At 36.9% G+C, this 72,089-nt stretch overlaps 1 protein-coding gene across 8 annotated transcripts; it reads left to right on the top strand.

The window, feature by feature from the left end:
- Window positions 1–31,164: 31,164 nt before the first annotated feature.
- GUCY1A1 (guanylate cyclase 1 soluble subunit alpha 1) lies at window positions 31,165–68,441 on the top strand. Of its 8 annotated transcripts, XM_080589445.1 has the most exons (10): window positions 31,254–31,320; window positions 49,970–50,045; window positions 52,099–52,510; window positions 55,204–55,265; window positions 56,492–56,550; window positions 57,621–58,330; window positions 59,529–60,014; window positions 60,525–60,668; window positions 62,725–62,879; window positions 65,101–68,441. In XM_080589445.1, the coding sequence occupies exons 3-10, from the start codon at window positions 52,262–52,264 to the stop codon at window positions 65,300–65,302; spliced, it is 2,067 nt and encodes a 688-aa protein (XP_080445571.1). In that variant the 5' UTR covers window positions 31,254–31,320; window positions 49,970–50,045; window positions 52,099–52,261; the 3' UTR covers window positions 65,303–68,441. The 8 variants fall into 8 exon arrangements, with proteins under 8 accessions (XP_080445570.1, XP_080445576.1, XP_080445571.1 ...); XM_080589444.1 differs by lacking the exon at window positions 49,970–50,045 and having other exon boundaries at window positions 31,165–31,320; XM_080589446.1 differs by lacking the exons at window positions 31,254–31,320; window positions 49,970–50,045 and adding an exon at window positions 31,406–33,100.
- Window positions 68,442–72,089: the final 3,648 nt, after the last annotated feature.

Raw genomic sequence — 72,089 nt, 5'->3', positions numbered from 1 at the left:
TTGGTTGAGGCTAAGTAGATGTCAAATGAAGGCTTTAAGGGTTCAAGCGTCAGATAAATATATTAGATTTCATTCCTGAGCTAAGCTTAGCTAAAAGAAGAACCTGACTGTATAAACAATATTAATCAACTACTCCTACACTGGTAAAAGAGAAGTATCTCGACACCTCATATATGAGCAGACTTTTAGAAATATTCGGATGATTTCTAGTTGGTTTTGGATGATCTACATTGCTTTTTACTGTAGCCTCAGTGAACAGGATCTTTGTTTGAAAATCCATGCTCCAGAAAGAAACAGAAGAAAATTTCAGAAAATTTTCATTTGTATTTTCCATAAGGACTGAAAAGAGTTATACACATGTCTGATATCCTCAAGTGTGATCACCAGTTCTGGGTTTCTCTGGTGATACATCTCTGGATTTGCCTAACTAGCTCAGCAGGTTGATTACATGTATGGTTCTTTGTTTTATCCTCAGCTCTTGCACATATACTGATTACCCCCTGAAACACAGTCTCCCAGGAGCTTATGGAAGTAAATAGTTCTTAATATAACTGAGTCTTGATACTTTAATTAAGAAATGGACGGTCATAAAAGCAGCACATCAGACATGTTGCAGATCAACTCCAGAAGGAGCTTTGAGCTTTTTTACTTTGAGAAGTTCCTATATTTTCTTCCATATGATTTCAATAGAGTTGCTCAGACTATCGCCGGAAAAAAAAAATGTTTATAGTAAGAGAGATAACAACAGGTAATAAATAATATGTTCTTTATGTGTCAGTGCACTGTTGTTGAAGGAGGAGTGTCCCATCTTCACAGTGCTTCCAGGAAGACTAAATGCTGTCACAATGGGCCCCTCATGTCTCTGGTCTGTAGATTCTTCCCCCCCTAGCTAGTCCTCAAGTTTTCAGATATAATAACAAATTAGCTACAAAATATGCAGACCAATAATGACAGCTGTACTGCGGAAGTAATTGGATTTTATATTTCCATAATTTCTTTCTAGTCATGTCTGTAAGAACTGTTTAAGCCTGACTCTTTCCAGAAACATCCTAAAATACAGATTTTAGTATTTAGAGTGTTTTTTTTTTTAAGACATAATTTTTTACCTTTTCATGATACAGAGTACAACCAGTACTTGAAACTAAATTCACTGTCTGCCATTATTTTCAGGTTTGTTCCATTGCAGATGCTAACAAAGGACCAAAATGATGACACCAGTTTCAGAAAATGGCAGTTCATGTACTGTAAAACTAACAAAAAAAAAATGCAGTGTATATTAACCTCCCAGGTACTTACTGAATTTGTCAGGTGATGTCAACACATACTGAGTTATTTGCTGCCACTAGTCAAATGTTGTCATTACCTAACTAAGCCACAACCCCATAAGCAGACAAGGTGAAGTCAAAGCATGGTCTTCTTCCATGGTTCATAGTCATCTGTGCTGACTCTCCTATGCACCCTGACACTCAAAGGAAAAAGGAAACTGCCTTGGATTTATGGAAGAAAGACATAGTTCAGCCAGGGATGTCAGCCTAGAGGGAAAAAACAACAACAACAACAACAACAACAACAAACAGAACAAAACAAAACAAAACAAACAAACAACCAAACAGGGACATTGCCTTCAAAAATACAAAATCTGTGGGCACCATTGCAGACCTCCTCCCCCCTTCACCACTAAAAGTACTGAAATGACACTTGAAATACAGTATACCAATTCAAGTCAAACAACATGATAGGAAATGCATTATTTTGATATTTCTCATGAAAAAAAAATGAAAGATGTCAGAAAAAATCAGTCTTTCTGAAGACATTTTCAATGTTGTGCTCTCTGGGTCCTCTTAAGAAGTATTACATAGAACTGCTCAACTTTATTTTAAATGAACAGGAGTTAGATTTTGACTTACATTGTTTATGTACCTGATTGAACAGGAATGTATACAAACATACTTAGCCTGTCAGAGGTGACAATGTTCACCTCAGCCAAACGAGCCTCTCCTGTCAAAGGTAATTCCCTTTCAATAACCAGTTTATGGGTGACTCATTTTTCTTTCTGAGTCGTGTATACTTAGAACAGTCAGAAGAAGGGATCAGGAACAGAAATGTGGCAAGTCAAGAGTGCTGCTGAATTTTATGTTAATATTTTTAAATTTCCCGTGTTTAAGTAAACTCTTAACAGGTAAATTTTAAAATACTTGATGAAAATGAAAATCATTGACTTGATACCAGAAAAGAAGCTAGTTTTCTGGGGTCACTGTGGAGAAGTCATTACAACATTAATAATTACTGAACATGGATTTGAGGATTCTTAAGGTCAGCCATATCTGTTAGTATAAGTAAAGATAAACAAGTAACTGGGCCTGGGGTCTTCTGACACAAGCCAGATGTTGACAAAAGTTAAGAATAAGCCCCAAGTATTGCCCTTGTTCTTGCAACCCTAAGTTGCCCCCTAACCTGGATAGTGGCAGATTCTGGATTCCTTGCCCAGCTATACCTTGCCAGCTGTATTTTCTTGTTTATGGTACAAGCAAATTACATTAATCATAGAAGTCCTATTTCTTAGTGCCAACACAGTATTCATTAACAATATTCCCAGAAGATCTGCCAATATATCTATTTTTTTTTTCATTTCTGTCCCTCAAGTCTGCTATGCAATTAGTCAATGTAATTAAAGACTGCAAATCATAGGAAAAATGTTTGGAAAGTATATCATTAATTAAGTTCAAATGATTTGAACACATTGCCACTAATGTGCTACAGTGTTTCTGTCACAGATTTTTAGTAATCTGTAGCAAATTTTCTATTAATCTTTTAAGTATCATAGCTTGTCTCAGACCCGTAGTGTATGCATTCCACTTAAGCTGGGAGGTACTCCATAGCTGTACTCAGGCTTTGTCAGGAGTTCCTGTGTGGGCACAGGAACACACCTGGGGATATTAAAATTTTCAAAATATGCATACATTATGCATGGAAATGAGTAAATGCACTGGTTTCTCTACCAGGTCATGTTAGGTTTTTTAAAACAATAAAAATAAAAATCATTGTATGGGTAAATTCTTTCTTGTAATCTTGTAATCTCCTAAAATGCAGGAGAATTGTTGAATTAAAAAAAAAAAAGTCTTAAGCTCACTGGTATTTTTAGATATTTGTCACACAGCATGAAGGATTTCAAAAGTTTGACCCTTCAGAGCCCCCACCATCTACGCAAACGTGCAACCCAGTTTTTCAGTTCACAGAAAACAACATTTTTCTCCTCTGTTTTACTTGGCTTGAATTTTAATTGGAACTTCTCTTTCCCACAGTGTACTTTGAAATGACAAAGAAAAAGATCAAGAGTTTTCTTAATGGATGACGGAGTTAGCAGTAAAGGTCTATGACTTGCTAATTTTCAGTCAGTAACCTCTTCAATAGCGAATATGCTAACTCATTATTTTGCTCTTCACATTTGAAAATGCATTTGCAACGTGCCCTCAGGAAGTATGACCTGGCCTATCTGCTCGCCATGCATTAAAGGAGGCGCAAGCACAGCCACCTAAGCTTTAGTGCAGCACATCCAGTCAGCCCCTGCAGAAGAGGACGGGGGCACGCACTGTATCACAGCAACTTGCAAAATCTATTTGTCATCAGCTACATGGATTTCAAAACAAACCAGAAAAATGTTCTAAACACATAATGAAAAAGCAGGCTTTGCACAGTTACTTGAATGTCTTATATGTGAAGCTATGATTAGTTTATAAAATAAACTATTCAGATGGAAAGTAGTGACATAGTTCATGTTTAAAGCTTGCAGTAAGAGTAGCAAGTAGTAAGACAGCATGAAAGACCTCATGTTTAGTTTAACTAATCTGTTAGGGTTTGATGCAAAGTGGTGCATCTCCTAAGGGGAGGAAAAAAAAAAAAAAAGGCAAAATAAGGGAAAGACAACTTGCAAAGAAGAATCTGACTGTATCTTCACTGAGCAGCGCTCCCCACTCTTCAACGTTGGGAAAGGATTCAACCACAACTTCTGTTTTCTAGCACTGCTCTGGATATCATGTACTTCTAGCACTGTAGCTGCAGCACAATTAAAATACTTTATCCTTCTCATCATAACTAAATGGACTTGGACTATCAGCTAGCTATTATCCTACAGGAAATGTTCTCTGACTTGATCATTGCTGAATGAATCTACAATGCAGATAATTGATTATGCCTGTACATCAGTATCAATTGTGGTTATGACCATTTTAATTTACTTAGCAAACAGTAATATAAAATCTTGGCAGGTACTATAATCTGTATTTTCCAAGCTGCTGTCAGACAGTCTGATAAGAGTAACACTATGGTTTGCTAGAGTTAGCAGCCAAGTTGATACTTATGCACATGAGATAGAAAGCCAGTCTTGTGGGAATATATGTGCTGTACCCAGAGAAGCATTTTAGTATGTGTTTATCTTTGAATACAAGAGCAACCTCATTACTTCTGTGAGCTGACTCAGATGTTTAATAACAAGTACATGTTGAACAAGTTGGCAGAACTGAAATCATAATGCTTTGCACTTCGCAAGGCTGATCCCAAAGGGCCTTTCATTTCAGAAAATCTGATTACTGATCATACTGCAAGGTCAGCCACTCACTACTGTCGCACGTTCAGTACCAGTCAGCTGTACAGAATATATCAAAAAGTCCTTAGCATAAAGCTTTGCATTTAGATTATTGAATAATTTGTTGAAACAGACTAGACAGAAGTACTATAAACTTTGAGCCAAATTGTACCATTATAAGTTTACATACAGCTTCCAATGACTTCATATCTGCTGACTGCAGGATAGCCACATGCTTCTGTCTGAAAACAGAATTTGGCTCTATGACAACTTAAAAACAGAAAGAAGCCTTTCAAACCAGTTGGTAGATAAATACTTTGTACCAAAGGCCTTTGTATTTCAACCAAAATGAATCACCACTCTCTCTTTTTAGACAATACCTTTTCAAATCAAGTCAGAATTACGAAAACCACAAAATCACACATTTGTATTATTATTTTTTTTTCCCAAAATGAGACCAATTCTGTGACCTAAAAATCTATTTTCAGCTAGATAGGAATTAATTATATTTATAGGGCACATAGCTAATTCATCCCTTCTGGTAGCAGAAGGTCTGTCAATGGAATTGAGACATTATAGCAACTGTTTAAATGTTTCATATATTACAGATGGGAAGAGCTCATTTAGAATATCACATCTGATTACTAACTACACTATTTACACTAATTAGTATAATTATACATAAACTAATAACTAAAGAGGGGCCAGTCAGAATTTCCCTTCTTGCAGTTTGTGTCTGTTATCTCACCTCCTTTGGCTATGCACGCTGTGAAGATTCTGGTTCCATATTCTCTATAGTCTTCCATGAGATACTAAAACACCAGCAAACCTCCCTTGATCATCTCATTCACCAGCTGCACATCAATGTACTTTTTAAATGTCCTGGACAGTTTGCACCCTGCTATGCTGCCCTTCCATCACACCTTGTGGTTCCTGAGAACCAGAGCCTGCAGCCATTATGCTTCTTTCAGTAGCTTAAAGAAGGCCTTTGCCACAGTTTGTTTGGGTAGTCTGTAGCAGAAGCCTACCATGGCATGCACAAGTTGGAGACCTCTCTGATCCTGACAGGTATACTCCCAGCTGTCCCCTTGCTCAGTCCATTGCAGAGCTCTTGCATGCACAAACTGCTCCTGTGTGCAGCAGGAGCCCTCTTCCTGCTCCCCCAGCTTGGCTTTCCTAAGGGCACTGTATCATTCCCTGCAGTACTGCTGTGATGTGAACTATTCCACCACTGTGACCTCAACGGCACACATCAGCAAAAGTGCATGAACCTCTAACTTGTCATGTTTGCTTCCCATGAAGTATGGGCCTGTGTATAGGCACTTGAGATGGGCCACGGTCATAAAAGCCAAACCCCTGCATTTGACACCCGCCATGAAAGTATGTCCAATCTTATTCAACTTTCTCCTCTCTGGTGGCAGGACAAAAAACACCAGTGGGACTCCAAAGCCCCACAGTCACTCCCGATATGTCTGTTATCTTCCTTAGCAGGTTGTTGGTGATCACATGGGTGAGCAGCAAAAGGTAATTGTCCCCATGAGATGGCCTTGGCAATTTCTGTGCAACATCCTCACTCTGGGCCTGTGGCAAGCAACAGACTTCTTGGGATTACTGGCATAGGGGTAAATCGACTCATATAAAAGGAGCAGCATGTATTCAAGATAAGGGTCTATATTAGTTTTATCTACAAATTCTGGTTTAGGATATCCTAGCTCTTTTATACAACGTCACACTGGCACTAGATTAGATACCAGCAGCAATAGTAGCAGCATTTGCATTGAGGCTAATCCAATTGGCTTTTAATGCACAAATCCTATGATGAAAAGCAGTACGTATGAATCCCAGCAGAATTCTTCTCTAATGTGGTTTTATTACTCACAGTATTCAATCTTCTCCATTTATTCATAACTCTGGCAATTCTGCATTGTACTGCAATGTGCAGTATAGACATAATCATCAGCTAAGCCAACTGTATTCCCTGTGACTAGAACCTGAAGAGCTTCCTTCTGTTACCAGATGGCATAGTTTCTGTCTCATGACACTGAAGTGAACTTACAGCGTTTAATGCTAAGGAAAAAAGCATGCTACTTCCATTTTGAAAACTGTTTGCTATCTGTTTTCTTAGCACAGATAGTACTTCTGACAGCCCATTTTATAATTAATCCTGACATCTTTGACGGTCTGTCTCTACATGGGGAAACGGTGTTTTCTTGCTATACTGACATTTCACATCCCACTGAGTTCAGAACAAAGGTGGTTCTGCTGCGTTGCTTGAATGCTAAGCTTTGAGTAAGAGATGACAAGGTGAATGTGTCTTTGATTAGGTGGATCCATTTTTAAGACATGATTGATATATAATATTTGCATCAGATTCATACTGAAAAAGTCCTGTCCCATTAAAATGTGCAGTATTTCTCGGAGAGATACATTTAAAAGTAAGTATGCTCTGCCATTGGTAAGCTAACATTCTGTTCTAGGTAACAGTGTTAGCTTTCTTATAAACAGTACAAGACAAATAGAATTTTTTCTACTTTACCCATATCCAGAGCATGTTATTTTGCTTCAAACTATCAAAAATCAATCTCAGAACCTTTACCACAGGGGAGGCTACAGCCTGAAATATAATAATACCTGAAAATCGGAGGCTTTATTTGTGCCCTCTTCTACTTCTGCATGCTTCCTCTACATGAGGGCATCAGAAGAGTGTAGGATATAGCTACCTGTACTTGTTTGGGACAGAGGACTGAGTAAGATGCAGAACCAGTTCTTTGGCTTTACTCCAGCCAAGGGCAATTCAACACAAGCTGACCTGAAGCTTTAAAGTTTCTGTGCTTTATCATATAATACAAAATGAAAGTTACGTTGTCTGTACCACAACACAGATAACTAAATTAATTTATAATCCTTTTTCCACAGTTCTGCTGGAATAGTCAAAGGGTTTTGGTAGATGATAGAGGTTTAATTTTATTCCTTTGAAGCCATGCTTATTTGTTGATGTTGTACAGTAATCAGCTAGAGTAGGTGTTTGGAATTCAGCTTTAATTATATTTTTGGTTCATTTAAATGATACTGCAGCAGACATTGTGTAGCTTGTAGGATCAGCTTAATTACAGAAACTCAGTACCTTTTTTAAAGTTAGGAAATCTAATAGCTTAATATGAAACACAAAATGTTCCTAAATGATATTAAAGATCATGCTCCATATATTTTACATTTTAGGGCAAAATTTGCACGTGCAAAACCTGCACCACAGCAATAACAGACACCAGTGTATCTGCCTTGAAAACTATAATCAGGCTTTTTGATCTATTTATTTAATGTTATGTCACAGCATAAATAGCAAGTGGGATCATCAAGTTGTAAAGGGGCAATCTTAATTTCAAGTCGTTGAATAAAGAGTCCTGCATATTCTGATTATTGCTATCATGTCACTTATTAGTAAGGCATATTAGTGTATGGCAGTATTAAGCAGATCTGCTGAAAGTATCTGTAAGCAAAACAGATTGGACATGTCCATTTGCACTGTGTTGACTAAATTTAGTTTTGTATATAGTTTTTTTTTTTTAGATTTTCAAGAGATTTTCTTATATTGCAGCACTATATCAACTAGCAGACTGAAAGAGCTATGTAAGGATAGAGACTCCAGAAAAAGACCTTGCTGCAAATATTTTTGTAACTTTTTGAGATGCATGTCTCATACTGATGGTCCAAAAATACATGGCAAGAGTGCACCACCCACACTGCAGCACTTCTCATGTGCCAGGGAGTGGAAAAGAGAAGCATTAACTTTCTTCATTCTGCCCATTTTGAGTAACTGACATCTTGTTTGTGCAATTGTAAACAGCAGGAGCTTTACCCTGCTATGGGATATTGGATTCTTTCATTTGGTAATACAGGGTTTATTTATAACCTGGAATACCTGGATTAGATGATTTTCCACACACAAATGCATATTCGCCCACATTCATAAATTACTTATGGTATAAATAAATAAGAAAAATGGGTAAACTTTATGAATCAACTGACTGTATTGATCCTGTAGTACAGTACAAAGCAAGAACAACAGCTGCTAGACTTGCATGGTTGTTTTAATTTACTTTTGAAAGTAAAGACAAGAAAGTTTTGCTTTATGAGTTCTCTCATTAATGAATAAGCTGGTTGCCATACAAAGGTAAGATTCAATTTTGGGAGGAAGGACCTCTGCAAATCACGTGCCAAATAGATCTATGTACATAGTGAGTCACAGTATGAATGATCAACACTGAAACTGCATGTTGTCACTGCAAGAAACCTTTCCAGTACTGTTTAGTGAATAATGATTTGAATGCACTACAGCATGAAGAATAATAGTGTATGTGTCCTCCTGCTGTAACCATGAAGGGATACAAAAACTCATCTTTAATATGGTGAAGACAGGAAGCTACAATCAAGCATTTTTCCATTCATATTACACTGATTGTCATTCATAACCTGCCATTTTCCAGTCCTGTTAAAAACTTTGCTTAAAAGAAGACAATTTCCATTTAGAAACAAGATGCCCAGAAACCCCCAACCTCTGTTTGTATGAAAAATACTCAACACTTCAAAGAGCCCGGCCTAATGCTTCCCATGTTCTCTAAAAGCTGAAGAAGAGTGAAGCAACATGCTTTCTGTTCTCCAGATTTGCTGGTTTATCTTGCTTTATATTATTGTCTGAGAGATACAGAATAATCTAGACATACTAAACTAGTTGCTTTAAAAATACAGCATATATAAAGCCTACACATAAGTATCTCTCTCTCTATATATATATAGTAAGTATACCTACTATAATGACACACTTTTGCTGAACACTTAAAAAAATTTTTGGAAACAGACTTAAGTATGTATTTCTGAAGCGTGAAGGGCTAGAAACCTAATTATATTTAGCAGCTATCATGCAAAATAAATAAATAAACAAAAAAAATATAAATTAATCCAAACAGTATGTTCATGGAGATTTTGATCATCCTATGTACTGATAGTAGCCCAATCATGGGTTACTTATCCTCCACATGTTTTCCGAAAATAAGTAAGTACATTAAAATTCTGAAGTGCTCAAACGTGGTAAAAGAAACAGCAGAGAATCAAAGGGAGGGAAACAAAGAAAAGCACAAAAGAGTACCAGGAGAAATAGAGAGAGAAAAAGAGAGAAAGAGATAAAATTATCAAATACAGCTAGCAATAAATTAATTGCACCTGTCAATGGTAGGAAATGATCAGAAATAAGAATTCACCTGAGGAGGTCAATAAAGGAGAACAGTAGCTAAAAGGTTTCTTCCAATGTGCTACAACCCAGAAACTTACCCTAATCTTTCCCTTACACAGGGAAGTCTACCCCATTAAATAAATCGTTCAGTATATTTTTCACAATAAATCTAGGTACTAGGTCTAAATGGCATAGAGGATCTTTTCTAAGGCAGATAGCTCTTAAGCTGAGATTTAACACACTTCAGTAATTTTCTGAAATTCCAGACTGTGCTCTCTAGTTTTGTGAACCCTGATAAAAATCAGATGCTTACATATAGATTTTTTTATAAATTCCTATATATCAGTTTTTATCATAAGTTTGCTGTTCTGCAGTTTCTACTACCGTTTTTCTTTGTTATCCAGCTTTAATCAACAAGGCTCAGTTTGTAGATATATCACATTTTGTTACAATGGTTGATTCCTAAATTATGGCAAATGGTTTCTGCAACATCTTTCAAATCTGTACTAAGCTGCTGAAGATTCACGTGTTAATGAAAAAAGCATGAACATTCATGACAGGTTTTCAGACTGAAGCAAATATTACCAAAATAAACAAAACACAATGTGCTCACAATTAATTAGTTAAACCAGTGCAATTTTGTTTCTCATGAACAGAAATTTGAATGAATACAAAGAAAAATAATTTAATTATAAATATACTTGCAGTTGAACATAATGGTGCCATCAATTTTTTAGCAGACTCCACATTACAGTCCATGGGGGATCTGTTAAAATATTGATAGCAGGATATGGCCCATTATGAGGACACACGATGTGTTCTATTTTAAACAGAGAATTAATGAAGATTTGTTTGAGGAGGATGTAAGAAGAATAACTGTAACCTTTATTTCAGTATATTGCTGGAGCATATAAGGATATCCGAACTATTGTCTTTTTTCCTCATACATACACATTATTTATAGAAAAAAAAAAGAAAAAAGGAACAGTGTGAGCTAGAATATTTCTATTGTGTAATATATATCATAATTTTCTTATGTAATAAAAATGAGACTCCCTAAATCAACTGGAGTACTCAAAGGTGTGGAATATTTTCTTAATTTTCTGCTGTCATCTCATCCAGATTTACCACAATGGCAAATGTTTCCATTGTTCTGAAGGAAAACAAACAAACAAACAAAAAACACAAAACCCCTTCACAGGCACAGCCACTAATATAATATTTCATATATTTGTCCTTCTCTTCCTGCTTTCTTAGAAAGAATTGTGGTACCTTTTATGAATGTTTTCTAGCTAATGCTTTCCAAATGCTCAAAAGAGGAGGACAATATTACACTGGTGGCATGTCAGTCTTTGGGATTTTTATGTGATTATCTTCGCTCATTTTACAATTTGTTCCCACATAAAAAAAAATCATTTTCTCTCTATTTTTTTCTTCTGCTGGGGTGAAGGGAAAGAAGCACAAGTATAAAGAGGAACTGGAGGGTAATGAAGCCCGTCGAGCCAGCACATTCCTCAGGATCCAATAGTTCAGACTGACAATCTCCAACTCTGTTTCCTGTACACTGTATTTTGGAAACAAGGGGAATTTATCACCACCTAGACAGGGATCTTGAAAACTGATGATCAAATCCTTTATCTTCAGGTTTCGCAGATTAAATAAAGTGTTAGTTTACGTAACTTATCGTTACTTATTTTAGCTAACACAATGATATATGAAGATAAGCTATGTGAAGACAGCTGGCTGATAATGACAAGATTTTGGCTGAAGCAGGCTTTTGGCTTTCCCAGTTGGTGAGGCTGGGATATCTCTCAGAGCAGTGATTAGGAGTTCATAGCTCCCCTGGCCCCCCTGAAGGGATAGAAATCTGGCATGTCTGTCACAGCCGCCAAGCCCGATTTGATGCTGGGAATAATTTACATCTGGTCCACTATGCATATAAAATTAGAATTGATAGATCTTGGAAACACATGTGGCACCTGTACAAATGCCAAACCAGTTCATTAAAATTGGTGGGATAATGCTTAAATAATCATCAAACTAATCAGATCTGACTGAGCTTTCAAAGAAATGTTCCTGAATCCCTAAAATCTAAAGTTATCTCTGCTTGTGTCTCCTTTTCCTCCATCTTTTACCTGTGTTGTCTAAGTCTAAGTAGTATGTAGAGGTTTGATCCTGGTCTGATCCCCAGCAAGGCTAGGGTTACAACCTTGAATTACAAAGGTGGAAAATGAATAAGCTCCAGTTGAATGTAAATTTGTACCAAACTGAAACCAGCAAACTCAAACAGACAGTGTCATCCAGTGGGGCCAACAGTCATTCACACTGATGGCATTATATTAGTATCTGGTGGTGGCAGGATGTCCCTTCCTTTTACAAAAGAGGTCAAGAAGTCAAGCATTAGATCCTGAGGATTTTTTCTTCAGCAGCTGCATCAATGAATGCAGTTTTCTAAATCTATACTTCTGTGTCTTTTTTCACTATTCTTTTTTAAAGCCTTAATAAAATTTCTTAGTCCTCGTTTGTATGGGATGTTACACCTAGAAGCTTCTTGAAAACTGAAACAAAGACCAAGCTTCTGTGAGGGAAAAAGTCATACCTGCTCTGGTGTGGCCACATAAAGAAATGGGCAGAGAAAGCATCTTTTTGATTTGTCTGAGACCCTATGACTGCATCTAAAATGTGGGTAGAATCACCCTGAAGTGTGCCTTGTTTCCCGTCATGTAGATCAGGGATGTGTTGGAGCATACTACAACCTCCCTTGCCAACAGTGAAAGCAGCAGGTGATGAAGGAAATAGTGAATCCTAAGTCTCAACTTGGAGTGTTTTCATGACATAAGAAGGATGCTTCTTTGATGTGGGGGTCCACAGATGTGCCATTTGTCACCTGTCAGACTGAAAGCAAGTTTGGCAGTACACATGAGCCTAATCTGCAGGAGAGAGTGCATAACCAGGGAATGTATGTACAGATGTATCAAATACACAAATGAAAATAATAATCATGATATATGAAAGAAATGGATGACAGCATTTTGGCTGCAGAAAACTCTCCATTCTTTGACAACAGGGTTGCTAAGTTGCTAAGTTTTCTCCAGGTTCAGATAGCTTCACTGATGAAGTGGATTTCCACCAGTGTAACAGCTGTCACATAAATACTAGCCAGACAAGCCATATTTTACTTACTCACAACGGTGAGTCCATTGACATGGAATCATAGAATCACAGAATGGCTCGGGTTGGAAGGGACCTCAAAGATGATCTAGTTCCAACCCCCCTGCCATAGGTAGGGACGCCACCCACCAGACCAGGTTGCTCAGGGCCTCATCTAACCTGTCTTGAACACCTCCAGGGATGGGGCATCCACAATCACTCTGGGGAACCTGTTCCATTGCCTCACCACCCTCTGAGTGAAGAATTTACTCCTAACCTCTAATCCAAATCTCCCCTCTTTTAGTTTAAAACCATTCACCATCACAGAGTCATAGAATATCCTGAGTTGGAAGGGACCCACAAGGATCATCAAAGCCAACTCCTGGCTCCACACAATACCACGCCAAAATCAAAGCATACTTTTAAGAGCTTTGTCCAAACGCTTCTTGAACTCCATCAGGCTTGGTGCCATGACCAGTTCCCTGGGGAACCCATCCCAGTGCCCGACCACCCTCTGGGTGCAGAACCTTTCCCTAGCACCCAGCCTGACCCTCCCCTGTCCCAGCTCCATGCCATTCCCTCGGGTCCTTTCGCTGTCCCCAGAGAGCAGAGCTCAGCGCCTGCCCCTCTGCTCCCCTCATGAGGAAGCTGCAGGCCGCCATGAGGCCTCCCCTCAGCCTGCTCTTGTTCAGCCTTTGGGCTAGAAAAAGCAAGTGACCTCAGCCCCTCCTCATACACCTTCCCCTCTAGACACTCTGCCATCCTTGTAGCCCTGACCAAAGCATTGTTCACCTCTTGAACTCTGACCATACACACAGCTTTGCTCATGCACTAAGCAGGAAAAGCAATAAAGGTATTGAAACCTGTGGCATGCAGAGAGCCAGAACAAGAATTGCAACCAGCTTAAAGGAGAGCTGATTATTGTAGTGCAGTTTAATACCAGGATGTTTTTGGTGCAAGTGTTTCAGCCCTCTGAATCAGAATATAAATTCCCTATCAGTAAATCACTAGTGAATTTATTATCCAGGTAAATCTCAAAAACCTACAGGACAGAAACTACACAGCCTCCCTGGACAACCTTGATGATTACCCTTATGGTGAAACTGTTCCTTTGTCATTGTTCTGCTTACGAAGTTGTCTTCTCATACTGTCCTGGTTCCAGTTAGGACAGAGTTAATTTTCCTCATAGTAGCTGGTAGGGTGCTATGTTTTGGATTAGGATGAGAAGAGCGCTGATAACATGCTGATGTTTTAATTGTTGCAGAGCAGTGTTTACACCAGGCCAAGGACTTTTCGGCTTCTCGCTCTGTCCTGCCAGCGAGCAGGCTGGGGGTGCAGCAGGAGCTGGGAGGGGACAGACCCAGGACAGCTGACCCAAACTGGCCAAAGGGGTATTCCATACCATCTGACGTCATGCTAAACAATATATAGGGGTGGCTGGCCGGGGTGGGGGGCCGGCTGCTCGGGGATAGGCTGGGCATCGGTCAGCGGGTGGTGAGCAATTGCATTGTGCATCACTTGCTTTCTTACACATTATTATTATTAATACTATTATCATTATCACTATTATTATTATTATTGTTATTATTATATTCCTGTCTTAATAAACTGTCTTTATCTCAACTCACCGGCTTCACTTTCCCATTTCTCTCCCCCATCCCAGAGAGGGAGAGGGGAGGGTGAGCGAACAGCTGTGTGGTGTTTAGCTGCCAGCCGGGTTAAACCACAACACATACTTAGGGAGAAAGTTCTAGCACATTAGCCATTCCTCACGAAGGTTCTTTGGCTTCAGAAAATACACATTGCCACATCTTGTATTTAAGGAGATGGTATAAAGACTGTGTTTCCCCTTAGATTTTCTGTGAGCAATTTTATCCTTAAATTGAATAAAATCAAGAAGACATGAACTAGCTACATTTTAGCTACAATAGAACTATGTATTTTATATTTATTTAGAACTGTGTATTTTAGCTACAGTGCAATCATTTAGTATCTGTAAGTTGTGAATGCTTTACAGAAGTGCCCTTCTTTGGCTGAAGAGGCATACAAACATAATCACACTGTGTGTTAAAAACAGGCCTCCTGCAGCTCTGCATCAAGCAACGTGATGAGGATATTCTCTATGTGTTATGTCCCGTTTTGTGTTAGAGCAACATGAAAGGGGGATTTTATGAATTCTGAGGGAATTCAGGGAGGGAAGAACAAACAAAGACTGGTAGAAAGAGGAAAGGTAAATTTCATAAAGCCTTGTCTTCGACACCTAATCAGATCTACAGGATTTATAGGCTCATGTTTCTATACCCCTCAACATTCCTACAATCATCAAAATGCAAATTAAATACTTTAACAATAAATCAGAAAGGACAAAATGAATATAATGAAGTTTTGATTGCACAAATATAACTAATTGCACAAGTCAGCATAACAGAACATATCAAACAGACAAAATCACTCATTTTCAATTGCGCTGTGAAAGAAAGCTAATTTCTCTATCATTTGCAGACCTTTTTTTTTTTTTTCTTACACAACATTTGAGGCAAAAGGCTAGAAAGACCTATTGCATAAACACATATGCACTGTTTAAAATAAAAATGCCAAGGGTTTGCTATGAAATTAGATACTAGCTGGGTTTTAGAAAGAAACGCCATGTACTACGGCTTGCCACGTTAGACTGGCAGTTCCTTCCTGTTAGCACACAGTCTAGGTGTTTTATTAGAATTGCTGTAACAACTGTGAAAATACTTCTTCGATGACGTGAAGTTAGAAATAAAATTGAAAACTGCAATTGTTAAAGAAAGGTACCGGGATCAAAGGGAGATAAAGTATCAAGCTTTTTTTTTTTTATTATTTTTAACAAGTTGTCTTTTTAAGGAAAGTATGTGATAGAAGAGCTGTGGTGCTAATAGATACACAGAAAAAAAATAATTCTAATTTGTCTTACAACTTTAATTCCTGCCAGCAACAGAATTACGCAGAAATGCAATACAGTGGTTTTGGTTGGATGCTCTCTAATTAGGGTGAGATATATTGAAGTACAGAGGTTCCCAAATTGCAGATCCAGAGGCTTTCTTTCCCTTTCAGGAAAATGCAGACAGTTTATGAGCCCCACCCCTGCAGAACTGGATGCATGCCTAACAGGGTGTTACAAGTTAGTCTTGTCTACAAGAGCAGGTACAGAGATCATGGGCCTTTGGCAGTCTGTGCTTCTCATTTCAGTAGTTAAATTTTAAAAACATAAAACCAGTGAATGAATCTTTTATGTATGTCAACCATCTATCACAGGAGTAGTGCTGCTGAAGTCAGTGAAGAATAGCATTCATTAAGGATAAAACAACAATAGCAGATGTTGAATTTACAGGTTGATATCTTTGCTTTAACTGTACATGTCATGACTGTTCTTTAACCTAATATTTCAATACCGTAAAGAGAAATTTTTACTTTAATTTCTTAGGCTAGTCCCTTTTGGACATAATGATAATATTAGGTGAGCTGTGGAACTAGTCCATGAGCATTATCCCTTTCTATCTACCAGAAATTTATCTTTTTTCCAAAAGTCTGATGAATAGTGCTCAGATGTCCTCCCTGGTATGAGAACTAACTGGTAGGAAAGTGGCCTGAACATTTCTGAACTGGAGCTTTACTGTATTCCATGACATAAAACTAACCACCCGAGATTAGCATCTAGTTATGACATGTTATGACTCAGCAAGTACTATAGCTGTAAATACCCAGAAATGCACCTCAGGAATATCAAAGTACTTCACATATACAATCCACGTAACAAAATATTGAGCAATCCAAACACAAGTACTTAAAATACAGTTCAAATAATTACCACTACACATGATAAACTCAGTGGTTTGTCGTATAAACATTAGGGACTGCAGAAGTAAAAATATTTCCCTCAAGAAAACAAATAAATTAATTGTTCTGTTATCATTGAGGGAAAGGAAAGCTAAATAGCTTTAGCTGGTGCCTGTTAAACCCTTGTGTAAATAAAGTTATGTTCAATCTTGTGAAATACTCCTTTAAATAAATAAGTAAATAAATAAATAAAATAAAAAAACAGCTCACTCATTATGATCATTACAGTTTGCATATTCATTCTCATCCATAAAAGAAATGCAAATATTGCTCCAGGTCTATGCATATCAAACTAGGGCACAATGAATCACCTTTCAGAATACAGAAATATTATGGAAACAATTGTTTAATTCAAAACCTGAGGTACAGTATGCTGTATTGTGGTGCAATATCATACAATGCCATCATGTTGTATCTTACTTCTTTAGGGGAAACAATGGAGAAGAGCAACAGTCTTTCACTCAAATGAAGCAATGAAGTAATCATAGCAAGAAATGCCAGGACTCTTCAATGTCTTTCTTATACTTACAGTTTACTTTTGGCACAATCTTCAGCAAGGATTCCTCTAATCATCACAGTAAGGAATAGCTTCTCCCAGAACAAAGGTAGACTTCCCATTGAATGTAATCGAATATTCCCCAAATTGTCCCTTGTGTGCAGACTGCAAGTTTTTGCATGGATCAGAATATCACAAACTATAATCTAGGAACCACTGTGGCTCCACAGAGTACTTGCTGTTGTTTGCAGAAATTCAGCTGACTTAATGATTTTACCTACACCTTTTTTTTCTAATGGCTGAGTTGCATCACAAGACATCCGGAAATGCACAGAGTACTTTCCTAAAGCTGATCTGCTATGGAGACAACTGCTGTTTTTGCCACATGATCCTAAAGCAGATGCAATGGGAAAAAAAGATATCTGTTGGAGGAGCAGCATGCGGAATTTATAAAGTAAGGACTGGTTCATCCACATAAAAGGCCAATAATGAACATCTGGTGACTTTTCCTCTGGTGGAAAGCCTTGGTGGAAAGCCTTCCTCTGAAGGAGGAAGCCTTGAGAGGTCTAAAGCATGGGAGGGCAGGACAGGAAGAGACTAGTCATGAATAAGGTATTAAGATCAAACTGATCTGCTGCAAAGATAGGATTTGCCCCAGATTCACAACTGCATTTCCTAAACTTTCATAACACCATTGAGTGTATTTCCCTAATTGTGTTTAAAAAGTAGCTTAACCATGCTCTCTCTGTTCAGAAGGTTACAGCTAGAGCTGTTTGAACAAACAAGAAGTTCAGTGGCCATAAAACTGTATTGATGATCCATTTTTCAAAACCATTTCAAAAGAGATGTCTACCTATGTGTTTAACTACACCAGAAAGTACAAATAGGAAAAATTCCCTCTGCACATAGTTTTTATTTTTAACCTATGTTTGCTTTCCTCTTTCTGTGAAATTTTGTACGACTTTTCTGCTAGTAATATTTTACAGGGTCATTGGAGGAGACCAAAGAGCAGAACTAATAATATTCATAAATATTTCTTACTTTCCCTCCCTTTCACATTCTCCATTTTCTGTCTGTTTGATTTCTCCTTCTGCTGCTTTTAATAAGTCTGTGTCCTTTTAACTTCAGTCAAGGCTCTGACACTGTATTTTACTGGTATACCACTAATAATAAAGATTATACAGGTCAAAAACATCTATTATTTGCACAAACATAAGTCATGACATTAGGTGATCAGTAATCTCAATAAAACTTAATGTTCGTTATAAGCAACACACAGAAATTATCTTAAATTTCAGACATTGGCAGGCACATGCCCTTTAAACCATAACTTGTTAAACTTTCAGTGTGTTTTGATGATTGTTTTTCTTTTAGCCTGCAGTTCTGGATTCAAAAGGTTACATCTAGATTCTCACTTTTTATTTGAAAACCAAAAGGCAATATGAGTAATTTAAGAAAATTTAACATGCTATTTAAAATATTTTTCTTGCTAAGCTAACATAATAATTATTTGAAATTTAAATCCCATGTATTAATGCATGGGGTCAGAAATACTAAAAGACAATAATGTACATGATGGTTACAGGAATTAGCTCTTCTAATTCTTTAGAAGCTTCAAGGAAGGGCACAAAATTTGGACTTTACTGAAGTCTTCATTGGTGATAATCTTGTGTTGAATACCTTTACCAACACATTCTATAAATAGCGCGTTAAATTCCATATTTGTGAATAGACCTAGTAATTCAGTGGCTAAATATTCAGGGCCACAAGTCATAAAACAGTTCAACACCGAATACGTATCACTTAAAGAAGTTGCAGAGGGTTCCTCCCAGTTGTGTGCTCTGTTCATCTTGATGTGCCTTTTGTTAATATTCATGAAAAATCCTTCTTCATTGTGCTAAGCTGAATATTTTGTGCAGTGCTCTCCTAAACACAGATGTGAATATGTGAGGCACAAAAGAGTACTGCCACCCTAGATGCTGAAGAAAAAAAATCTTTTTTTTTTTTTTTGTTCATGACTAAAAGCCTTTATCTCTCTTTCAATAGTCTTTTTGAAATTGCATAACAAGTTTTCGAATAGGCCCCATCAATTCTTCAATTCAATTAATATATTAAATTGTCTATCTCAAAAAGTCATATATTTCCCATAGAAGAGGAAAATTACATTTTTAAAATGTACTTTTCTGCTGGACTTATTTTTTTAAAGTAGGAAAAATAATCCAATCCCAACTGTACAATTTATGCCAACAGAGCATGGAAAAATATATTCACTGAACCACAACCAAAGTTAATAAACTAATTCATCATTCCAAGACTCAGGTGAGAGATTTTTTAGACAAGAGGCATGGAAGCTGCATGTGAACAGAGTAAGCCTGCAAGCTTTGTGGATGCTGACCTCATCTGCCTTTTGCCCTGAAATACATTTTTGTGTAGTTTCAAAAATATCTGTAGAAATTGATATATTCCTACTAAAATATGCTATGCGCCCTTGAGAATTTAATTTCATGTTGTCCCTTTTTTGCTTGAAAGCCTGTTGAAAGCATACTATTTGTATAAGTATATATGTCACATTTGATATATTTCAATTATATACTTTGAGAAATTTATTTGCATTTATTTTAGTCCTTCTCCCACTGGCTACAGTGAACTGCTTCAAGTTCTGTCCCTACTTTGATCTTATCAGATCAAAGACAACAAAATACTATTCTTCTAAGTTTCTGATGGGTTTCATTCAGAGCATAGATAAAACTGACTGCTTGATTTAAAACATAAAAAACATTTTACAAACAATCAAAAAATCCACACAACACATACATACTAATATGGTGTTTATGCTGAATATCAGTTTATGACACATCCTGTAGTAATCACTGCAAAAATAGTGTTGGCAACCTTGTTTAGTATCTAAAACAGCACAGGATAACATAGAAAACTGTGCTTACAAAGCAAGTCTGCACAGACAGGGATGAACAGGTTTTTACTTTTTACTTTTGAGAACTGGTTGGTTTCTTCATTTGCCATTTGTTTGTGAAGTCTCCCCTGTAATATGAGGAATGGAAGCCCTGTAATATTTCTCACACACAGGGCTACCCATTTTCCCTTCCCCTTGGTCAGGGGCTCTCCTGATATTTTATAAAATTGGAAATAAGATGACGAGGGAAATTTTTTAAGTCTTCTGTGAGCTAGGATTTTTAGTGGTTTCTTTTCTTTTCTTTGTTTCTTTTTTTTTCCATTGTACCTTAGAATCAATTTTTTTTAGTTCTTTCTGAATTTAAAGTAACAAGTAAACAAGCAAGTAGCAAGGAATTCCATAATATAAACCTTGGCTATTTGGTGTCCTCTGACTGATACTCTTCAGGTATAGCAAGAAGTACAATAGAAAACACAACAGTCTGTTGTATCTTGCTGCATACCTATACATCACTTAGGAAACTATTATTGATAAGACTCTTTCCATACTCCGTAAACACAGAAAGTTCACAGTGATGGACAAAGATCCTCTTGTATGCTCCTACTATATTGTATCCTACTGAACATGGGATCCTACACTAAGTCACTCTTAAAGTTGACAAAACTCCCTGGGTAAAAAAACAAAAACAAAAACAAAACAAAACAACATGTTAATACAACGGTCAGTTTAATGCAAACTGACAGTTTAACAGAAACATGGGAGACTGGATATCTTTTATTATTATTATTATTTTCCCCCAATCAGCCTTTTCCAGAATGATGCTGTTTAAAAGTAAATAAATAAAAATAGAACTTTTATATTTTGACTCAAACACAGCACACTGTTTCATCCAATTTAGTTCATTACCAATGGCTATTGACTTTTTCATTTCAATGTCTCAAGTGCTCAGTCCTTCCAGGAGTAATATAGTCCAGAAGTCATAGGATAATTCAGAATATATATATTTTTCTCCCCATATTCATTAAGATCTAAATTTAAAATATAGCTAGTTTCTTACTTCCTTCCACTTTTTTTTTTTTTTTTCTGGGCATCTACCATCTTTTACACCTTTACCTTAAATTCATTCAGCTGTGATTTTTTTCTTTCAACTATGCTCTTATGTGATTACCACCTGGTATTCTGTACATGAATAAGTCAGTGTCATGCCTGGACCCAAGGCAGGAAGTCCATTTGTGTGCTTTCAGATTCCTGCTTAGACAATCAGTCATTTCAGCTGCTGCTTTACAGACCCATACCCTCACAGAGAAGTAGATAAAAAACTGCACACCATAGTCTCATCAAGTCATCTATTTCAGAAGATTCCCTTACAAGGATTTCTGCAACAGGACACCATCAGCTGTTATCTAGAACTGTTAGAGAGATATTAAAAAGAGACTGTTTTGCATAGTAAATGTCAAAACCACCTGGGACAGCAGCAGGTTATACGCTGAGGTGATAAATGTAACTGAAATAGAATTAAAGCAGATGGATGAAACTTGACCCCTGCTTAGAATGTCTTAAGCACATCAATTGTCTTATCTTGAGATCTCTATAATACTATGAGCTCCACGATAACAATCTGATTTACAGAATCACAGAATCACAGAATCGTCTAGGTTGGAAGAGACCTCCAAGATCACTGAGTCCAACCTCTGACCTAACACTAACAAGTCCTCCACTAAACCATATCACTAAGCTCAACATCTAAAAGTCTTTTAAAGACCTCCAGGGATGGTGACTCAACCACTTCCCTTGGCAGCCCTCTCCAATGTCTAACAACCCTTTCAGTAAAGAATTTCTTCCTAATATCCAACCTAAACCTCCCCTGGCACAACTTTAGCCCATTCCCCCTCGTCCTGTCACCAGGCACCTGGGAGAATAGACCAACCCCCACCTCACTACAGCCTCCTTTAAGGTACCTATAGAGAACGATAAGGTCACCCCTGAGCCTCCTCTTCTCCAGGCTGAACAATCCCAGCTCCCTCAGCCTCTCCTCGTAAGACTTGTTCTCCAGACCCCTCACCAGCTTCGTTGCCCCTCTCTGGACTCTCTCGAGCACCTCCATGTCCTTCTTGTAGCGAGAGGCCCAAAACTGAACACAGTACTCGAGGTGCGGCCACACCAGAGCTGAGTACAGGGGGACAATCACTTCCCTAGACTTGCTGGCCACACTGCTTCTTATACAAGCCAGGATGCTAAAGAAAGGAAAAATGCAATAACATCTCAGTTTTGATAAATACAAAATTGAGGCTACTAAGAAAAAAAATGGTTATAGTAAATTTTCTGGGTTTTAGCTCATTCCTGAAAGCAGCATGCAGATAATTTTTAACCCATGAACATTTCGAAGTAGTTATATAATCCATTCACTGTGGACTTGCTCAAAAATTGGATTGACTATCTGTACAGGTGAGCAAAGGAACAAAACAGACTACTGGAATTTTACAAAATATGAAAGGGAGAGCAGACTTTGTCAGGCTTTTTCTTAGAGTAGGAAAGGATTGGAAATATATTATTTAAATGATAATCTGATTCTAGATGTGTTTCCACCACAGACAAGTAAGTACCATCTAGTAGGCTGGTTTGTAAAGTTACCAAGTTCAATCTTACATTAAGTAGGAAAACTCAGACAGTAATTACAAAGAACTTAAAAATGCAAGCAAATAGATACCAGACCAGATAGTCTATGCTTAGTTTGTACTATTACTATAATGGTATTTAGATAGTGCCTTGCTAGATGAAAAATCCATAACTTTGTAAACAACTTAGTCCATGGTGGTGCTGCGTATGATAGCTATACCGTGGGCTCATTTCCTTAGTAGGAGGATCAGCAATCTTTCCAGCCTCGGCTGCCTATTCAGACTTCTAAACCCACCATAAACATAACAAACTCTTACATAAGACCTGAAAGAAAGTCTTTTCATCCTCCACATTTTTAATTTAAAAAAAAAAATCAAAAAAAAAAAAATTTAAATTCAGCTTTGAGGTAAAAGAGCTGCAGTTCTGTTACAAGAACTGGCACAAGGTGATCCTGTTGGCAACATTTGGGTGTACAAGAGGAAAGTGAACTTTGGTGCATGTGCATTTGTAAGACTATTTATGTGCTTTGGATTTTCCTGCTTGCTAATGTGCAGTATATAATTTGAAAATACTGCAAATATAATAAAATGTACTTTTCACCCTGCTTCATAAATATTTTAACCTAAAGAGCTACTTCAAGAAAATCAAGTTAAACCTCATGATATCAAATCAGTACAAGGGAGGTGATGAGGCTAAGCACAGGTGTATATGATCTTTACTAGTTGAAGAATAACTTTCAGTCTGCTGACTGAAGGTTTTCTGTTTATTTTTTTTTCTTTTACTTCAGTTCTAAGGATGCATGATTCAGTTGTGCAAAATTGCTCTAACATACAGCTCTAACTTTCAGGACTTTTTCTATATCAAGCCAGTTATCATAAGACTGACAACATCAAAATGCACTTTTGAAGCTTTATCATGTGGAATTACCTTGCTCAGCTATGTATCTGCTTCACTTGATTAGAAGCAAACATCTTTGTTCACTCAACCCTTCACTATGAGGATTTCAAAACTGCTTGAGATGTACAGACTGTAGTTTAAACTGAGCTATTTGTTTCATCTTTATTTACCTGAATTTTAATATCAAATTAAATTATGCTTATATAGTACTACTTTACTGCTCTATTTTCTCTTTCTGGGCATTACAGAGATGTTATTACTGTGTGAAGAGCATGATCTTTACTTGTTTCCTCACTCCAGCACATCACTGCACTCACCAATACACCATGGCCCATATTTCTCCCACAAAACTTCTTAAAGTTGACCAGCTAGTCCTACTCTCCATACTCTAATCATTTCTATTCGAAACCGTTGAAACTTCTGAAAAAGACTTTTTACCTGAAGAAATTTCAGTCTTGAACCTATTCAGATAACAAAAAGCTGAACAAGAGAATAGGTTATAAAGTCTATTCTACCTTTGAAAAACTAGCATGCACCCTTCTCTGTGCTTTAAGCCTTGTCTTAGAGCAGTGCCTACACTGCAGATCTCATCTTCACCCTGCATGTTTTGGAGGTAATCATACTGCAGAACTGTTTAACCTCTGAAAATGATGAAATATTCTGCCATCAAAATCCAAGATCAGTCAAGGAAATTAGAAATATTATCTGAGTTTGATGAAAATGAGATGTATGAGAGATATATACTATCCGCATACTGATGCAGCTTAGATCAGTCACATAAGTCCTCCATAAGAGGACTCCATAGATCCTCCATAAGTCTATAGACAGCATAGTTAAGGCAATGAAACCCGAGGGTCAGTAGAACACTCATTAAGGCTGAATATCAAAGGATAAATTAAAATGTGTGGGTCTTTCAGATCATGTCTTTTATTTTCTTCTTACTGGAATTTCTCTACATTGCCTTTATAAGCAGCACTTTGGAGAGTGCACACTTAGGCAGGGCAGGGACATGTTTTTGCTGCTGACCATCTTGTAGCAAGTGCACTGGTACCTGGTGTAAAGTAGAAGTGGAAATTTTTGTGGAACAGCTAATGTGTATTGCATTTGAAATTCAGAGGCAAAAGTATGAAATCATCCAAGTGATTCTGCTCTTTTGTTACTATTCACATTATTTTATTCTTCTTACCTATACTTTTATCTGTTACCAGGTAGTTCTGGCTTTTCAGAATGTGTTTTTTTCTCTCTTCCTTATTCTGGTTCTAGTCATTATATTAAGTCAATTTCAGATTTCCTTCTTTTGTTGTCTTATTATCATATTTAATTATTCAAAACTGAGAGCATAAGTGTTACTTTGTACTGATTTACACAAAGAATCTACTCACAGACTTATTCCATGGAAAGGTCTGCAGAACAAAAGGAGTGTCAGGCTCATTATAGGACAATGTGCACTGCAAAGAACTAATTCTTTTGATGAATACAACTGTGAGGTGAAGGGAAAATGACAAATTTTCATGCCTAACATAAAAAGGAAGGTTTCTGCAGAGATGTGGGACATGTTAAAAATGATTTTATGAAGTTTTAGAATGAAGGAAAGAATCACATTTGAAAAAAAAAAAAAAGTTCATTTTATTTTGTAGAAAATCAAAGCTCAGCATACTTAATGTGCCAAATTCAGGTGATAATATGCTTTCATCTGTAGTCAGTCTTGAAGTAATTAGTATGTGCTTGTCTGAAGAGCAGCCTTGTTCTTACCCTTTCAGTGCTCAGCCGCACAATGCACTGGGCTTCAGAAAGAATATTGGAATACCTTTTTCCTGGTGTCATTTCATAGGAAGTGTTCTGCTGCTGCGTTAGCAGGAGGCAGTTTCTTTGTCAGCTCTCTTAGCCACTCTAAAACTAAACCACTCTGTTTAACTGGGCAGGTGGGAACTTTTCTTGATGAATTAGAAAGACAACTGCAATCAGTTCCTTGCAGTACGATAAGCCTATTCAAACATTTCTAGCATTCAGTATCAAGTGCTGAGAGATGGATTCTGCTGATGATAATACCTTTGTTCTATAAGTAGTCCATTCATTTTAACTCCATGTGAACCAAGCTAAGAGGATTCAAACTAAAATGAGGAAATTCAGGAGCAAAATCAGAAAACAGGAAACACTGCCTTTTTTACAGTGGGTCAGTAGGAGTTTTGCCATGATACATAATTGGAATAAGAGAGAAACCTTTACCTATACAAACCAGTGTTTGCAAAACTGAGATCAACCAAATTTTATCCCTTTCTCAATGAAGATTATTCAGTACTGTGTTCCATTTTCTTTTGACACAAAAGGATCTCTGGAATAAAATCTCTGTAAGTACTCATGATAGTTTGCTACAAAAGCAAAAGTGGATCCAGATGTTTGCAAAACAGTATCCAGAACAGAAGCTTCATGACTTTGCTTGAGAATGTTTTCATGAGTGATTTTAGCTGTAGAAAAATGAGATATTGTGCGTATAGGAGGTTGGATCTTAGCATATATTTGTAACCTCACAGCAGCCAAACATATAAAAAATGACTGGAACCCATTGTACTTGGCACAATGCAAACAGACTCTCCTTAAAAAAGAGCGAATGAGTAATTTTTATAACAATGTAATTATGCAACTTTATCTAATTTAGAAGATTAGAGATTGAAATACTGAATGAGAACTACTGTTGTGCACAAGAATAATACTTGATCTGATTTTCAATAACGCTAAGACAGCAGATAAAACAAGCACCTCAGATGTGATTGCCAACTTGTGCACAGGATTTTCTTCTTACATCAGTTCGACAGCTGAATTAAATTGATATTCAGAATTCCTGTTACCTACGAGAATCAATTCACTAACCTGAAGATAAAATGTGAGACAGGCTAAAACTTATTGCAGCATAAATGCACTTTATGGCATTTGATCTCTGCAGTCCTAACTCCCGGAGCTCTGTGCTCCCTATGGGAACACCCTGCAGCTCTTTTCCTGCCTGCCTGCCTAAGCTTTCTTTTCATGTAAATCAAGGCACAACAGAAAAAAAATGCATCTGCAGAGCTCCTTCAAGACAAAGTCGGGGTGTTATCAGGGCATGCACCTGGAACTGGGAGCTGAAGAATGATTTTGGATCACACAGCATAGGCATAGCCAGTGTTTAGTACAATGCATGACAAAGATTTCATAACAAGTCACTTGGGACAGGAAGGATTCAATAACAATTTAAATAAGAGGAGGATGCAAAGAGTTTGCAACTACCCAAGCTGGAACTTGTATTTTAAGTTGAAATCTTCTTAAGTATGACTTCAGAAGTGAAAGAAACTTATCCTCTGGCCAAGTGTCACAGCTTCCCTGCCTAAAAGGAGATATTAATAATTGATCAGTACAAAGCATTACATTCATCTTCTGAATGAAAATAAGAATATTGGGCAAGAAAGCAAATCTGTCTGGCAGGGTAACTTCCAATGAAGAAGGCTGGGAATCCTATTTCTCTGTTGCTACTGTTAGAGCCATTGTAGTATTTCTGTGACTCTTTGTGCTAAGTCATCTTAAGAACGTCACAAAATTGTATTTCTACACAGTATACAGGCATATTGTCAGAGGACACACAGTAAGTCTAGCCAGTCCTTCAGGAAACAGTTTACCAAGAAAACTTGCAACAGTAACAAAAAATCCTTTCTGTCCTGGAAATCATATGTTCCAGGACAGCTTGCTTGCATGTGTACAGTCTATGAAAGAATGTGGAACCTATGCTTTTATTTGTTCATTGACACAAAACCTTTCTTTATGGAAGAATTGAAGCTCTCTTTGCAACAAACTTCCTTTGGTGAAAAAGTAGACGTTACTCCTAATAAATACTCAGATCTGACTGACCAAAGCTGTGTAACAGTAAGAATATGACACGTAGTCTTTGAAAAGAACAAAAATAAGTGGGAGTCTTTCAGGGGAAAAGGGCGAAGGAAAAGACATTTTAACATTGGTGCCATTTTGAAATGCAGTGTACATTCAGACAGCAAGACACATGTTCCTGGTAAAGATATTTATGAGCCTTAAGGATAAGTAATTTCTAACTGAGATGAATTAACATTGTCCAAAAAGGGATAAATTGAACTACATGTGTATAAATCACTGGAATCTCCTCTGAATTTGATATAATTTCAGTAAGAGGTCTGGTAGACCCCTTCAGGCCCATCACAGGTAGTATGTTTCCCACAGTGTTTTCAACTCACTATAGCAAGAACTAGAAAGGAATAAAAGAATTCTAACCAGGTGGCAGAGGTGTCCAACACCCATAGTTAATCTGAGTTTGGATGTATTTTAGGTAGTGCAAAACTATAACTCTCCAATTTACAGCACACCTTTTGGCACTTGGGTTGATTTTAGAAGGGTCTTAAAAAGATACAGTGCATGAGCTTTTTTTTTTTTTTGCCTTTTTTTTTTTTTTAAGATTTTTGTACTCTCATCTGCCTTGAGGAATAATTGAATAATTGTCATTTCTTGATCTGTAAAACTTAATGTGATTACAAGTGCCATGGATCAAGTGACTGTCACCTTTCTGTGTCATGTGCACCTCCTCTGCACTAGAATGAAAAGCTATTATGTTCCTTGTGTGAGTCTCCAATATTTGTCACTGAATGGCAATGCTGGAAATGTGGGGGGTGGAGCATAAATTGCAGTTGCAAACTAGAAACACTTTGAGGGGGGAAAAAAGTTACAATGGTAAACGCTATAGTTTAGGAACAATTAAGTTTGCCCATGCCTTGAAAAAAGACACAGAGTATAGCCATATCACTCTCAAGTTCAGTAATTTAGAAAGTAGAGGTGAACTGAGCCAGGGAGCCCATGAAGAACCTGATCAACCAATTTGGATTCAAAAGCTGAAAACCAAAGTGTTCTTAGTAGTGTATCCACATTAATAAAATTTTTGGATAAATAATGGACCACTGACTGAAATGGACATCTGAAATATAATTTGGGCTGCAATAAACTTTGTATGGGCTGCATTAGGAAGAGCACTGCCATCAGCTGGGGGGAGGTGATGCTTCCTCTCTACTCAGCACTGGTGAAACACATCTGGAGCACTGGATCCACTCCAGAGGTGCCTTCCGACCCAAGCCTTTCTGCAGTTCTGTGATCTGCCAGTATCTCCAGTCCCACAGGGCTGCTGCCTGAAGCCATCAAGGCTGAGCCATCAGTTGCTCAGCATCCAGCTCTGGGCTGCAGCTTTCTGTATGTGCACTCAATCAGTGTCAGAAATTGCAGTTGCCATGGGGGAGATGATAAATTTGAGAGGCACTTCTTCGAAGACATATGATTTTGAGAACTTGATTTAAATACAGCAGATGCCAGTAAATGGCAGTTTAGGAGTGCTAATTATGCTCTGAATTATGATTCCCTTATATTTGATTTTACATACGTCTTAGCATCATTACAGCAAATCTTGACATTTTATTGGTTGAAAACAGACCTTTAATTTAAAGAAACTGAAGAAAATGCAGCCATTTTAAAGTATAACATAAACGTTTCTTGATGGAAGCTTTTTTTTTTGAGATCTTATGAAATAAATTTATCTAATCTAATTTTGCTTGAAGAACTAACTTTTCAATGGTTAAAGAAAAAAGAATACTGCCGTATATGAATATTTCAATTAATGTAATTTGAAATATCATTTTCTTCTTCCAAATCCTCACTGCAAAGGTCTTACTCATAAGCCTTCTCTTTGTCTTTTAGTGCAAGTTTGCAAATCATTACTAGTGCACATATAGCGAATGATGTGACAGGGATGAGTAGCCTCTTTTCGAGAGCTCTGGGAGACCTCTGAGTGCTGACGATCCAGTTATTTGGAACCAATGCCCAAATCCACCCTTGTCCCCTAGCATTAGTCTGTTACTCTGGGCACAACAGGTTCACACTGTAGTGATCATCAGCTCTAAATTTTTGTTGCACATGCTGGAATAGGCATTCTCTGTGCAACAGAAGCTCTTGCTCCTTTTTGGTAGAGAATCCTGACAACAGAATCAATCATATCAGGGCTTACAGAAAAAGCTGGTTCCCCGAGGTCAGAAAAATGAGACTGAACAGGAAGAGTGAGGGTAGTTTGTAAATGAGGGCAAACATTGGCAAGACCACACCTTGCTGTGAGACTAGTCTTTGTTTCTGGAGGCAAGAGACTCTATCAATGCACTATTTATTAATTCAGTAATTTTATCAGGTACAGTATGTCCCAGTCTATTTAGCACTCAATTAAGCTTCACATTGCCCATCAATAACTGCAGAAATGGCAACAAAATGGGCTTTGGCAGATTATTTTCAGCTGAGTGACTGGTGGTTGGAGGAATTCATCAGTTGCTTTACTCTAGCTGTCAGGTTTGTCTTCTGTCAACACAGCAGGGAGGGAGGAATGGTGTGAAGCAGACATTTATGAAAACATTTTTCAGTTCTGATAGTCAAGAAGGCAACAAATCACAAATCACTCACACTCTGCGATTTGATATCTCTCTCGTGTAAAGTTGATCTGTTCAAAACCACTCAGATATGCTGGTTTTCTTTTGGTTGGTTTCAACTCTGTCTTCAGTACTAGCTTGTTAAGTTACAAGACATTATACCCTTTCTTTTCATATCATGTATGCGAACACTATACGGTGTATGGTGCTCCCACAAACTCATCCTTGAGCACACAACAGCTGTATTTCTTGGTGAAATCTTCTGTTTGCTTCCATGTGACTTCACAGGGCAACTAATCCTACTGTGAGGTCTGTCAGTGTTAATTGCCCAAGTCCAGCAAAATAACTATTTCTGACCTAGGGCTTCCAAAAGCAATCCGGTGTTTTCACAGAGAAAATACTCCATTTATGAAGATTTAAAAATTGTAGAGATGTCATTCTGTTTCGTTGCTGATATTCAAGAATTAAGATTGTTCAAAAACGGTCTTAATGATTTGGGTAGCTCTATAAAAAGTATTTTCTGAATTTGAAGTGTATCTCGAGATTAACTTGGCACTCCAATGTTGTGAAATCGTTTGAATTCTTCTTCTTTCCTGTGCTTATTTTTGTTTGGAAAGGTATTGTTTCCCTTCCGTCATTGCTGAGCTACTGGCTGCAGTAGTCAGATAGCTACAGTAAAAACGTATGTATCATGGAACGCATAACGATGTAGGGTATCCCCAGCACCAAGTAAATGAAGGCTGTGGTGGCAAAAGTGCAAAGGGAACAAACACGGTAGCACCCGAGTGCCACGCTGGGGAGCGTTCAGAAAGATTCTGGTCTGGGAAAGGCACCAACAGCCTGGTCGCTGCCCACGCGGGACCGGCAGCCGGGAGCCGCGGCCCGGAGCAAGCCGTGCTCCTGCGCCCGGGCGGCTCGGGGCGGCGGGGGCCGCGCACCCCCTCCCCGGTCCCCCGCCGCGGCTCGGGGCCCGGGGCTCGGGGCCGCCCGTGCGGGCCCTGATTGGGTCTGCGGGGAGGCCCCTCCCGCCCGGCCTCCGCCCGCCCGCCCGGGCGGCCCCGCCGCCGCGCCGCGCCCGCTCCCCAAATACACCTTGGCGGCGCCGGGGAGCGGCAGCGGCCCCGCGGCATGGTGAGTGAGGGAGCGGTGAGTGCCCGCGGGGACCCTGGACAGCGCTGGGACGGGGCGAGCAGCGGGGAGCTGGGGCAGCGGGGGCTGAGCGCCGGGAGCCAGGGGGCGCGGGGTGCCCCCGCTCAGCACCCGCTCAGCACCCGCTCAGCACCCCCGGCCCCGCGGCGCTGCGGTGCTGGCGGCTCGGGTGGCGGTGCGGGGCGGTGCGGGGCGGGGGGCTTGCCGGGGGCTGGAGCCGCCAGGGGCACTCGGGCGGCCTTTGTGCGTGGTGAGGCTCTCCAAGAATTTGCCAGCTGATAGTGCCCGTCGAGCTACTTGAAACCATTCAGGCTACTTTCGTTGCCTTACAATTAGGCAAGGTTTCTTATCTTGTTCTCAGAGTAATTCATGTCGCTGCACTTCATGAATTAGCCACAAGCCTCATACTTAATCACATGCTTAATGCTCTAACAATAACTTCACTTTTGCATTTATTTCATTTTCTGGCATTGCATTCCTTATGATTGGCAATTCATTTTTGCAGTCGATTTTCACAGCTTAACTCTTTTTTCAGATTTTTTTCTCTTTTTTTTTTCTTTTTTTCTTCTTTCCTTCTCAAAACTGTAGGCTCGTAATTCCTTGTCTGCATGGCTAGAGCTAGCTGTGTCTGTGGCTCAAATCCAGGGAACATTATTAGCCTAGGCCTAGTGGAGTTCCTTTATAAAATCATCTCTGTGTATAAACATTTGAGACACTTGAAAAGTTTTTGTTTCTAATGTAAAGGAGCACTTTTATACATCTTATGTACTCTATCAAGCTTGATCCAATGCTACTCCTAAAATGGCTGTATTTTTAGAGCTGGTCGCTTACTCTGTGTGTGTAGTGAAATGGCTTATTTATGCATGAAGGATGAATTAAGAGGAAAAGGAAAAAGTCCTAAGCAAAGATGTAGCATTGGTAAAATGAGTACTGCAGTGCAATGAAGTGGTTTGTAATGCTGTATTGAGCCCATCCAGTTTCACTGGGCTGCAGTTTACAATATGCTGCATATGAGATGGTCTAAAAAGAAACAGTAAGACTTTTGATAGTTGAGATACTAGTAGGGGAAAATAAATTTTTATTCACTTTTTTTCATGGTGAAGTCTCTAGTCAGACTCTAGTAACAGAAAAAATGTAATGAGCAGTTTCTCATAAATGTGAATTTTAACAAAACAAGTGCAAATGTTCAACTGTCTTTGTTAGTAGAATAAAGTGTTTTACTTGTTTGGAAATGGCCTAATTGTATAGCTTTTCCTAAAGCAAAAATCCCAGTAGAGCCACTCCCTTTTCTTGTAGTTATGCTAAGATGATTTGTTTCCAAATTACAGAAAGTAGGAGCAAGGAAACATGCACTTTAAATCACATAAATAGGTCTACTGCTTTTCTAGCGTTAAGAACAAAAGGTGATGACAGTCCATGCTAGAAAGAGATTCCAGTAACAGACTATTTTGTGTAATTAATCAGAGAACAGGTGATTGAAGCAACCAGAGAATATGTGCAAATGTGTTAGAAATGCATGGGATGTTCTCTTCATTGTAGGGAAGTTTCTTGCTTGGATTGCATTGCTTTGGAGAACTACGTATGGCCATACATTCATAGCTCTTATGACTTTTCTCTTTAGTTTGCCAACAGCAAGACCCTTAAATGAACTAGATGATTTTAAGGAAGCATGAGGAATACTGTAACAGTGACTTTACACTCCACATTCTCAGAAGAGAAAAGCAATTGCTGATATCATGCTGACCCAAAGCATCCAGGAAAAGTAAGGAAGGAGAAAGGAAATCACATCTTGAGATCTCTTGTTTTTGTTTGTTTTGTGGAATTATGTAGCCTACAGCTACTATGAGTCATGACAGTGCAAGATCATGAGGCAAACATTGCAGGAGAAACAAAGGAATGTAGTTCTACAGTGGTTTTTATCCTTTTTTTTTTTTTTGGATGTAATCAATAAAATCGCTCACCATCCTTTCTCCCACTGGTTCAGTTGCTGTCTGACTATTCAGATAGATTATTCAATTGAGGTTTTGATGCAAAAAAACTTTAAAAATGAGAAGTCAAGGTTAGTATTTGTATTGTGTCCATAGAAATAAGTACTAAAATGTTATATATTTATCTTATTCTGATTGATGTTTATTTAAAAATGTCTTTAACCATTATATGACAGTCTGTTTCAAAACAGATCCCATAGTGAAATCAAAACATAAATAAGAGTTTATAATAAAATATAATACTCAAAATATCGGTAATAGTCAAAACCTGGCTATGCCATGTACTAAAAGGTAAAATATCACAGCCATTATGAAGATGAATGCTATGTTTGAAATTTTAAAATAATGATGAGAAGCAAAGCAAGCAATCCAAGCACTCAAGGTAGATTTTGTACCAAATACAGCTATTTTCCTTTTAACTGAAATGAGTTGTTACACCAAGAGATGTTGTAAATTAAATATTTTTTTTTAAAAAACAATATCAAGCTCCTCTGTAATCCAGAGAAACAGATACAAAATTCTAAGTTTTCAGAAAGGAAATATGTATTGGAAGGTATTTAGTCATATTTTCTTTCTACTCTGTAGACAAGCATCAGGTTTGCATTTTTTATAAAAGCTTATTTATTGAAGAAAACTTCTATGTACGTTTTAAAGAGTGTTTTAAAATAGCTATTGGAAATGACAGGATATGTTTTAAGGATTTATTTATTTAATGATATCTAGAGATTGTTATATTTGACCTTGCCTGTTGTATTAGCAAATGGAAATTAAGCTATTCAGGACTTTAATTAGACTTTCTTTGCTGGAGTTCCTTGTGCATTCTGTACAATTTCATTTTTTAAGATCTTTATGTGTTTATTGCAATTCATTGCATTTATTTAGAGGTCGTGGTCTTCCATGACCAGTGGTACCAGTGGTAGAGAATCAAGTCTCTCATTGGATAGGTACGATATTTTAAAATCAGTATTCAAGTATAAGCCTTTGTTCAAGAAAGCAACACTGTTCAGGACAGGGTACTAATATATATTTGAATTTAAAATTCCAATAGTACTTATGTGCATGCATCAATGAGCTAAGGCTAGGGCTTTCAGTTAGGGGTAAAACCACTGATTTTTTTTTTATTTTGTAATAAAGACAGGAAAATTTGCTAAGGACAACAGGGTTTTTTATTATTATTAGGGTTTTGCTTATTGATTACTATAAACGAAATGAAAAGACCACGTTAATATACCTAATGAAGCCTTTTACTTGTAACACAAGTATAGATTGCCACTCATTTGGTAACATGTTCTTCCAGTTTTTAGGTTGTCTTACTCAGGTGATGCCACTCTTAGATCGGTGCTAGTGTATCCTAGTTATTTTAACTCCTCATTTATGCCCTATGTCTCATACTGTATCCTTTTATTTTTGTAGATGTGGAGTTTAGATCAATCTGATGTCTACTATTTTAGTTTAGTTTAGTTTAGTTTGTTAAGGAGGGCAAGTTCCACTGCTGTCAGTTGTTATGCTGCTTCATGACATTAAATCAGAGCACAGATATTCTATAGGGATTAGTTTTGCTTCACTATAGAGAGATTTCATCAAGTCCTGTTCATTGTGGCAGACCCCAAGTAGATTTGAGGTTTAGGGCTTCCACAGACAGACCTTTGACCTTTAGAATAATCTCACCCTACCAGAGAACAGTGTTTTGTGACATTCACTTGCATTTATTTTTCATTCATATTTCTTATGATATGATATGATAGTTTTGTTAGGTGGAATTAATGCTTCTGCTAAGATTACAGCTTTCACATCTAACTGCAGAGTATTCTAACTAACATTCTTATTTTATTGAAATGTCCCCTTCCATAGTTCAGAGGCTGTTAGGCACCTTCCCTGCTTCTTGAACCTGGCAGTATTACCATTATTTTTGATTTCATGATTCTTAATTTCACTGCTCTAACTAAATTAGTTCAGTTGTGTTACTTAGAGCTAAGCTGTGAATTGATTTTTCTCCTTGCATATTCATTCTAGAAGTAGCTCTTTCAAGAGAATGGTGCCCTGCTAGTAGTATTCAAACAAGCCAGCGCCTGATGCAAGCCAGCACCAGTAGGGTGATTTCCCACAGGCAACTCACTGAGCCTAGATAATAAGCAAGTAGTGACCTTATCTATTATTTCTGAGAGGGCACTTTTTTCATGAGACCCCCTATGATTGTATCTTGCGCTTGTGTGTTTCTGCCTGAATGTGTAGCAAATGCTACAAATACTGTCCCTGCTTGAGTGCCAAAGAGACTTTTTCCTCTGCCATAAGACAAGGCGAAAAATGCCTGAAGAATTGCACCCCAGCATGGGCCTATGGTGCCCAGAGCTCTCTGAAACTCTCTTTAGGGACTGTTTGCCTATGACTTGCACTTTACGCATGGCTATGCCCATTGATTGTTTCAGCTAAGTCCATATAGAAAATAGGTCAGCCATGCAGTGGCTCAGGAAGAGAGCTTTAATTGTGTGGATTGTAATCTAGAAAGCAGGGTGTGCTCATCATCATGGAAGAGGCTGGAGACAGTTCCAAAGATTTTATCAAGCATTGTGGAATCTAGCCCTTAGACAGCTATTTGTATTACAGTTACAGGGAATATCCCATGCAAGTCATCCAGCTGTTTCAGTGTGAGTAAAATTTTCTTGCTATAAGGCAATGTGCTCAAATCATTTAATTTTTTCCACAAATGGAAATTGAAACAAACGTGTATTAATGAAGTAAATCTCTTCCTTAGCCCCGTTCTAAGGTATTCAGAATGAAAATAAAACATTCTTTTCAGAAACTGTATTTTGTGGGAATCCTCCTGGTAGTCTTAGTGCAGCATAATTCTAGAATGTCACAGATTCCAGAGGATGCGATAAAACATGGTTTCTGCAATGACGCATACAGGGGTTGCTGCTAAACTTTCCACTTTTAATCAACAACAGCATGGTAGTTTTTGAGATCCCAAGAACGTTTTTTTCTATGGTATATTAAATGGGAATATGTTGTACAGTGGCAACTGCCTTTCTAATGCTCACCAAAGTAAACATGTGTTTAATTTCATTTTAACCTTGCATTTCACTTGGCGCTTGATACAGATGGAAACTGACAAAAGCTGTTCAGGGAGAGCTGATTTCCCTCTTCGGCAAATGCAGAAACCCTTCACACACGAAAGAGCATTAGTAAAAGGCAATTGCAGAACACCTCAGCAAGATTTCCAGTTTGTTGCTTGGAAAAATTGGGTTTTTGCATTTCCTGGTAATTACTTGTATGATTTGAAGACAGAAGACAATACACTCAGTTGCTTTCTTGTTGATAGGGAGGGGTGTCTGCTTATACTAATAGCTGTGTGGCTCCGTAGTCTTGACTGCAGGCACTCTGGAGCCTAAAATACTTATTACAGTTGCTGTTTTAAATAGCACTGCTAAAAATGGCAAAATTTCCATGTCTTCGGAGAAAGCATGCATCAATCTAACTTTTAATTCCCCCCCTTTTTTTTTATTTTTGCCTAAATTGTCTTCATAGTTACCCATTTGCACTAGTAAGCTGAGAGTACGAAACCATTGGCCTCTTGTTGAGGAAAAAATATTCAGGGAACTGAAAACCTGTTCAGATTGTGGTGCAAATAACCATTAATCCACAAAGCATGTTTAAAGGTAGGATTTTAGACATTCACAAGGGAAGAATGGTATGAAGAGAAGGATAGTCTTGGGGCTTAAGAAACTTAACAAGGCTTTTGGTGAATATGGTACCAAATTTTCCCCTCAAAATGTCCAGGAAATCAAGACAGGAATAATTACAATTAATTGTAGATTGAATTAAATGCTTATTTTGATGCAGTTGAAGTTAAAGCTTCCCAAATGTGTTGCATGATATTAATAAAACCAGCCAAGAGGAAATGCCTTTCTTATAAGCAATTGCAAGGCCTTCTGAAATGAGAAAATGAAGTTAACCCTGGTGTGTGTTAGGCACAAAGTTATACGATGAGGATACATTCCTTGTTCTGCTTTTATATATAGCACCTGCATGCTTCTATGAATCTATCTGCAAAAACTATTTGAATTTCACTTGTAGGAATGTGCAAGTGTTTCTTTCCCATATTTATTCTAAAATCTGTATGCAAATAGAAGTAAGGTCAAATCTTACCAATGATTTTTGCAAATCACTCAGATCTAATGATCTTCTATCCCAAAAAACTTGTGCAACTCTGTTCAAGAGATCTGGATTTACTTCTTAGTTCAGCTGCAGTCTTTCTTTTGTGATCTGCAGCATGCCTCATTTCCCACTTCTAAAAGAGGCATAGTAACACTTCCTTTCATATCCAGTTTTTCTGTCTTAGCTATTCAGAGGGCAACCCCTTCAAGTCAAATATCATCTTTTACTATATATCTGTATATGGTCCTGATCTTAATTTGGGCCTTCTGGGAAGTTAAACAAATAATACACCTAGCAACAGTGATAGAGAAAAAACAGCAACTCCAGCAGGACACAAAATGACATTGGCATAATTTCTCAGTTGAGAAACCTGTCCAAAGATAAACTCATCAGACAGAAGGTTAAATAACGGTATTTCAGTGTAAGCAAAGGCTCCATAAAAATTTTCATATGTTGATCAAGCATCAGTCTCACTAACTGAATGGTATTCTACTTGATTGCTGAAATGTAATGCAGTAGTTCCTTTCCCAGACAAAACAATGTTTGGTTGTGTGGTGGAAATGAAATACTATAGAGTAGATGCATCTTTGAGTCATGGGTTAGGTATGGCTTTCAAAACGTTTTAATAGGCTCATGAGGCAGAGACTATGTATATAGTTTGACACTGAAAATCTACAGCTGATCTGAAAATTAGCATTAGCTTAGATCAGCTCTGCACTTACTCTGTATGTCATGTGCTCCAGATCCGCAAGAGATGCGGCATGATAGTCAAGTATATGTGGGAAAAGGTTGTTGACCATATCAATGGTAAATTTTAGAACCAATGGAGTCACAGCTTAGAGTTTAAAATGTGCAAGTATACCACGCTTGAGATAATGGTGGGCATCGTGACAGAAAAAATATTATTCTCATAGAAGAGTAGAGTCTGGCACTAGGAAGCAAGAGTAAAAACTGTTTTATCTGTTGATTAATATAGTATATGAAATATGATTTAATAATATCTTCCAGTTTCTCTTTGAAAATGATTTCCAGTTCTACACAATAAGTTTTAAGCAAAAATATATTTAAACGATAAAGGGGAATTAAAAGGTAGAAGTATCTTTTCAAGTAGGATTTGAATTGGTGAAAAGGGAGGGGTACTGAAGGAATACAGGATTATGATCTACATGTAGCAAAAGCTAGAAAAGAACATCCATCTTTGCCCATGCTTTGGGAACATTTTCATTAGCAAAAATTGAAATAGGGAAAAAATGAGATAAACTAAAATGAGAACAGTACTGCCAGAAAAGCAGCAAAAGGGCTTGATATATTAAAAAAAATACAGTTAGACTTTATTGCAGTTGCTGCAATGTACTGTGTTCTAAATGGCCGGTCTATCTAACAGTGGAATAAATATACAGGAATTTTTATGCTCGCTGGTTTGTCTCCCTACTGTCACTCTACAAACATGGAAAACACTCATAATCTTTAGTCAAATATTAATAAATTAATTCAGATATTTATTCCTAACTTAGATTTGGTAATCTAGCTTTTAGCAAAGAAGCTACATTAGTTAGCAATGTGCTTCTTTTGTCAGTTTGAAATATAACGGGCAGTACAGTATTTAGATGCTAGTTATAAACAGAGTTGAAAGCTCAGAGCAAAGGTTTACAACATAAATATGTTGCAAGAACTTCAATCCTTTATTGCCACTGGATACTTGGAAAGTTAGTGCGTTTGTCTCATTGGAAACTACCTGGCACAAATATTTAAAACATATATTTTGAATTTTCAGCATCACCTAAGTTGTAAAGAGAAATACCAAAAGTTTCTGACTTCATGGAAAGGAAGACTATATATATACAGTGGAGAAAACTTTCTTTCCTCCCCATTTTTTACCTGCTGAGAGCACAAACTCTGCAAGATTCATGGTGTTTCCAGGTGCTCCAAAATACCAAGATAGTTGATCTTGGCAGGAAATTCTTCATGAATTCTTCACAAAAGGTGTACTACCTCTCTTCATCCTTAACCTTAGGTCTCTGGTTATGTCCTCTAGAAACTCATGCCTATCATTCCCTCCCTTTGCCCGAACTATACACATGGTCTCTCTTTTCATTGTGAAATATCATATCCCTAGAAAAATAGGGAACTTCCTGTGTAGCATCATCTTTCTGTACATATAGACAAACACCTAGGTGGAAATTATTACTTGTTATGGGATTTCAGTTATCAAGAACTCAGTTAACAATAAATTTAACCTTCCAGTCACAGGAGCATTTATTTTCAATATAATAATAATTCAAAATCTATTTGAAGTACTAATCTGAGTACATATGGACTTGCTAGGGCTAGAATTTGATTTTTGGTTTATTTTTATGTTTTTATCCCACAGTTCACTGTCCCCTCTCCCTGTCCTTACGCGTCTGAAACAACTGAATTGTTTTCTCTGCTGTCTTAGAGCTACTATTCAGAGTACCAGTATGCAACATTGCAAGTTGGAGACATCCTATTATCTGGCCCCTGCATAACCCTCATAAAAGTTTATTTTAAAATTGTTTTTGCCTTGAACTTCAGCTTACACCTGACCTTGTATAAAAACTTAGGAGAGTCTGTGACAGCTTGCTGAACCACTTAAGCAGATCTTTGTATAGAGATGTGCTTATTATTCCAATCTCCCCTGTGGTAAGATTTTTGAAATTAATGTGGTTCCTTAATATAATGAAAAAGCAGGTGTTTGGGGGTGGCGTGCCTATTTTAAAGGTTTAGAAAATAGTAAATACTGAGTGGGTGTTCTTTAACATTTTAGTGAGAAATAGTACTCGAAAGACTTTTGATGTGGGACTTCAAGTGTTTCTTACAATATCTATGTAGTTTATCTATCATTGCAGAAGCTGAAGTGCTGAGACAAAGGTGTTTAACAATTACACTTGATATTAGTATTGGTTCATAATTAAATAAATCTGAGATGACCCTGTTACCTCAGTAAAGGCAATGCAGCCCAGATCCTCTATAGTCCTTGCCTGCTACTTCAGGGTTCAGATTAAGGCCTTCAAGAATGACTGGCACATTGTATCTGTTGGTCAGTTGTCATTTCCACATTCCTATGTGGTGCTACTTCTCTTTACCTGACGCTCTCATTTGGAGCATTAGCCTCTAAAGCAAGACTCTGTTCCTTGTTTATTTTGCCTGAGGACTGAAACCCAAAGACTCCCAGCACCGAAGCATAAATTACCATACTTTAAACTATGAACTGGGTGAAGTTACAGTTTCCTACCTTCTGTGGTGCCACAGTGGGAGGAAGGTGTGGCTTGCAATTATTGGTAATTGCTAACAGTAGCGCAGTCTCATGCTGCCTCACTAGGTTGGAGGTCTCAGCCTTTAAGGAAGCCAGGTAAGTAGTATTTCTGTCTTGGTGTCTCAGATGTGTGTGCAGCACTAAATGGTGTCTCAGAAGGCCTGATGGAGAAAAGAAAGATTCCTTATAGACATACAAAAGAAAAGTGAAATAAATACCTTTACAAAATAAAATGTAAAACTATGAAATCTTAAATCAGCTAAAATGTGTATCTTGCCTTTAACTCACAAACCAATGCCATTTAAAACAAAATACTAGAAAATAACATATGAAATGTCAAGTCTAGAAAATTCTTCCTTCTTTTTAACACCAGGTTACCACATTAAGCAGTGCAGGAAAACAAGGTATGTCACTCCCTGCCTCCCATTAGACGATAGTGAGACAAAACACTGAAAGTAGAACTTCGATCTTTGGAGCCAAATCAGGGTGATAAACTTGTATCCTTCTGTATATGATTCTGCATCTGAGAATAATATACAACCAACAAAGTTGGTTGAAACACAAACTGTAACAACAACAACATCCCCTAAAATCTAAAATATTGCGGAAAAGTTCATTGATATTATCATTTCAACATTTTCTAATGGCTTTACTGAAGACTACAGACAAATGATTTGCATAAATACCCAGTGTACTTCAGTGAATTTGTAGTGCAGAAAAAGCAATATATCAGTAAGAGAACAGTCTATGCTTTTGCAAATTGTTCTGTTCTGTTGCCTATGTTTTCCTTCTTTCTTACAGATTTTTAATCCTCATGTCCTTCTATAGGCTCCCTTCTCTACTTTCTTGCGTTTTTTTCTTCCTTGTTCCTTTTCCTGTTTTTATCTCCCTTCTCTCCTTTTTCTCCTTCACATAATAAAGAATGGCAGATATTGTAAAATAATGTTATGATAAATGAAAAAGACTATGCTATCTGAGAAATGGAGCAGAGCTTTGATCTTTCAGACTTCAGTAAGTATGCAGTGAAGTTAATATTGCAGATAATGCAGTTAAACAGGTTGTGAGATCAGGAACCATGGTCTGTTGTAGGTGCTCTTCATAGAATAACTCTAGGAAACTTAAGCTATGGTTCATACTGTGCACAATGCTCAGGTTCTGCATCACAGAAGCTGTTTTGTTTGGATAACAAACATATTGTTTGGTAAGAGTTCTTCATGTGATTCTTGCCTTTGAAAAATCTATGTCCTCTGGTGAAATCACCTCCCTTGATTTATAGAAAAATTATCTGCATTTTCCAAATGGGAGAAAGACCTAAGAACCTTGCCCAGAAAGTCACGAGAGTTTGTGGGAAAAGTAGCATGAGAATCCTTATGGTTAAAATAAGTTTAATTTATTTCCAAAATTAAATGTTGAATTTGTATACGAATTTAAAAGCCAGTGATTGGTACATCCTGACCAGAGATTCTCCACTGTATTCTTTGTTAACCCTTTCTTGGATTTCCATTCCTACAAATCTCTTAATCTGCTTTGTTTCCCTTGGCAGCACCCTTTTCTCTGTATTTCTCCAGGTCTGGTTCGGGGAAACATACTTGCTCAGGACAGAGTCTTGCCACAGATACCAGTCAATTTCAGTGGAACATTTTAAGCCAAGCATATTTTTCTGTGCTATTTCAAAAATGCTGGAAGGTAGATACTATTTGTATTTTTGTGGGATTAAATACTCAAATTTGATATTGCTACAAGAAGCTGAATTTCAATGGCTAATGTACTTGAATTGGTATATTGCATGGTTTGGGACATGCTAAATGTTTCTAAATGCATCTGTTATAACTGGGAGAGCAACACTGACTGAGGTTTCTCTCATTTGACAGCACTTTGGATATAAGGAGAGATCTTTTCTCTGTTCTTTAGAGCTACTGAACATTTAGAAATTAACGTACCATGTGTGGAAGCCCAATATTTCACAAAACATCTCACTTTTACTTTGTTTTATTATTTTAATGAAAAAAGAAGCCATTTTATATAAAATATAAATTCACGTTTATCACATATTTATATATTCACTTATCTATCTTTCCCTGCTTTAAATGTGTATCTGCTGCATTTTCCAAAGGAGTATTAGAAACCAACTAAGCAACTCAACAGTGAAATTGGTATTGTAATGTATTCCTAGAGGATTCAGTCTCACAAGATGTGCTGATATCCTTTGGAACTGTGCTTTACAAAGGTAAGATTCACTGCCTTTGTGCACTCAAATCTTTTCTAAAAATAGCACATTGTCTGAAAAGTGACAGACCAATCAGTGAAATAAAAAATGAAGGTACTCATCTGCAGTGTGCATGGCCAAATCAGCTATTTAAAATATTTTAATCGCATTTTGTAGCAGAAAACATCTGTAACCATTTAACTGAAAAGGAAGGTGCCTTCTGGTCCAGCCCTGCAGGTACCATGAAAGAGAACAATTAGGGAAGTGGCTGATTTTTCCTCTTCTTCAGAGCTGCTTTCTTTGCCTCGGGCTCTAGCTAAAGCAGTGTCAGTAGTTGCATGATGGCTGTGAAAAAACGTGGTTGAATACAGTTCTTCACTTGAAGAGCTATATTTTATTTTATTTTTTTGGTTTCCTATCTGAAAAATTACAAGGCCATGACTTTGCTGCTGCAGAAAAAAACATCTTCACTAATTAGAAGTTTCCACTGTTAGCTTCCCAGGTATAGTATTTAACTTTTCCAGAATCTTAAATGAGATCAGTTCTGCATTTACTATCACATCCACACATCTACATGCAAATCAGTATTTCTGTGACAATAGTGGCAGAACTGGTAGGGTCTAATCCTATTCCTACTATATACAGAAGTTGTTATTGACTTCAGTGCGAGCTGGCATGAGTGCTTAACTATGAATAAGTATGAAAGGCATTTGTCAGTGATTTTCAGTGTGAAAATGATCTTGCAGATGTTGTAAGCACAAGTTGCAGGTGGCAAATATTAAGTTTAAAAACTCTGTGCTTGAAATCTACTGATGAAGCACTTTGCTTTCCACAGATCTAATTTTCAAACAATTCTCCAAGATCTGTAGAGTAGAGAGAAATCTTACATACTCCAAAATCTCTAAAATTTAATTTAAAACCGTGAACACATAGGGAATGTTTGCACTGTCATAAGACACAATAGTCAGTGTTTTATATTCCTCTATGACAATTCCAGTATCTTTGGGAAAAGAGTAACAATAATGGTGTTATATGTGCCAGTTGTGTAAACAGTTATGCATCTTCAACTTCAATTGGATGAATACAATCATGTAAAGTCTTGGCAAGATAAGTATCTCTGAAGAAGCAGTAGAATTATTTTGTCATCTCTAGAGATGCTTTACAGTTAATACAGACCATGGTTCTCAAAGGAGAAGTAACTTCATGCATTAGAAATTTGGCACTTCTAATAAGTTTGTTTCATTTATTATGGAAGATGTAGCAGTCCTGGATAAATCATGAATACTAGCTAAAGATTTCAGTGAAAAACACCCAAATTTATTAGATTTCATTTTTATTGCAGAAGATTACAATTGTTTCCTTTTTATTTATTTTCTTTGCTCCTAAAAAGTCTTTCCAATCTATGAGCTAAACAAAAAAAACAGAGTTTGGAGACACTCAAAGTTACAGGTCTACTAAAATGAGTAAATCTATATGTATTGGTGAGTTTGAGAGATTCATCTCTAAGTATGTGTTTCAAAAGAATTTGTAGCCACAACAATTGCCAACTACTTCATGTTCTAGAGCCACGGTGCTTCACCTTTTGTAAATTCTAATTTACATTCCACTGACTATGGGCAAGACTTTGATCTTTGCATTTAATTTAACTCCTCCTAATTGCCATGAACACTGTATGTCTGCAGGACAAGCTTTAATTCTTGAAGTGACAGAAAGAGTTCTGAAGACACAAATTTGATTATTTGCTTTCTTATGACACTCATTAAAATTTTGTGCTTTCATGGACTGCAAGTGAAGATTAAAGGGAAATGCCATATTTAAAATATACTCCTTTAGAAGTGTGAGAACAATTTTTGGAAATTCAGATATTTTTGGTATTGCTTGTCCTCACTGCAGCACTTCTGTTTCATTTGCTTCCCTCTTTACATACTTCTGGTGTAATCAATTATGTCAGTCCAATATTGGGAGTACTCAGAAAAATTAAATAATCTGTTGCGGATACACACAACAGGTTGTACTGTTTGTGAATTATATCTAGCTCTGCCTCAGAACTAACGCGTGACTAACATGAGCAAAGTTAGGAGTTCCCCCAGAGTAAGGCGGCGGTGGTTTCCATGGGTAGTATAGTATCTCCACTCCAAGCCACTTAGCTGGTGGTACTACCCATGCCTCAGACCAGCAGTGAGGTTGAGAGGACATGCCACAACCAGGAACTGCTGTTTCTGCCTGAGAGCGTGATGGGGGAGCTGAGAATCAGGTGCACAGAGACTGCCTGCTGGGCTTGCTGTGGAGTGTTTTCACAGATAGGCTTTGACTAACAGGAAGAGAATATTTTTCCCACGCTATCTTCTCAGCATGCCTCCCTGTAATTTGGTCCTAGCATAGGAAAAATATTTATGAATGAATGTGCATGTGATACTTAAAATGACAAATATACATTTTATAAGCAACATTTGGGAATCAGTCCTTCCTTTAGTTACATGCCAAAACATGGGGGCAGTAATTAGGGTTCCCCCTGTGCCTTTAATTGAAACCAGAGATGTAGCTGCAACATAACTTTCACATCTGGAGTCTGGGCCTCTCCCAGGACTATATTTGGATCCAGGGATTTGCTGCAAACCACTGGAGGGAAATGAGTCAGTCTCAAAATCAGTATCAGAAATCCAGTGATACTTTAAAACTAGGGGTTTTGCCTGTCTCCAGGAATACTGGTTTCTATGCCAAGGTACAGAGCTTGATGTTCTCCTACAAATGTTAATATTTTAAACTAGAATAAATGTATGTCTCATGATGACCTTAACGTGAGATGCATTAAGAGTTTTGAGGTTTACTTTTGTATTTCCTGAACGTTATTTTCTGCTGATTAAAATGGGGACAAAGGGATGATTCAACATTCTTACTTCATTCATCTCCTAGCTTGGTACCTGTCTAGTTTTGCAGCAGATCACGCTCTGCAAGACATGTAGCACAGAGAAAACACTTGATAGCATTTTTCTGTTTCTTAAAACATTCCATGAAGAAAAAAGGTGAATAAATTCCACATGATATGGGGAGAAAGTCTTCCTTGTAAACAAGGTATAGATTTTTTTAGTTTGTCCTAAACAGTTATACAGGACAGAGACTGTGATAAGTTACCACACTGAATTTGGATTTAGCAAAATGTTTGGGTTGTTAAACCAAAAGTTGATCACTATAACTTGTCTAATCTTATCATAACTGCATTACTACTTTGTACATAGCTTAGTAATCACTGGGATTCCACTAGATAGTTTGGTATGTGCAGTGGTATCTCCTTCCTATCAAAATCAAGCATGCTATGATTTATAGAAGAGTTGTGAGTATATGTCTCTTAGAAATAGCCCCAAAGAGAGCTAAATCTGGCAATCAGGCTACTGGAACTAGGCTTGCATAGCACACAAAGGCAATCAGTGCTTTGGAGTGAAAAATAACACTTCTCTAAAGTGGTCTGTGGTACAGATAGATCAGAATTGGGATGACTTGTCAGAAAGAAGAGTGAATGTTTAGGGGAAGAAGCAGAAAAATTAATGACTGACAAAGCATCTTTCTTGCTACAGATAGAGCAGAATTTGAGATCACTGGTATCCAAGAAATTACTAGATTCAGCAAAGTATTGTGGAGTCCAGTTTCAAATACCATGTCTCATCTCACCTGATCTACTCAGAGGAAAACAATCTTGTCATCAGTTATTGCCTTTGTTGAAGTAGCCAAACTGTGCCTAGAACAAGCCTAGAATTCTGCTGAATAAAAAGGTTACTACTTTGTAGTCCAAGTGAAGCCTGGGCAATAGTATCTAAACAAGGGTGTTAATGATTTAGGACTGAATAATCACCTACATTTGGAGTTCCCTAGAGCTCAAGGCCTTGGTTTTGCAGTTTTCTTTTTACAGTTACATTCTTTATGTAACCTGTTCTTATTGACATTTTAATTGTGTTGTTACTGCAAATTTAGAAATCCTATCCCTGCTATGCACTTCACCTAATATGCACGGATGATACGTTTTTTTAATTATTCTTGCGTAATGTCACAGTTGTCCTCAGGTAGGTTAGCAAATGTTAGCAAAACCCTGTTAAAGGACCAAGTTACTGGAAAGGAGTAAATGAGGCATCCTCAAATTTCAGTGGAAGGGTTAGTCTCTTACTGGGGAGATGCAGGAAAACATCTCTCTCCTCTTTATGAGGACAAACCTCTTCCAAGATGTCCTCTACCTAGGTAATCAACTGGCAGTTTTCTGTTTGGTATGACTTACTACTGCTCAGAAATTCGAAAACAGATTTGCCTGTCTCCTCTGGTTACTTAGATATTATGCTCCCTAAAGCAGCAATATCGAAACAAATTAATGATTTGAAGGTGTGTGCTCTCTGAATGTGTTCAAGTTTAGTGAAGCAGCCAGAGTAAGTTAGCTTATTTACTTGTAAAGGATTTAACAAGATTAATGAATACTTACTTTGACTTCTTAAAATATTAACTTATATTTTGATGCAGACTTGATCAATTTTCTCTGAGGATTTTAGAAGCCTCCTTAAAATCTTTGGAAATGGACAAATCACCAAGGCTTTGATTCCGCTGCTACACACCACTTTAGATAGAAAAAGTAAAGTGCATATATTGCGCTTCAGATTTGTAAGACTAAATGACAGCATTTAGTTTTTTTTCCCCTGAGTTTGTTTGCTGACAAGAGCTGAATCCACAATGAGGTATTTCTGATAGGGTAATGGGTACTACTAACCTGTCTTGCTAGGAGCTGACTGTGTTTTGCCTGTGCATAAAGTAACAGATCCTGCCTTGCTTTGTGCAGAGTCCTACTGGCAAGGTGTAAAAGGCAGTGATTTCTGAATCCCACAGGAATTAGAGCTCAGTAGGAATTGCAAGTCTAGATTTTACATAAAGGCAAGATAGAAGTTAACAACTATTTCTGTTGAGGCAATAACTTCCAGACCACACTAAGCTCCTTCAAGTGCTGCAATCACTCTTGTGCTGCAGAAAGTTAGATCCAGTTAGTAATATATTTTGACTGATGCAAAGCAAACTAGAAGTTGTTTTTTTTTTTTAATTGTTGCTTAACATGTAGCAGTTCACCTAAAGTATGTCTGATTAAAAAAAGTAACACAATAGCACATAACAGATTCTGCCCTACTCTAAGCAAAGGACTCAGCTTACATGAAGAAAAAAGTATGTAATGTTACTTCTAATTTTTCACCCACGTCTGCAAGTTAAGATTTTAAACAACTTTAGCTACTGTTAGCAAGTGGCATTGCTTAATTCTTATAAATGGCTATGTTAATATTAGGGAGTTTTACTGTATGATTGATTCATTGCACTTTATTTCATGCTATTGTCAAGGAAATGCTTCTGAATATTTTCCTCTGCTAAAACAACTAGTACAAACAAGCATACAGGAAGGCATTTTGGCTGTAAGACAAGTACAGATGTAAATATACAATGAAATGTTTGCACAGAGCATTTTGAGAACTGTTAAATTATTCTACTGCTATGACTATACTATGTAAAGTCATCTTAGTTTTTCTGAGTGGCACAATGCCATGTTCTGTTCAGTCAGACATTAAATAAATTCATTGCTTGTAGTTTAATCTCACCACAGATTATTTAATTTTAATTTTCAGTTTGTTTCCAAAGGTAAATAAGACAGCAATTAATACAGCAGAGATGGAGAATTCACACTAAACACTGCAGCTCCCCTGGGATAAGCTCTCACAAAGCATGTTTGGAGAGAAATCAAAACCAGAAACTTTTTCCATGTTTCCTCAATTTTCTTTTTTTCTTTTTTTTTTTTTTTTGTTATGGTCAGAAAGTGTCCTTAAATATTATCAACAATGGAAAGGCTGGAGTTCATTGTTGTTGAAACACATCTGCAAATGTTTGATTTAACCTGTGATATGTGCCACATCTCATCTTTCTCATAGTTTTTTAAAGTCCATTATACTGCTGGAATTCCTTCTGTAAACTCTACAGTGGTGATTCACTGCCCTTCTCCTTTCAGACACTTAAACCCCCTGTCCAATTACTGTTTGAGTGAGGCAGGTTTTCCTAGAACTTAACAGACTTTCCTTTTCTGAATTTTAGTTATATTAAGTGCATGGTACACTTAAGATACCAAATGGAAACTCGATGTTTCAATTAAGAAAGACTTAGTATATGTATGGTTTTTATTTTCAGTACCTGAATCCTCTGAAGTTGTGATGTAATTAGGTTTCCACTCTGTTTCTTTAAAGATGTGATTTAGGGGGTCTTGTCATTGCAGGTACAGAATCTTAACGTAATCACTGCTTTAAACTTGCTATGCCTAATAAGCTGATATTGGTTTGAACTGGGGTACATGCTATCAAAGGTTCATCCCCCTTGTTCCTAGGAAAATAAGGATAGTTACAAAGTATTTCTGCAGAAGCATTCTTTAGGAACTGTGTCATAATTATTTGGAATTTAAAGATCTGCACATGAAAAATATTATTTTTGTACAACAGTGTTATTACTAGAAACGTCACAGATCTCATTTTACATTCTTGCAAATGCATGATAGTTTTGATATAAACAGCAGTCGGCAGGAGCACAACTTCACGTTCAGAGGAAGGGCACAGATTCTAGCGCCCACCGGGGAAGAGGAGGCTAAGAGTGTGGGTGTCCTGCAGCACCAAGGACGGTAGACTGCATCCCAGAAAGAAGCTGTGGATACAGCAGACACATGCCCAGCAGCTCTGCCAACTCAGGGATTTTTTTGCCAGTGCCCACTTTGCCCTTGAGTAAGTTCTGGCCTGCGATCATCTTCTGACCTGACAGGGTGGGACCTGATTCCCACTGTGCAGCTTCTGGCCGCTCCAGGTTTTCCAGGTGTAAAATAATGGCAATAAGTTCCTTCACTGAGCTGATTCTACCTGCCTGGATATTTTTTGTACTGCATTGAATGTAACTTAATTAAAATACAATATCCTACAATGGAAGTGAACCCCAATGTGATTCCAGATTACTGTCTTCTAGAAACAAAGAAATAATTCTGCCAGCTGGGGGAGGGGAAGGGTTGGACACAACTGAAAACTACTGATCATTGCTGAAGGTCAGTCACTACCTTTGTTCTTAGTTTAGTGCAAACGTGCTAAAGATTTGTTGGTATCTAATTTAACCATTAACTCAGTCTCACGTTCTCCACAGACAGAGAACCTTTCTCTTTTTTTAATAGCAACACATAAATGAAGTATGGCATTAACTGGGAGATGCTTTAGTGTTTCATTATACTTAAACATATTTCAACAAAAAATATATTTCAGAAATTTTCTTCCAAAATTTTACTACACTTGATTTAAGAAAAGTTTTAGTAGTTATTTTGTAAATTCAAGATTTATCTTGACATTTAAGGCCCAAATTCAGTAAAGCATGTAAGTATGTATGTAAGATCCATCACAGCCATAAATCTATCTTTGACAATGCTTCACATATATACTTACATTACTATTTTTCTTAACAGTTTTAGTACACAGATTCAGTACACAGTCCAATTAAGTACAAAAAAGATGCATTTTTTTCTGCTTTCCTTTTTTACTAAAGCAATGAGGTTATATAATGGCTCCTGAAGAAAAATATTTACATATATATGTAAATACTTATAAAGAAAACTAACACGTAAACACGCATACAGACAGTGTGATTCTTGCTTAGAATTTTTCAGTGTCTCATCTGCTACACAAAAGTATGCAGCAATAAAAAATAAAGTATTACTGATACCCATGCAGTAAAAACAAATAATTTTCTGTATAAAAACTGAAATCAGAAATACAGAATCTTACTTAAACATTCTTTAGCCTCTTGTTCTTAGCATTGTGTTTACCGATTCTTAAACTAATAGTTTAATAGTTTTGATAGATATCCCCTAGAAGCTGACCTGACACCATCAGTATTAAAGCATACTTTAAAAGGCCTTTTCTGCCAATGCTTTTTTTTTTTTTTTTTCCCTCTCTCTATTCCAGCAGGAGGTCCAGCCAAAGTGGCTTCTGCCTGTTTCTCCTCTTATCCCTGCCACTTGTGCTGGCTCTGCAGCATACCCCTGCTGTGCCATTCATACCCCTGTTTCAAAAGAAGCAGTTGATAACCTGTATCAGAGAACTAGTTATTTTTAAACCCTGGTGCAATTGTTATGTGACCCTAAAAGCCCTTTGGGTGTCTCAGAGGGAGGAAAAAGCAATGTGGTGCATAGGCTGATTAAAGCCACAGTGCCTCTGAAAGAAAGCGTTATTGTACTACATCTCTAGAGAGAGAAATGTAACACTTCAGCTGCTTCAAGAGTTGCCGGAAGGTCTCAAGGATTACCTTGTTAGAGTATTACATGAAGATGAGGGGATCTGATTCAATGAGATACAGTCAATAGAAAATGTAGCCCTTTAGGGAAGAGCCTTTTCAGATTAAGTCTTACTGAAATATATGTAACAAAAAGGGAACGATTACTAAAATGAAATGTTCAATTCTGTTCTTAATGTGTTGTTTGAAAGACATCACCTGTAAAAGCGTAAAATCCCTTGGTGTTTTCCAAGTAACTACATCAGTTATGTGGTCAAGTTCCCATGATGTCAGCTGTCACCAGTCAGTGGCTTTTACAAGAGGCATTAATCCGTGGTCTTGGATGGTCTTCAGTTCCAGCAGTGAAAGTGTCAACTTTATTCACGCAGTTCTCTGTTACAAAAAGGATACCTTGAGCATCAATTAAATTGAGATTTAAGTGTCCATTACAAATCAGTTCCGTTGTGCCACATCAGGTAGTTTTAATAGCTGCTTGTGAAGAACTAAGAAGGTTTTCTTATTAAAATTCAGCTCTTTACTCTTTCAGGAGCCTCATCCATCACTATGACCCAAGTTGTATCATTTCCTCTGCCTTAATCACCAGAGCCTCAGTTCAGCCAAGCACTTAACCACGCACACCACTTGAAGCATTATCCGAAGCATTCAAATCAGTAGAGATTACATGCTTAAAATGTCACATGAGCAAAGCTTAAGTGCTCTCCTGAGCAAGGCCCTAGAAAAGCCATTATTTTAAATGGTAAAAATGGAACATTATGGGAATTTAAAGGAGAAAATGAAATAACGTTTTGTTGTGTGCTTTTATTTTTCTTGTTTTGTAGGGGCGCATATTTGTTCCCGTGATGATTTTTAACTACCAATAATCTTCCACAGTGGTTGCCTCATCTAATATTCTGGCATCTTCTTCTCTTGTTAGTAAACAAAAGAGATCTATTAAACACAAAGCCAAGTACTCTTAATCTCCAGAGAGAGACTTTGTACAGTATGTTCTGTACAAAACTGAAAGACTTGAAGATCACAGGGGAATGTCCTTTCTCCTTACTGACTCAAACTCACATTACTGATGAACATGAGAAGGACTGCACAGAAAATAGCTCTAGAGCAGCTCTGCCCATCTGCAAAGAAGTCCATGAAAAAGATGCTCAGGGAGACCTTCCACAGAGGAAAACGAGCAGAAGTAGAGTGTACCTGCACACATTAACTGAAAGCATCTGCAAACTAATCTTTCCTGAGGTAAACAGATAATATGTATTAATACTAGCATTTCATTATACATATTAAAAATGCATTTGATGTAAGCCTTTTGAAAGCTGTTTTGACTTCAGAGTTTGTATTCTTATTTAGCTCAGCATAGTTTAAACCCTCATTTCATCCTTTTCCACTCCTTTTGTATACAATTTTGTCACAATGAGTTTTGTCCACTCTTACAACATCTCTTCCATTGTATTTCCCTGTATTTTTAGCCTTGCATTTGCAACCTTCCACTGATCATTTCTTCTTATAAACATGCATTTCCATAGCATTTTATTTTACTTAGCGATACAGTTGGAGAAACTCTGCCATGTCACCTAATTACATGAATTACATGAATTATAGGAATTACATGGTTACCTCGTCAATTCACCTAATTGAATCCATACTAAGTACATTATTCATTATCACAAAAAAAACAACAACACTGTTTTCATCTGCTATGATACTGACCTCTGCTATATTATTTTTAAAAATATTACTGTCTGTGTTTCATGCAAAGGAAAATCCTAAAGCATGTATTCAAACAAATAATTCAAACAAAGCAAACAGAACTCGTCTTAAGTGAGCTGTACCATAGCTAACTGATATAAATGTATGATGACTACAGAACTTGACACCTAGTTCCAGTGTCCCCACAGCAGAAACCATGTCTTACTCCCTGCCCTGGAGAGACTGAACAGAATAGCTGTGCAACTGGGAAATGCAATGATCATATTGAAACACTGAACTAATTAATATCTATTAGTTAAAATGAAGAAAATCCTGCAGCAGTTCCACAGAGGAATTCTTACATCTCTTCTCAACTCTACTGAAAACAGGCACAGTACATTCACAGCAGTTTGCTTGAGTGAAGATGAATACCAGGGCTTATTTCTGTATAAAGAATCACAACTTTAAAGTGCAGCTGTGTAACATTCTGTACTTGGGCTTGCCTCAAATTCGGAGGAAGGCGTGAATGAACTGACTGATATATATTGGGACTATACAGTGAATGGCCTTCTCTGGATGCTCATTAATTACAATCCAGTTAGGGACAATCAGTGTACCTTAATAAATGTGCTGGAGTTTTTTGAATCTATTTGCACATCTATTTTTGCAACTTATCCATCTCTTATTCTTTTGCTAAAACTCTACATTATCCATTTTTTATAGATGACTTTTTTCTTCTGCTGCACTTACATAGAAGAAATTCATCTGTTTAAACTGATCTTTACTTTAAATGTGTAGAGGAAAGGACTTCCAAGGCAAAAATGAACTGACAAAGTACCCTTCATATAGTGTCATGATTGCTGTTTTAAGTCAGATTGGCTGTAGTCTTCTATTTCATCGAATTTTATTTTTAATATAGTTGTTGATGGGATTTTTAATGAAATTTTTCTTTTCTTTAAAGAGTGGTATATGTGTATGCACCTGCCTATTATATAAATATGATAGGCTAGTTCCTCAGCTATGACAAAAGGCTGGCAAAGTTCAATTTAGATTTTTGCTTGGAAACAGTCTCCAGAAGATACTGCCACTCTTTTATTGGATATTTTATTCTGGAGTGAAAACTTTCCTTTTAAAAAACAAACAAACAAACAAAGTAAAAGATACAGTGGAAAAACTAATTTCCCCAGGGAATGAAAACCAAAGAAAAGCCAGACCAAATCAAGCATAACATACAAATTCTAACATGGCAGTGCAGTACTATTCTATGACCCTGTCTCTGTTGAAGATTGGGTTTCAAATGATTGGAGACTACATACAGAAGACAGCTCCTCAGGTCACAAAGCAGTTGTAATACGCATTTGGGAAGTATTGTATCTGCTTCAATTAGAAACTACAGAAAGGATACGGAAGGAAAGGATTGATGGAAAATGAGGTAAATCTTCATGGTACTCTAAAGGTTCTTTATTACGAAAAATTTTTACAAAGGTTATCTACAGTGAATAGATTTTCATCTGGGGGATACTTGGGCTTGCAGAATACCTAGCCAAAATCCTTCTTTTTCTACAAATATATATCATATAACATCATCTTGAAATGTTATAGTCTTGAAAACAGAAAAGGAGGTAATCTGAAACACAGAATGTTATATTGATCTTTAATGTCTGCTTTGAAACTGTTACCTCTAGCAATTTCAATGTTGACACTTTTGAAAATTGCCCTGAAAAAAAAATCTACTATTCCAAGAAAAGTTAATATTTAGAAGAACCACTTTTTAATATCTTTTGCTGGGGATATAATGCAGAATGTGGTAGTGTTTTGTTTTGTTTTTGTTTTTCTTTTTCTTTTGTCAGGAGAATAAATTTTATATTTAACAAAGTAGTTCTGAATTGAGGGGTAATTCTCTTTTGGGGGTGGTGGGTTATGATAGAAAGTTGGGTTAGTTATTTCTCAGTAGCACTGTCTTTATTATCCTCTGACAACTTGGAGGTAAAGTACATCACTATTTTAAATGCCCAACTACAGGTACACATCAGCTAAGGGGGCTTAATTACAGTGGTACTGGAGCTGAAGACATCAACATAAACTAAACCCCAAACACAGAAATAGCATGGTCTTTCTAATGATACCACCTTGAAAAAAGATGTTCAAGGACAGCAAAGTAATTCTCCTTATAAAAATGTTATTCTTCTGATTAAATTTTCAGCAATGATATTTTAATCAATGTAGATTTTTTTCTTCCCCAGTTTGAAAGGCTAAATCTTGCACTTCAAAGAACACTAGCAAAACACAGAATAAAAGAAACCAGGTATGTATGCGTAATGGGTTTGCAACTGCATTGTGCACCAGAAATGTTTTGCTGAGAATTCTGAACAACTAGGGTGGTGACTGGGAGTCAGGAATTCTGGAATCTGTGTTCTATTACCTTGTTAAATTGGTGTGTGACATTTCATGCAATGTAAGTTAGCTTGATGGGCAAAATAAGCCATTTGTGCGGGGAAATATTGCTTAAAATAAGCAGGTGTTTTGGAGGAACTTGGAGACTACTCAGACATAGATGGACAGGTGAATATGGTTGCCTTATTTCACAACAATCGTATGGCCTTCTAATAGTAAATAAAACACTGATATTTCTATGACCCTGGGGAAAGAATTTTAAATGCAAGTGATTAGTATTACACAAAAAAAAGTTGGCTTTTGATACAGTGAATGATCATAGTCTAGATAGCTGAACAGATGTGTATTGCAAATGCGAACTGAAATGAATAATTACGTATTGTTTCATGCAGTATTAGTTTGAATCAAAAAAATAGTATTCTATTCTGAATGGTGTACTAAGACAAATCTAAAGCAAATCTAAACATCTGTATTGCTGCTTTTGCATATATATTTATTTAAAATATTTCAATTAAGGAAATTCAGAAAATCTCTATCAATGGCTAACTGTTTATGTAGAAGTTCATCTAAGCTACATCTCATCATTTTGCATCTGACATTCAGGGTGATATTTTTTGACCTCACAGAACTCAGAGAGCTGCCATCCTGTATCACAGAAACCTGGATTACTACCTATGAATAAGTAATTCTAAAGTAATGAATTATTCTATAAAAACAGAAATACCTTCTCACATCTTTTCTATTTAATGGAACGTAAAATGCTTGAATGTATATTCCAGTTATATTATACATGAATATGAAATATAGTTACAACTTCAAGTAACAAAATATAAACCAAACTAAAAATAGGGTTGTTGCAACGTAAGAGATTTTAATCAATGACAGCCTACAACATTTGGCCTCAATCCATAATCTGAGCTCAGACCACTAAAACTTTAATTTATCTCAAATGCACAGGATAATCTAAGATCCCACCAAAACCCTATTTTGAATGAAAGAAAAACTGCCTATTTGATCAGCAAAACTTGGTCTTTACTGAGTAAAGACAGGCTAGATATAACTTCTGTTGCCTGTTATTTTTACCATGTTTATCTTGATTTTTCAGGGGTTTTATTTATATTTTTATGATCTTTACAGAAAAACTGGGGATAGAGAAGATTTTGAAAAAATAATCAGTGATCATGCTGATGCAGCAGGTAATGTAAGCTTGTTTAATAACACATCTATATTGCACATACATAGATTATATAAAGCTGATGTAACTATAAAGTAATGCATGAATATATAAAATAGTCTTGCTACTAAGAAATAATTTCCTCGTCATCATGGCTTGGGTGATGCTGACATCACAGATACTAAAACTGCATCTGTGCAACTAACAGCTCGAGTCAAGATTTGAGTTAAAGAGTTTCTCAAGTCTGAGATGTCATAGATTCATACACTGCTAAGATAACAACATATAGGGAGTTGTAAGATATGTTCAGTAATACATGACAGTGTTATACTGAAAAAATGTTTGATCCTTTACATCTTCTGGAGGATTCTAGTCTGTGGGAAGAGAACTGCTTTAATTTGCAATAGGAGAACTCTATGGCCACATCTATAGTAGTAAATTAACATTTCCAGAAACTGAAACTTGGTCTTCTGTACACTTAAGCTGTTAAGCTGGTCCTGGCACACGGTTGGCCTGTGACAGATAACGGTTTTCCAAATGATTCCCAGTAACAGTTGGGGAGTTGGGACATACTCAACAATCAGTTTGCGTGCAGCTATCCCATTAAAATGAATTTGCTACAAAGATGTGAGCCGTTCTGTGCCAGTTGGTCTCAGTGCCCTGGAATATTCCTAAGGTCATTTAATTTATTGGATCAAGCATAGTACTTATATCTGCATGTGTGCACAGAGACGATTTTATTTTGACTCTTATTTTGTTTTATAAAATTATTTTAGTTCTTTATATCAAGCTAAGGGAACTGGGTTAAGTCCTGTGCCAAAATGTGCATTCATTCTGTCTACACCCCCTACCGCACAGCACTGAATCTTGGATCATTCCAAACTACAGCCTATTGTCTCCATGTTTTCCAGGCACCAGGCAGTACAACTTTAAATGGTCACAACAGGACCTAAGAGAGAAAGTCCTCAGTTGTCTGTGATGGGTCAAGGAAGGAAATTGCTAATTTGATTTGATCTAGGATGAAAAAAGTGGAGATCAGCCTGAGATTCAGCATGATGAGTGCAGTTCTGACTAAAATGTGATTGCATGCAGGTGTGCCTGTGGAGTCTCTACGGGAATCTCTTGGTGAAGAGCTATTCAAAATATGCTATGAAGAGGATGAACACATACTAGGAGTTATTGGAGGAACCCTGAAGGACTTCTTGAACAGTTTCACTACTCTGCTGAAGCAAAGTGGCCACAACCAAGAAGCAGGAAAAAAGGACAGACTTGAAGAAGCCTCCATATTATGCCTGGAGAAAGATCAGGACTTCTTAAATGTGTATTACTTCTTTCCCAAGAAAGTCACAAGTCTTATTTTATCTGGCATTATTAAAGCAGCAGCTCATATTTTGTATGAAACTGAGGTGGAAATCATGCTCATGCCTCCTTGTTTCCATAATGACTGCACTGAGTTTGTTAATCAGCCTTATTTGCTTTACTCTATACAAGTCAAAAGTGCAAAACCTTCTTTATCTCCATGTAAACCACAGTCTTCACTTGTGATTCCTGCCTCTGTGTTCTGTAAGATTTTTCCGTTTCATTTTATGTTTGACAAGGACATGTCTGTTCTACAAGTTGGAAATGGGATAAGAAGACTTTTGACCAGGAGAGAGCTTCAAGCTAAGCCTAATTTTGAAGAGTATTTTGAAATTCTTACCCCTAAAATAAGCTGCACTTTTAGTGGAATAATGACAATGCTAAATATGCAGTTTACTGTACGAGTGAGAAGATGGGATAATACTGATATGAAATCATCCATGGTAAGAGACTTTTTAATACAATGGCTTCAGTGAGGAATTTGTTTTCTTCTTTTGGGAGATGCAAGACAGTTAAAATAGCCACCAAACAAAATTATGTTGTATTTTTCATTGTCTACCTTTCAACATCTAATACACATAAATAATAATGATCTATGGTGAGGGCACTGTAATGTAATTCAGATTCTGAAACCAATATTCAGTCAAAATTCTCCATTAAAACTTTTTTTACAAGAGTAAAATCTGACTGTTGACATGATTTTATTAAAAAATGAGTAATTTGAAATATGGAGATAAACTCGGTGAATTGAGATAAAATCAGCGGCATGTCCTGCTGCTGAGAATAAGAGCATCACCAATACAGAGACAGTGGCAGGGGAAGCTTAACCTAAGTGCAATTGAGTCACCTAGAAACAACAATTCTAGGATTTGGGGAAAGGAATAGACATTTCCTGTGCTCATTGAGCCTTTGCTTTCTTCAGGATTTTGTATCTTTGATATTCAGATATCTGAACTGATGCAGTCACTACCATGAAATATCCTTTTTTTTTTTTTTTTTCAAAAAAAATGGTGATTCAAAGCAATGTTAGGGAGAGCTCTGCAGCACCTTGCACATTACACAACTGAATATGGAAGAGACATAAAAACAGCACTTCACACAAAATACTGTGCTTTTTCAGGTCATTAAAGTGGGATATTTCTGGCATTTTTGCTTTTTAATTTTAAATTGCAGTGAGTACTGAACATCCTCTAATAAAACTGAAACAGTTGTTCTCACTTTATCTTACAGAGAATGAAGTGCATGAACCAAACATGGTTTTGCTAACCAATTGTTAGCAGAAATTCATTGACCACTGTAATCAATAACATCTTAACCAGTAGATAAAAATGCACAAAGTTCTTCTTTTGATTTTCTTTTCTCCCTAAGATAAAATTGATACTTACTAATACCCAAACATAATTAGCGGTTTGGCCTTAAGCTGTGGTTTAACTTTTGCACCAGAAGGCTTAAGTAAAATAAGCTGAACTTATGATTTAGCTCTATGATTTTGTATTCCATGTTTTCTCTTTAGCAACTGAATGAAAATGTGAGGACTGTGGGCCACTCTGATTCGCCTATGGTTCAGCAAAATGTATGTCTTGTTTCTAAGCACTTGCCATGCAAGTTGTGCATGAATCCTTGTTTCTTTAACTGTTTCAGGTAATGGATCTTAAAGGCCAAATGATCTATATTCTTGAATCCAGTGCCATCCTATTCTTGGGATCCCCATGTGTGGATAGGCTAGAAGATTTTACAGGACGTGGATTATACCTCTCAGATATTCCTATTCACAATGCACTGAGAGATGTTGTTCTGATTGGAGAACAAGCCAGAGCTCAGGATGGACTGAAAAAGAGGTTAGGAAAGCTAAAAGCAACCCTTGAGCAGGCCCATCAAGCACTTGAAGAGGAAAAGAAGAAGACCGTAGATCTTCTGTTTTCTATTTTTCCTGGAGAGGTTGCTCAGCAGCTGTGGCAGGGACAAGTTGTGCAAGCCAAGAAATTTAATAATGTCACAATGCTTTTCTCTGACATTGTTGGATTCACTGCCATCTGTTCTCAGTGCTCACCTATGCAGGTTATCACCATGCTTAATGAGCTTTATACTCGCTTTGATTACCAATGTGGAGAGCTAGATGTCTATAAGGTACACAATTTATTGTTCTTCTGTGGGGTTCTGTGGCAGGAAAGGAAATTATTAGTAAATGGGACAGAGGATAATGGAAGTCCAAAAAATATTTTGTCCTACACCTTCATTTTATGAAAGATTTAAAATCAATCACAAAACAATGAAAAGTATATCAACAGCATCAGCCATGCATGCAGCCAAGTGAGAAACCCATCAAAACCTAAGCGGTCATTTTAAAAATTAATTTCAGCTACAGTGCTGTGAATCTGGGGTAAATAGGTCTTTAATGTAGCTACAAGTGCCTGACAACAGCTGAGTAAGGAAAGGTATTCTAGCATTGTGCCTAGCAATAAATACAAGTTGTATATTTTTTTTCCTTTTGAATGACACTGCAGGATTTGCCCAGGACCATTTAGCAGGACAAATAAATCTCAGTCAAACTGTTAGGTAAAATTCCTGCTGAAACCACAGGCTATTCTTTTATATGTCAAGCAGTATAACACTAAGGAACAAATATACCTGTTTCAGGTTGAGACTATTGGAGATGCCTACTGTGTTGCTGGAGGTTTACACAAAGAAAGTGAAACCCATGCTGTTCAAATAGCATTGATGGCCCTGAAGATGATGGAGCTGTCAGATGAGGTGGTGTCTCCCCATGGAGAGCCTATCAAGGTCATATATTTTATTGTATTTTATATGGTAAAAATGGAAATTTTTGGTTGTCTAGTTGGTTTCAGGGTTTTTGTGTCAAGGAAATTTCACATTAACTCAAACAAGGTGTGGGATCAAGGGTGCATGGCTGGAGAAACTGATCGTTTTAGTTCTATGAATGAGAGTTTTGTGGAGAGTTAAAGATGAAACGGAAATCTGAAAATTAACCCCAAAAGCTTAAATGCAGTGAAATCAATAGGTGCACACTGATAAGCTGCTGGTTTTGTCTCAGTAGCAATAGATTTGTAAGTGGCGTGAAATATTCTGTTATCATTTTCTAATTACGAGACTAATCCCTCAGAATTAGAACCAATGAGAACATCAAAGTCTTTTGAAGCAACAGGTATAAACATGAATAATCAAATACATGTTCTAAATGCAGCAATCCACATATCTTTAATGGATTCTGTTGCTGTTTGTGTTTTACAGTCAGATACTGAACCAATACCATAAGAACGGCAAGACAACTGTCCGATTCAGTGGTAGTTACATTTATGGCCTCCTTTCAATGAGGACATAAGCATGTACTGAACTTTCCACATAGGTTCACCTCTCACTGGGAAAAAAAAAAAAAAAAGAAAAAAAGGAGAAAGATCAGTGCACATGACAAATGATGTGGGCCTTCTCCATTAAGTTCAAATGTCCCGGAATGTGGTCTATTATTTTTAATACTGGTGTCTCAATTCATTATGTCTTTCATTTGCTCATTTTTAACATTTGTCTGTTCATTTATTACTTTAGAAAACTTCAAACTTCTTTGATTATAGATTAAGGAATGTTTGTATTCCAAAAGCAAGAAAGTGATTATTAAGAGGATAACATGTTCCACATTTATCATACATTTATATAACAGCAGTGTTATAAATACCATTCTTTTTGTATTTCACAATATCAAATTAAACTAGGGTTAAAAATATAGAAACATCTTGTCAATATTATCACGTTTATAATTTCCACACAATTGCTACTTCTATGGTTTTGAATGAGCAATGTTGTTACATTCAAAAAGTAATTTTAAAATAGAGAGAAAAAATGTATAAAAATTCGAGAAGCTTCTTAGAAGAAAACAGAATCTTTCTATTTCTAATGAAAGCATGCATCTATTTTAATGAAATGCTTCATGACTGTTTTGCAAAGCAACAAGTATGTCATGGTATACTGTCATTTTCTATATGAATTGTCAAAGAAAAGACGTGACTGCAAACTGCTTATTTTAAATCAGACTTCTGTGTCAATGTACATATATGAGCCATCTTTGCTGTGGGGGTGGATTTTGCTTTTGTTGCCAGCTTTTTTGCTTTCTCACTCAAAACTAGAAATTGTAACTTCTTCATAAATGATATGGTATTCGGTGGGTATATAAAGAATAGCACACATAGTAGATATGCAAGTTTCCCAACATCAGCCATTGCTGTGTTAGAGTGCTATGCTGAAGAAAACATGTCTACATATGTATAATGACCATAAAATACACTTAAAAAAAAAAAAAAAGGAACATAGAAATCAGTACCAGCTAAGCAAAACTCAAAAATCTGAGTACAAGTTGTAAAGAAGAGGTATCAAAATGTTTCCACTGCTGTATAATTTCATTAATTAGCCGAATTATGTACTCTGAGATTGGGATTTACTCTAAGTGGTACATTGTAAATACAATTCAACTGAAACTACAGCATATACATATTTTCTTCACTGTTCCCTAAGTCTTATCTTCCGACCATAACAGAAAAGTAAGTGTGATTCAGTAACTGTCACCAGTCTAACACTGTGCCATGCAGTCCCTCCCAGGAAAATATTCAAGTGTCGTAGCGTCTCCTGATGATGTTTATACATTGAGGTAAACTTGGGCTAGCACAGGCAGTAGTGAACAGAAAGAATACAGACATCTTAAGGAGGCTTTACCAACTGAATTTGTATTACCAGCTCATAATCTATTTATTTAAAAGGAAAAATGTATAAAACTGACTTTAACCATTTCATTAATTTTATTTAATGCTGTTTTCTATCTTTTTATTTGAAGATGCGTATTGGCCTTCATTCTGGATCTGTCTTTGCTGGAGTTGTGGGGGTTAAAATGCCTCGTTATTGTCTCTTTGGAAATAATGTAACTCTTGCCAACAAGTTTGAATCTTGCAGTGTACCTAGAAAAATAAATGTCAGCCCAACAACTTACAGGTACAGTGCCTTACAATGTACATCTGTAAAATGTCCACCTGAAGTAGTTAATGTGAAATTTATTCATTATCTTGCTGATCTTTTTTTTTTTCCCTCTGAAGTGCTGCTGTTTATTTTCTTTTTTTTTTTTTCCTTTTTATCTGACTGCTCATGATCGCACCGTGGTTATTTTTATTCCGAATGCAACCAGCAGCAAGAAAAAGGGTGAAACAGAACAGCTGATATTTATTTTTCAGTTGTTACATTTAAAATAAATGGAGGATCAGGGCCAATTTTGCTTCTTGCCCTGAAGCTAAAGAAAAATCTCTTGAATTTTTACTTCTCTCAAATAGTTGTCTCCTCCTTGAGCTATGTATCTTTCAGTGTAAACTGGATGCCAAGTTTATGCAGGTGCCCTTGAAAATAACCACTTAGCTGAACAATTGTTAAGCATCACCTTATGCATCTCCATTCTCTTTTGATTAGGGTAGTTGAATGAATAGATTGCAATGAATCAACCAAGCCAGTGTTTAGTTTATACCTGTCTTGATCCCAGCTAAGTTTGAACCTTAGTATGTAATCTAGCCTGTACTATTTATTATCCATTCAAATCAGACATTTTTAGGGTATTTGTTGTCATGCAGTTAGCAAGCTCTGCCATGGAAAATACAGCATCTTTCCTTTGTACCCTTCATACTCCCAACCTCTCTTTGTATTACTGTTTGTAATACTTCGTATTATCTGTTTAGTTGTATTTTAAAATTACCTTACAAATATGTTTGTGGCCAAGTAATAGTGTTTTATAAGTTTGAATTTGGTGGTAGTAACAGTTCAGACCGTTACTCACTCCAGGTCCAGGTCTGAATTTTATGCCACTTAAATTGATACACATTATTGTTTCTTCCAGAGCGGCCAAAAATTTTAAAAAGTGAACTACACAGAGTGAATTCAGTAATAGGAAGTAATATTGCTGGATGGGTAAAATAACCAGAAATATGGATATAAAATCTTTTTTTCCTTTTAAGGAAGCACTACTGCCTTCACTGCAGCCTGGACAGTCAGCTATTCCTACTCAGCTTGTACCCACTGCTGCACATCTGATCTTGTGGCAAGGTCCTGCGGCCAGTGTTAGAGAATTTGGCATGTGATACTCTGACATCCCCTGCAGCACCTGCTATGTGACTTACAGGGTGCCAAACTATAGATTATCTTTTATAGGTGATTTTGATACATGTGTTAGAGGCATCTGAGTACACAGCATGTAACCTGCTTTTGGATCACGTACTCTAAAGAGCTATAGTGTATGTTAGAAGAACAGTGGTGGCCAACAGTGATTTCTTCCATGTGCATATGGCATAACATTTTGAATCATACTAGCTATAGCCTTCTCTTAAATCATTAGACAGTTTTTCCACACAAGATTTGTTTATATTCTGAGGCATACTCTGCATGGCTGTGTATTCATTTCAAGAGAATATCTGAAATGAGTACACTGTTGAAAAAAATAAATAATTGTTTGGATGCCTAGAAAACAGGCAATTTAGTTAAAGGATAAACTATTGTTATTATTCTCATGGTATGTTTTTTCTTTCGCCTGCATGAATGATGTGTTAACATATTTTGTGTTCAATGTTTTTACTTTCTGATTTGTACATGAATTATAAACACATATTGATAACATTATGGCACCTTGCACAGCTCCTATATGTAAAAGCATTTGTCTAGAACATGAGGAACCAGTTTACAATATTTATCTCTAAAAAGTAGTGATCTGTATTTCAGATATAAAAGACTACTATGTTTAGTGGACCTATGTGTGAAAAAGCAAAATTCTTAGAAATAGTAAGAGGATCTGAATAGTTTAGTTAATAAGCTTTTCAGTATTTCATTAGCTGTAACTAATTATGCTACCAGTCTCATGCTAAGGTGAGCTAGCTCTCAGTACTAGACCATTTTTGCAAATACAACAAATATATCACCTACATTCAAAGCACTGACAGGACAAAAAAAAAAAAAAAAAAAAAAAAGAGGCAATGTTCCTGTTTGCAGTGGTGCATGAATTAACAGGTTATCAACGTTACCAAACAGTTTTTTTAATATTTTCAGTAAATAACATTTAAATATAAAATTAAATTCTGCCCTGCTTTATAAAGAATACACAAAGAATTATTGAATGTCTATGCATGTAGTAACAATTTGTGACTAATTCATTTTTAACCAAGATGATTCATTTTTGTTATAGGTTGTTAAAGGAATATCCAGGTTTTGTGTTCACACCTCGCTCAAGAGAAGAACTTCCTCCAAATTTTCCCAGTGATATCCCTGGAATTTGTTATTTTCTGGATGCTTATATTCAAGGAACAAGCTCACTGACTTGGTTTCAAAAGAGAGATTTGGGAGATGGCAATGCCAATTTTTTGGGTGAGGAAACAGGAATAGACTAAATTGTCTACGACATTCACAAGTGTATAGAATAAATTTATAAATATTCTTTTTTTTTTTTGTATAAATTGAAGATTTTAAAAAAATGTATGAAACATGAAAGCACTTTAGATTGTTAACACCTGAAAGCCAGTATTAAAATTTCAGGAAGTATGTCACTGAGTACTTTTTACTTTTCCTTTGGATAGGGAACATAGTCACTAAAGTAATATTGCAATTTTACTGTTCAAAATGCTACTAAAAATACATTTTCCTTGTGGTGGTTTGTAAGTGCTACATAACAACCCTCTCAGTTCTATCTGTGCTGAGAATTCTAGACGTATTGTATATGCAGTGTGCCAGGAAACATAATGTGCAAGTGATGCAGCCACATGCCGTGTTGTGAGCTGGTGCTTATCAATGACTATTAAAAATATATTTTCTTAGTGATTCCATAAGAAAATTATCCATAAAAACGCTGTCACTGCTATCACATACTCCTTCCAGTGCATCCTTTGGGCCCCATCCTAGTAGCTGCTGACCATCTTCTAACACTTGCTGGAGTCAATGTGTTGAGTGTGCTCAGCATCTTCTGGATCAGGCTGTTAATTGTAGCTAATACACATATAAATAGCAGAGTTTGCTGCTTACTGTTTCCTGAACTTTATTTTGTGTATAAAATGAACATAGATTAAAACACTGTATAATCACATACTAAGTCTCTGTAATCATCAAACAGTATTTTAGTTCTTGGGGTTTTTAAAATACTTTATAAAAAATATCAACTTGCTATTATGTATTAGAGCAATAAATGTTTTTTTTTGTTGTTGTCATTTAAATTTGAAAAGTTTTAAAAGGACTGTAATAAAATGTGCTCTGGAGTGTTTACTTAGAAAGGAAATTTCTAGTTAGACTGTATAACATGGAACAGAAACACACCGTTTTAAAGCCATGATCCTTGTTCAAGGAGAGCAGTATAGATATGACATGTTACCTGGAACGCCTATGCTACACTCGCTTTATAGTTGTCAGGGGGATCTACAGATGAACAGAAGTGCTTTAAAACATATCAACACATATATTAGTATTTCTACGGTACAAGCTTTTCTATAGTGGATGGTGGAGCATGAGTGGAGAACTCACAAGGGTCTGCCTCTGGAACTGGCAGAATAGAGTTAGTTACTGAGTCCTGAGTTTGGGATTCTGCCTTTGTAACTATCAGATTCATCTGCGCAGAAATTTCTCTGTGTTGTACAGATTGGTCCCAACTGCAGGCTGGAGAACTGCATTGTTTACACACATAAAAGTATTCCCAGTAGTACCAAATACTATTTGTTATTACTCTAACCTCTTAAACTCTTGGGTTTTGGCATATCAAACCATAAAAGTCTTTCTCCAAGATACGTGCTGCTGAATCAAGATTTTGCTCTCTGAATATTTACAGGACACAATTTTATTAGGCAAAGGTGCCATGCTGTTATTTTTCTGAATGTGACTGTTTCATTCTGAAGCTATTGTTCTTATCCTACTCCTTTGCAGTAGAAACTTGTACAGAACAGGTACCATCAGAACTTTGAGAAAAGTCATTATAAGAGACTAGCTTTATGAACATTTAAGAAGTGTATTTTAATTCATGTTTCCTGTGAGCATCATTTGAACAAAACTTGAAACATGGAATCCTGCTATTCCTTGAGATGTCCTATATCCATCCAAGATGTTCAGAAACTCTGACTCAAAAAAGGAACCTGAAAAGCTATATGTACATATTACACACACACACACACATATATGCACATTTGTAATATTTTTAACAGCAGTGTTTCAAGAAAACAAGAACTCTGCAAATCTTGGTGACTGATCTTTGCAATATTATTTTCTTAGGAAAATTCTATTCTATTGACATAAATACCCCAAGACTAGTAGCAGTCCCATAAGGATTCTCCTAGATATAAAAATGATGAGAATTATACTACTGAATCATGATATTGACCCAGTAATAACCGAAGTCAGTAAGAATCTATCCATCTCTATGTCATTTACTGAAGATTAAAAACCACATAGACTTTTAAACAAAAAGGATTTCTTTTCTTTTTTTTTTTAAAAAAAAAGGAATGGGAGGGGGATGCAGTTATATAGGATGTTCATCCTGGAAGTTCCTGACCCCTTCCTATGCGTCTCTCTGTAAAATAAAATGTGCCCTAGGCCAAAGTTTTTACTACAGATCAAATTCACCCTCCAGTGTTACTTTTTATAACTCTCTCTTTTGTAACACACAGTAGGCTACATTATCAGCTAAGATAAAATTGCTGTAGAACTCCTTTTTATTTCACTGACTTTTTTTTGCTGATGAAGTCAAAACATTCTTTTGTCTACTTCAGCCCTAATTCAGAGAAGTATCCTGATTAGTTGCTTAAGCATAGACATAAAGCTATATGCTTTCATGTCAGTGAGATAAACAGGATTTGTGCACATATTTAAGAAAATGATCTGGGAAGGTACTTTAATATGTACTTGTGTCCATACCTGCTCTGAAAAAAACAACAACAACAACAACAAAAAACAACACAAGTCTACGTTTATTTTTAAGTGTAACTGTTAAGAATTTAGGTCTCACTGAAGCTGTTCTTCTGTTTAAGTTTTTTGTTGAATGAATATATTTTTAATAAGGGACAATTATTTTCAGCTAGTCTTTTCACTTAAATTAAATCTAATGGAATTAAAAGAATCAGAAAATCGATAAGCAAATTGTTGAGATAATTAAAAGGAAGGCAATTTAATTGATACAATACTGGGAGATTTTGCAAGGAAATCAAACAATTGTTTTTAAGCTGATGTCTTGTATACTATTACGTTGTCTGAAACTGTGAAGTCTTCAGAGACTATACAATGCTTTTGATATAAAAATGCACATTTTAGTATTATGTACAGAAACTGATGTGATGTCATTCTGATTCTGATGTGATTTTTTATTTTGCTAGTACATCAGCTGTGGGACTGATTCCTGTTCACATTTACGCTGTGTGATGGAAGATACGGTTTTGTCACACTGTAATTCCTTAGGCAAAAAGTTGTAAATAGTCCTTGGAATAAATAAGAAATAGTTCCTCTGAATCTAACAGTGATATAGCTAAAGTAAAAGATAGAACAAAATATATATATATATATATAAATCCACTACTCTTCTTTCATTCAGGCAAGACCTGATCTGATATCAGGGAAATGTTGGAAATTTTTTTCTCATTGCTGGTGTCAGAGGAAGTGCAATTAGCGTAGAGTGGTGTTTTCTTTCTCTGTGAACTACTGTACAAAAACAAACCAAATGAATTCACAGAAACTGACAAAACATTGCAGTGCACAGATAACTGAGCCCCAGGCCAGATCTACTTCTTCCTGTGAACTCATACTAAGGAAAAATTCAGACCTCCTCAAACCCAGTTTACTTCTCCCATCACTTTCTTTTGCATTCTCTGCAGAAAGAGAGTATTTCCAGCTGTAAGCTGAAAGCCATTAGAATTAAGGGAAATTTCTCTTGAATCTTGGCAAAGGGACCTTCTTTCAAACCCCACCCATCCTATAACCCAGCAGCTACTCTAACTGCTACCATTTTTTTGTGTGTCTGGTCATTGTTCTGAAAAACCAGTGGAAGGGCAGTTTTTGTTTCCTGGAATAGCAATAATTTTTGTGGCTATTTGCCATACAGCATACAAGAGACTATGTTGCTTTCAAAGGCATGCTTCAGTTCATCCGAATTCAGTTCAGCATGAACCAAAATGAACTTCTCTGAAATGAAAGCTAGGACTTTCTTTTCTACTTCTGAAGTCTGCAAGATATGTGCTACAACAGACTTTAGAGGCCTCTTAAATCATGTCTGGTGGTATGGCTGCTCACAACTGCATAGGAAGGAAATGAATCAGATATAAACCTTTTCTTTTTTTTTTTTTCCTTAAATTATTTTCCCAGTCCAAATTGCATGAGTTCACTGGCAGTCCTTTTCTGTAAAGGGAGAGAGTAAAACCCAGAGTCCTACATTACTCAGCAGCACTCTGATACAGAAGCACCAATAAAAGGCAGGAGAAAATCAGTGGTTCTGAAACCTCTGCTTCATCCAGATGCAATAGTTTAAAGATATGTTTTCTCCTGAGCACAAGCAGTAGGATCTGAATGTTAAATATGCAGCTAGGCTGGAATATGAACCTGGAGAGCCACTCAAAAAAATAGTAAACTGGAAGAATCTAAAACCAAGTAAACAACCTTATAAAATTGCATGTCTTGAGCTTCAGTGGATTTTTGATGCTGACAGTAAAGTCGAGCCAGCTGTTTCCTAACCTAAATGGAAATGAGGACATACATTTAGTAATGTCCCAAGTATGCGCAAAGGGGCAGATCAAGTAATAGAGAGTTCCACTCTTCTATATTTTTTACCCCAAACTAAACCTGCAAAGAAATATCAAGGACTGTAACTTCCCAGGAACTTCGGACTACAAGTCTATGAAAATAAGCAGGAGTCTTTCCACTGATTGTAGGAGGTGTTAGGAAAGAATTGGTTAAATATGATTACTTTGCTCTGCATTGCTAACATGATATTCCTCTTACAGGAGGATGGAACAGAGCCTGCAAAGTTTCTCAAATCTACACAGATTATTGTATTGACGTATTGAGGGTAGTTTCAGTTATAGCTTGTAAATACCAGAATTAGAAAACAAACAAAATGGTGTATTGCTACATTAAAAATAACTAGTCTTGTTGAAGGGATCTTAAAAAAACGCATGCCTGTTTCTGCACCTTAAAAGCATATTATGACAATCCCAAATTTCAAGTCTCAGACCATTATGATTTGAAATAGAAAAATAAAAAATACCCATAATTCAGTTTGATGTTAGTAAAATAGCTTCGCTAAATGAAATCCAACAATACCATATAAAGCACCATTTTTATTAGGGTTTATATTAACAATATAAACTTTAAGAGCAAAGTCCAAAATTAAAAAATGTAACTTATTAAAATGCTTTGTTTTATAGTGGTTGTGTATTAATACAAACCACACTGAACTGAGTGTAAAAGTTCTTGGCTTTTTATCCCAAGTAGTTATCCCAAAATTATTGTCTCAGCAGTTGTCCTCTCATACAGCATAAAAGGATCTTATGTTACTTTTTCCTTCCACAGACCTCAGCAATTCCCAGATGAAGTTAGTATCTCACATCAGGAAAAACCACGCATATCAACACTTAAAAAGTACAGCAGTTGTTTTTTCTCCTGTAATCTGAGACTGCAACTCTTTTGGCTTTCTGATGGCCAATGCAGGAAACTCCTGAGAAGTATGCAAGGGTTCAGGGGGACACAAAGGGGAGAAGTTGCCTTGTGGGATTTCAGTTATAGGAAACTTTCTAGAAAGCATTTCACGTCATCATTCCATCCCACGCACATCCCCGCTGTGGCTAGTTCCACAGCTACTCTCCTGCTCTTGAACACTAAAAAGCAGCTGGGCAGCAAGTCATGAACCCAGTGCATGATGGTACCCAAATTGGAATGAGACTGCATGCTATAGAGAATGAGCTGCAGGCTTTATGGAAGTGCAGCTGATACAGCCTAAATGGTTGTGTGAAATGCCAAACTCCGGTGACCAAATGCCTAGTGACTGACGGGGCTGGGCTTTGAAACACAGCCTGGGGTTAACAGCTTAGAGTCTGACATGTACATAGTGTGTCTTGTTGACTTAAAGCCTGTCTGTCCTTCCACCGAAACCAAATGTTGTCTAAGATCTACCAGATAATCTTGATTCAGCTAACACCTCAAAGGAAGGTTGGCCCCTCTCAGCAAATCACGTGGTTGAATTCTTTAATTCAGCATTGTCCAAACCTTTAAAATGGGAACCCTGTTTTAGAAAAGAAAATTAATCACTGTGTGCTTCAACACTGCCTATGCTGTTGAGTCTACCACTTTTCAGTTTACATTTAACAAATCTACATCACCTCTGATGCCAGAACACTTGCATGTAAAGCTTAATCCCAAGAACAGCCTGCAATGCAACCTACAAGCCTGAACCAAACCAAAAGAATTGTATAGAGCGATTTTGAATTTTGCTGATATCAGCACTTTTAAAAAAGTGTCATGCTTGTATGCAAAATTGCCAGGATAATCTACATTCTGAAAACCATATTCAAAAAGAATTTGATGTAATTTCTCTAGTACCTTTTTATAAGCATAGGGGCTTACCCCATATACAGAATAAAGAAGTGAATTTCCTTGAAAGTTTAAAAGAATTGGGATGTTGTTATTACTGATTCTTAATCCACTCTTGTCCCTGCCTTATCCTATTCCAGTATACATCCATCCCCTGCCCAGGACTTCAGAAAAGCAAAGCTTATAAAGATAGAGCAGGATGTGTTTTCCTGTTTTCCCCAAACTTAGTTCCTACCAAACAGGAAAAGTAGACAGCAATCAGAAGTACCCAAATCCTAGTTAACTGGTAAGAAGCTGACCCCTCCTAAGCCTTTTACCCAATTACAGCAGCATGATTTATCACATGATGTCTAATGCAAAAAGAGATTTACATGCCTTCAGATTTTGCTTGTTTTCTACAAAGATATCTTCAACCAATAGTTTGCTTGGTTTTTTTCCGACAATTTTCTTTCCTCCTTTCAAAATTAGCATATTCTGTGCATGGTTTTAACTGGTTATATTGAAACATTCATTCTTGGTCATCATTCAAAATAAAAGCAACCAGAAGTGGCTTTCGCAGTAGACGTGGACTGTGTTAAACTAAGTAGAATTGATTATGCCTGCTTGATGCAAATGCAGGGTGTCCCTCTA

The sequence above is a fragment of the Anser brachyrhynchus genome (genome assembly GCF_964034855.1).
Source record: "Anser brachyrhynchus genome assembly, chromosome: 4".
Taxonomy (NCBI): domain Eukaryota; kingdom Metazoa; phylum Chordata; class Aves; order Anseriformes; family Anatidae; genus Anser; species Anser brachyrhynchus.
Note: the sequence above shows the minus strand (reverse complement) of the source record. Positions and strands in the feature narration are given on the sequence as shown.

Excerpts from the sequence above, each read along its gene's own strand:
- GUCY1A1 (XM_080589444.1), top strand. The coding sequence starts at position 52,262 with ATGTTCTGTACAAAACTGAAAGACTTGAAGATCACAGGGGAATGTCCT. Across the intron at positions 52,511-55,203 it reads GCAAACTAATCTTTCCTGAG|TTTGAAAGGCTAAATCTTGC; the intron begins GTAAACAGATAA and ends TTTCTTCCCCAG. Across the intron at positions 60,015-60,524 it reads GAGAGCTAGATGTCTATAAG|GTTGAGACTATTGGAGATGC; the intron begins GTACACAATTTA and ends TACCTGTTTCAG.